At 35.3% G+C, this 72,089-nt stretch overlaps 1 long non-coding RNA gene across 1 annotated transcript; it reads left to right on the forward strand.

Moving 5' to 3' along the window:
* Nucleotides 1-17,388: 17,388 nt before the first annotated feature.
* LOC142240850 (uncharacterized) lies at nt 17,389-18,497 on the forward strand. The gene is made up of 2 exons (XR_012723407.1): nt 17,389-17,525; nt 18,007-18,497. It is a non-coding gene; the product is annotated as an uncharacterized LOC142240850 (long non-coding RNA).
* Nucleotides 18,498-72,089: the final 53,592 nt, after the last annotated feature.

The following is a 72,089-nucleotide window of genomic DNA, read 5'->3' on the forward strand; positions in this document are numbered from 1 at the left end:
AGAATTCGCATTTGTCAAGCTGCAGTTTCAGATTAGCTTCAGACAATTTCTCGAAAACTAGCCGGAGTGACTCCAAATGCTCGTCAAGGGACGCAGAAAATACAATTATGTCATCTAGATAGATGAGACAATGTTTGCCAAGAAGTGGTCGAAAAATGTCGTTCATACACCGTTGGAAGGTAGCCGGTGCATTCTTCAAACCAAATGGCATACGCAAATATTCGTAGTGCCCATGTTTGGTGGAAAAAGCAGTTTTTGGTATTGAGTCCGTGTCCATTTCAATTTGATGAAAACCCTTAGCCAGATCTATGGTGGTAAAATAGTTACATCTTCCTAATTTCCCCAAGATCTCTTCCATATTTGGAATAGGGTATCGATCGCTAATGGTTATCTCATTCAGTTTTCTGTAATCTATTACTATTCTGAATTTCTGTTTGCCTGATGCATCTCGTTTCTTAGGTACTACCCAAATGGGACTATTATATGGCGAGTTGCTGGCTCGTATAATACCTTGATCCAACATATCCTGTATTTGGGTCTCGACTTCCTTTTCATATGCCTGAGGGTAACTGTACAATTTTGTGTAAATAGGTGAATTGTGAGTAGTATTAATTATATGTTTGGTTCCGTTAGTAAATGTCAGTTTATCACCATTGTGATATTGAATATGCTGAAATTGTTTTAGCAATACCTTGAGTTTTGTCTTTTCTTCATAATTCAAATGTTCTAATCTGAAGTGATTTGGATCTAATTCTGGCACCGTGGGGCTAACAATTTGGCAAAACTTGTTGTCAATTTTGTGATTCGAAATTTGTATGTCATTATCATGAGGAGTTTTATTCGACGTTTTTTGAAAATAGCTTTGTTCGGGTGTGGTACTATGGTTTATCAGTTTGTATATGTCGTTGTAAATTTTTACAGGACTATAATAAGTCTGTAATAGCTTTTCCTTGAGCCAACATATTTCTTCCTATCAAAAGATCGTAATTTGTGGAAAATGGGTGCACTAAAAATTCATGCGGTAGCGGAAATAGATTATTGGGTGGAATAATTATACTCTTATTGATAGTGAGGGGACCGTTACTTGTGTGAATTAGACATTCGGTATTATGGATTGGTAGATTGAATAAGTTACGAGTTGTCATATTGACTGTGGATCCGGTATCAATGAGGCATTTGAGATCGTTTCCCTTGTATATAATCGTTATAAATTGTTGATTTCCAAGACCGGCCACCGAAAATTTTCAGCCTCCTCGATAACCAATTCTTTTCTTTCCTCAGTTCCACCTTCAGTAGAGGGGGTATTTAACTTTGTGTGTTGGTAAGTTTCATAAGGATCTACGAACGTTTCATGAGGATAAGGATGTTGTGGATAGGGTTCTGTATAGTAATAAGTTGAGTCGTAGTAATTGGCGTACGGGTTGTGTTGTTGGTAGTCAGTTATCTCTTGATTCCTGAGCTCGTCTATACTCATTCTACTCTGACCGCTTTCTGACGGTCTTGGCCGTTTATTTGATTGACTAATTGGCATTCTATCAGTATTCGATGGTTGTTGTTGGTTTGGGGTCTGATTATATGTGAAACGGTTGTTGTCAAATACGCGTTGTCTATGAATATTCTGTCTCGGAAAATGTCTAGTAGGTTGATTGTGAGGTGCGTAATTGGGATGAGATTGGTTACTATGGGTAGGAGCTTGGAAATTTAGTTTGTTATGGTATGGTTGTGGATTTTGATGGGTTATTGTTTCATTATGGTATGGATGAGGGTTTGGAAAGGTTATTTGTGGATTGTGATTAATGTTATTAGTGAATGGTCTTTGCTTTTCTGTTTCAGTTTTTTGAACATTTTCGTAAATATTTTTCTCCTGCAGAATATTGATTAGTGTTCTAATGTCTTTAATGTCGTAATTTATTATTCTTACATATATATTAAGAGGTAATTTTTGAATTAAAATTTCTATGCTAGATTTTATTAATTTTGAATACAATAGTTTTTCGTGTACATCACCTTCTAGTTCTAACTTGTTTGTTAGAACTTTGAAACGCTAGATTGGTCCATGACATTTACTTTTTGAAGATAATTTCATTTAAATGTTGACCGCGGCTGCGTCTTAGGTGGTCCATTCGGAAAGTCCAATTTTGGGCAACTTTTTCGAGCATTTCGGCCGGAATAGCCCGAATTTCTTCGGAAATGTTGTCTTCCAAAGCTGGAATAGTTGCTGGCTTATTTCTGTAGACTTTAGACTTGACGTAGCCCCACAAAAAATAGTCTAAAGGCGTCAAATCGCATGATCTTGGTGGCCAACTTACCGGTCAATTTCTTGAGATGAATTGTTCTCCGAAGTTTTCCCTCAAAATGGCCATAGAATCGCGAGCTGTGTGGCATGTAGCGCCATCTTGTTGAAACCACATGTCAACCAAGTTCAGTTCTTCCATTTTTGGCAACAAAAAGTTTGTTAGCATCGAACGATAGCGATCGCCATTCACCGTAACGTTGCGTCCAACAGCATCTTTGAAAAAATACGGTCCAATGATTCCACCAGCGTACAAACCACACCAAACAGTGCATTTTTCGGGATGCATGGGCAGTTCTTGAACGGCTTCTGGTTGCTCTTCACTCCAAATGCGGCAATTTTGCTTATTTAATTGTTTGCTCACTTGGTCGATTATGTAGACCATAAATCGGACGTAAAGCGCGAAACACATTTCGAACCGAACACTGATTTTGGTAATAAAATTCAATGATTTGCAAGCGTTGCTCGTTAGTAAGTCTATTCATGATGAAATGTCAAAGCATACTGAGCATCTTTCTCTTTGACACCATGTCTGAAATCCCACGTGATCTGTCAAATACTAATGCATGAAAATCCTAACCTCAAAAGAATCACCCTTTATATGACTGGGGGTTTGAGTCTTATAGTTGAGGATCAGTTGCTTTCTAAGGTCTGCCCAAGTGTTAATATCGGTCAATCCAAGGTTGGCCATTACCTCTCCGCTGATGCAGCGTTCGACATGTCCAAAGATGATGTGGCGTTGCCGGGCTTCTGCTGTGTTGTAAAGAGCTAGGATGTAATCTATCCTGCTTATAAAGGTGTATAGCGAATTCGGATTCCCATCAAATTTCTCCACATTTCCAATTTGATGTGCAACCTGCGCCATTTCCGAGTCTGATAACATTGCCGGTGGGTCTGGTAGAGACATGTTGTTTTTCTGTTCGTTTTTTATTTCGTTTCGTTCAAGTATAAAAATTTTAAGTTTTGTTTTTTTTTCTGTTTAAGTTTTCGATTTTGGTTCCACTTATTTTGAGTTTAAGTTTATAAATTTCTTTTTCACTTATTTTAAGTTTTGCATTGAGCTCATAGCACTTTCTTGGGTTTTTTGAGGTAACCGGATTGGAATTATAGCCTCTCACAAATTCTATGGCTTCTCTGATCAGGGTTTATTATTTTTTTTTATAATGCTACTACGTTATGCGCTTACACGTTACACGTAGTCCATCAAAATTTGCACTATCACGTTATACGAATTTCCTCGTTACACGTATTCCATTAAAAATCTGCGGTACCACGTTATACGTTTTTTGTACGTTACACGTAGTTAATTACCGACTGCGCCAGTGGAATAAATGAAAAAGGGGAGAACTTGTTTCATTTATGTCTTTATTGAAACTGACAAAATTCAAAACTTCAAAAAATATTTATTCTTAATCTAAAATTCTGCAATAGCAACATCGCCTGATGTTGCTTGTTGATACTGCTGACTCGTCACTTTGTAGTATGGTTATGGCAAGTGTTGATGTGTTGATTTTGTTGGGTGATCTTGTTACTAAATGTGAACGAGCAAACAGTTGCCATGCGCGTCTATCGTTAACATCTCGTCAGCATAACGAGGGTAACGTTATAATTACGCTACTATATATATATATATATATATATATATATATATATATATATATATATATATATATATATATATATATATATATATATATATATATATATATATGTGTACACACAAACTTATTGATCTTCAATCTTTCCGACTAAAGCGTTAGAGAATACCTGCAAAATCAGAGGCAATATGTATCAGGAATGCTTCAGGCAAATGCCATAGAAATGTAGTTCCACAAAGTAAAAACCTTTGATTATCCCTTGTAGGTAGGCTTGCCTGATTTCAAATTGACAAAACCAGTACATTCAAGAAAAAAACAGTATACTTTTATTTTAGCAATAAAAACACAAAAACATAAACATTTCAACAATAAACATTAAATGAATATTGCGAACGATTTTAGCCAGTTTTATTTTTCCAAAAATGAAGTCGGAGACCACTTTTGAATCCGCAAATATTTGCTTAACCAGTTTACCTGTGCAATCTGCGGGTTGGTAACTGTGACTATGCATCACAATGTGAAAGGCAAAGGCAGCTTCTACACACAAAAAATTTTGATTTCATTCACAAAAATCGCGGATTCAATCACTTTTTTGATTGAAATGTCTTCAATCACATAAATGATAGTATCAATCACCCATTTTGATTGAAAACCAACACGATTTTCAGTTAAAAATTTAATTGATTTTTGTCACGGAATCAATTAATTGTGTGATTGAATAAATTAAAAACGTGATTGATTTTTAACATAAAATTCAATCACAGTTTTAATTGAATCAATTAAAATTGTTATTAATTTCGCGACAAAAATCAATCAACTGTTTGATTCATTCAATTAAATAATTAATTGAAATTGGCTATAAATTTCAATAAAAAAATTATATATTGCGCCCACAAAATCGTATTTAGTTTTAGTTGAAATAAAAGAAAATATGTGTTTCTTATAAAACATATTCAATATTTTATTTTTTGAATTATGCAATAGACAAATAAATTTGATTCTTGTCATTTGTGTGTTTTGTTCTAACATAACTTACACATACAATTACTATCAATAACAACTATACTTTTAATCCAAAACAAAGAATTTTTTACCATTACATAATTCAGCTCATTAGTTTATATATTTGATAGATATACTGCTCTCTTGGGTTCAAACGGAAAAAGGCAGGTAAAACAAAAATGCAATTTAATGCCAACGCTACTTCGCAACTTCAAGGTGAATCTTCCAATAAACCCATACCGCTCTTGGTTAAAAAATAGGAGTAAAAAAATGTATAATTTAAAAAAAATCAATACGGTACCCATCCTTTGATTGCAAACGTATTCTTATATATTTGATAAAATGATGGAGTTGATGGGATTGATTGGTCAATTTCACGAAATAAAATTGGTCACTTAAAGAAATGATTAAAAAATATATTATTTTAGCCCGTTTAATGTAAACTAGCTTCAATGGAAAACGGTATTCACATTTCACAATTTCTTACCTTCAATAAACGTAGATTGTTTTCCATGTTTATAATACCACAAAAAACAAACACAGGTAATTTCAAATGCGTTCTGTCATATATTTTTTAAAACCTTTATCACGTGGCCATTTGTTGTTGCAGACTTTATTTATTTCAACCCTTTGCTATGATTTGTTGTTGCGTTCAAAATATGTATGCACACATTTTGAATGCAGCAGACAGAATGTCGCCAATCATGTTTTTCAATTTACGCGAAAAACAAAAACCCCACCGTTCGTTCCGAGTTACTTCCACAGACTGATCTCTCCATCATACATTGTTGAATAATTACCCATTCTCTTTTCGCTCTTTCCATTGCGCAAAATTCAATTTCAATCACACATGTGATTGGATCAATCACATGTGTAATTGGAAACGGAAAAATTTTCAATCACGTTTGTAATTGAAAATTATTTCTGAATTGATTAACAAATTGATTAAATCAATTAATATTTTAATTGGAAACGTAACAAATATCAATCTTTTTTTAATTGGGTTTTATTCGGATTGGATTAAATAATTAATTGACTCAATTAACATATTAATTGAATCCGTTTCCAAATTCAATTAAGTGTATAATTGAAAAAAATTTGGTGATAAATTTTTGTGTGTACCACAGCAGATGTTTTGATTGGGTCACTGGAAGTCGGCTTTAATAAGTTGCTAACTGATAACAAATGACTGCTCTCAATATTCTTTATATATATATATATATATATATATATATATATATATATATATATATATATATATATATATATATATATATATATATATATATATATATATATATATATATATATATATATATATATATATATATATATATATATATATATATATATATATATATATATATATATATATATATATATATATATATATATATATATATATATATATATATATATATATATATATATATATATATATATATATATATATATATATATATATATATATATATATATATATGTACACACAAACTTATTGATCTTCAATCTTTCCGACTAAAGCGTTAGAGAATACCTGCAAAATCAGAGGCAATATGTATCAGGAATGCTTCAGGCAAATGCCATAGAAATGTAGTTCCACAAAGTAAAAACCTTTGATTATCCCTTGTAGGTAGGCTTGCCTGATTTCAAATTGACAAAACCAGTACATTCAAGAAAAAAACAGTATACTTTTATTTTAGCAATAAAAACACAAAAACATAAACATTTCAACAATAAACATTAAATGAATATTGCGAACGATTTTAGCCAGTTTTATTTTTCCACAAATGAAGTCGGAGACCACTTTTGAATCCGCAAATATTTGCTTAACCAGTTTACCTGTGCAATCTGCGGGTTGGTAACTGTGACTATGCATCACAATGTGAAAGGCAAAGGCAGCTTCTACACACAAAAAATTTTGATTTCATTCACAAAAATCGCGGATTCAATCACTTTTTTGATTGAAATGTCTTCAATCACATAAATGATAGTATCAATCACCCATTTTGATTGAAAACCAACACGATTTTCAGTTAAAAATTTAATTGATTTTTGTCACGGAATCAATTAATTGTGTGATTGAATAAATTAAAAACGTGATTGATTTTTAACATAAAATTCAATCACAGTTTTAATTGAATCAATTAAAATTGTTATTAATTTCGCGACAAAAATCAATCAACTGTTTGATTCATTCAATTAAATAATTAATTGAAATTGGCTATAAATTTCAATAAAAAAATTATATATTGCGCCCACAAAATCGTATTTAGTTTTAGTTGAAATAAAAGAAAATATGTGTTTCTTATAAAACATATTCAATATTTTATTTTTTGAATTATGCAATAGACAAATAAATTTGATTCTTGTCATTTGTGTGTTTTGTTCTAACATAACTTACACATACAATTACTATCAATAACAACTATACTTTTAATCCAAAACAAAGAATTTTTTACCATTACATAATTCAGCTCATTAGTTTATATATTTGATAGATATACTGCTCTCTTGGGTTCAAACGGAAAAAGGCAGGTAAAACAAAAATGCAATTTAATGCCAACGCTACTTCGCAACTTCAAGGTGAATCTTCCAATAAACCCATACCGCTCTTGGTTAAAAAATAGGAGTAAAAAAATGTATAATTTAAAAAAATCAATACGGTACCCACCCTTTGATTGCAAACGTATTCTTATATATTTGATAAAATGATGGAGTTGATGGGATTGATTGGTCAATTTCACGAAATAAAATTGGTCACTTAAAGAAATGATTAAAAAATATATTATTTTAGCCCGTTTAATGTAAACTAGCTTCAATGGAAAACGGTATTCACATTTCACAATTTCTTACCTTCAATAAACGTAGATTGTTTTCCATGTTTATAATACCACAAAAAACAAACACAGGTAATTTCAAATGCGTTCTGTCATATATTTTTTAAAACCTTTATCACGTGGCCATTTGTTGTTGCAGACTTTATTTATTTCAACCCTTTGCTATGATTTGTTGTTGCGTTCAAAATATGTATGCACACATTTTGAATGCAGCAGACAGAATGTCGCCAATCATGTTTTTCAATTTACGCGAAAAACAAAAACCCCACCGTTCGTTCCGAGTTACTTCCACAGACTGATCTCTCCATCATACATTGTTGAATAATTACCCATTCTCTTTTCGCTCTTTCCATTGCGCAAAATTCAATTTCAATCACACATGTGATTGGATCAATCACATGTGTAATTGGAAACGGAAAAATTTTCAATCACGTTTGTAATTGAAAATTATTTCTGAATTGATTAACAAATTGATTAAATCAATTAATATTTTAATTGGAAACGTAACAAATATCAATCTTTTTTTAATTGGGTTTTATTCGGATTGGATTAAATAATTAATTGACTCAATTAACATATTAATTGAATCCGTTTCCAAATTCAATTAAGTGTATAATTGAAAAAAATTTGGTGATAAATTTTTGTGTGTACCACAGCAGATGTTTTGATTGGGTCACTAGAAGTCGGCTTTAATAAGTTGCTAACTGATAACAAATGACTGCTCTCAATATTCTTTTTATGCCTTGCCGATTTCATGTGTTGTTTGATATCTGTTAAGCCTCCATTCGCAATTGAGAATTTGTAGCCACACGTCGTACATTTTGCCATATTGGCGTCATTTATCCTAGCAATCCAATTAAACCGAGTTCTCCAGATTTCTTTGAACTTGTTGTTTCTTCTTTTCCTCAGTTTTCTCTTTCCTAAAGCCTCACAAAAACTTTCACCAGAGCTTGTAGAGAGACAGTCGCCAGAAGTTAACTCAACATTCATATCAAAAAGAAAGAAACAACTTTTATTTTTGTCAAAATGAAATATTTATTTACATACCTTAAACAAAATAATTAGACCATTTAAAAGCCAGAAACTTCATTCATTGCTCATTGTCATTGGTGTAAGTTCATGGGTTTGGTAGAAAGTCACCGCTTTGCAATCTCAATGCTTATTGTTATACTTGTAGTAATATGACCATAATCATCTGTCGTTCTTTTACTGCCAGCAAACTCTTCGTTTTCGAAGTCTTGCTGGTGATTCGTTAACGAAGGTTTCGCGACATCTATAATGGATCGTTAACGAATACATTTCGAATTCGTTTTCGAGTTCGATATCATTTCGTTTTCGAAGGTTTTCTGTACTTTTTTATTCCCATTATAAGTTCAGTAGTAAAAGAAAAATTTCAAGTTTGTTTTTATTTTATTACAACACAATATACATATAATACAAAATAAAAATACATTTAGGAATAAAAATTTAAATTGATTTAAGGCAAGGACTAGGACCGACCATTATTCAACCGTCGAACTGAACGGACGTGTTTTCTAATAGCGGAGTATTTCATCGTAATAAGTACTTATTACGAATTTCACGTGTTGTGGAAATAATAAGCCACCATGCAACGAAATTCAAAGTCATCCATTGGGTTGCTAACTTCAGGGCCCAGTGGACGGGTAACAACTGAAGTTATAAATTTGGGCAGCGACCAAGAGTCAGGCCCAATTAGTCAACCTATAGACGGGTCGACTGGCGCTGACACTTTGGTAAGTCGAACGACATCAAAAGGAGGCAATCCCTCTCGAAAGAGATTCAAGGAACGAAGAAATGCTTTGTTTATCCTAAAGAAATTAGGATCAGTCGACCCAAGCACGTTGTCGGCTAAGCAAAACGATTCCTTAAAATGGGCTCAAGGAATTCTTGAAGCTGGAAAAAGGGAACGATCACCGGATGAGCTGCCATCCTCTAAACGGGATCAAAGATCGTTTGCCTCAGTTGCAAAAGACAGCCTTGTGATGGCTATCATTAATAAAGGAGCATTGGACGGTATGATTCCAAGGCAAAAATGGGGGGGAAATTGAGAACGCGATGTCTGGTGTCTACTCAGAGGTGCAAAAAAAATTTCCCGGACCAAGTCCTCGACGGCAAGATGCTGGATGGTATCAAGGACGATATAAGTTAATAGCTTTTGCGGACCATAGGTCTATGGATTGCTTTAAATCTGCATTGATGCTAATTGGTGAACTTTGGGAAGGAGGCATACCAAAAAATTCTAGTTCCCCTGGAATATGTAAGGTAGTTCCTAGCCTTGCTAACACATCTGCTTCGCAGTTCCAAGGTATGTTCCTATGGTCAGGCACCCAATGCCAATATTTGTCGGAACATTACTTCTCAGCCAATTCACCACCTCTCATATTGCCAATATTTCAGCCTGGAAAACACTACAGTTATTAGGTAATCTTTTCGCTCTTCGAATTTCCAGATCTTTAGAATATACTCCGAACCCACTTGTCCATTCAATTTGGAGCCATCAGCATAGAAATCTATATATTTTTTATTCCCCGGGGTCTGTGTACACCACGCCTCACTGTTGGGAATTAGAGTTTCAAACTTTTTGTCGTTTTTCAAAATGTCTAAAGGCAATAGATGCAGCATGACATTAAGGGAGTCAGTTCCTGTCTTACTAAATGCGTCTGAGATACATAAACCAGTCGGTTTCTGAAGTGCCGGCCACCAGACTACAACACCATATAGCATTATAGGTCTAACCACTGCCGTGTATACAATGCACAATTTTTGGTTTTAGTCCCCACTTTTTCCCTATTGCCTTTTTGCACGAGTACAAAGCTACCGTGGCTTTTCTCGCCCTTTCTTCAATATTAAGCCTAAAATTCAGCTTCCTGTCCAAAATAACGCCAAGGTATTTTCAACACTCACCAAAGGGAATTTCAGTACCCCCTAAGGAAATGGGCCTAACCGTGGGAATTTTGCGATCTTTGCAGTACATGACTAGTTATGTCTTTGCTGGATTTACCCCAAGACCATTATCTTTCGCACATTTCTCAGTCATCCGCAGAGCTCTCTGTATAATATCTCTGATTGTGGATGGGAATTTTCCCCTGACTGCTAGCGCCACATCATCTGCGTATGCCACCACTTGTATCCTTTCTTTTTCTAGGGAATCCAGAAGGTTGTTTATAGCAACATTCCAAAGAAGAGCTGATAGAACTCCTCATTGGGGAGTGCCTCTGTTCACATACCTTTGTATGTTTGCTTGTCCTTTTTTCTGAGTGTATGCTTTTATAAATATTTTTTTTCTATAGAACATTTTGTTGCTGTAAAAAATCTTGTCAACATTTTGTGTCCATAGAAATGTTTGGTTAATTTTTTCTATAGAAAAAAATTGACAAATCATTCTATAGAAACAAAATTTTGACAACATTTTTATACAAACGAAATTGGATATAAAACTAATTTTTTATACAAAATTTTCTACAATAAAAATGTTTTATAATAATTTTTGTTTTAAAAAGTATTTCTATAAAAATCAAAACACATGGATAGGAAAAAGTTTATAAAGTATACCTGACGCTATCGCTAGACACTCTTGTTTTGTTAGATCTGTTTATAATGCAGTATGTTAACATATTACATCATATTTTGAGAAACGTCCTCAAAAAAAACTTTATTTTGTCTATAGCGAAAAGGTAACTTAGTTCATATGTATTTTCACTTGGTAACACTGGAAGGTGATTCAAGATTTGTGATTTAATTATGTCATTTTTAATTTTTGTTGTTCTGTTGCTTCAATATTTTATTTTTTGAATTATGCAATAGACAAATAAATTTGATTCTTGTCATTTGTGTGTTTTGTTCTAACATAACTTACACATACAATTACTATCAATAACAACTATACTTTTAATCCAAAACAAAGAATTTTTTACCATTACATAATTCAGCTCATTAGTTTATATATTTGATAGATATACTGCTCTCTTGGGTTCAAACGGAAAAAGGCAGGTAAAACAAAAATGCAATTTAATGCCAACGCTACTTCGCAACTTCAAGGTGAATCTTCCAATAAACCCATACCGCTCTTGGTTAAAAAAAGGAGTAAAAAAATGTATAATTTAAAAAAAATCAATACGGTACCCACCCTTTGATTGCAAACGTATTCTTATATATTTGATAAAATGATGGAGTTGATGGGATTGATTGGTCAATTTCACGAAATAAAATTATTTTAGTCCGTTTAATGTAAACTGGCTTCAATGGAAAACGGTATTCACATTTCACAATTTCTTGCCTTCAATAAACGTAGATTGTTTTCCATGTTTATAATACCACAAAAAACAAACACAGGTAATTTCAAATGCGTTCTGTCATATATTTTTTAAAACCTTTATCACGTGGCCATTTGTTGTTGCAGACTTTATTTATTTCAACCCTTTGCTATGATTTGTTGTTGCGTTCAAAATATGTATGCACACATTTTGAATGCAGCAGACAGAATGTCGCCAATCATGTTTTTCAATTTACGCGAAAAACAAAAACCCCACCGTTCGTTCCGAGTTACTTCCACAGACTGATCTCTCCATCATACATTGTTGAATAATTACCCATTCTCTTTTCGCTCTTTCCATTGCGCAAAATTCAATTTCAATCACACATGTGATTGGATCAATCACATGTGTAATTGGAAACGGAAAAATTTTCAATCACGTTTGTAATTGAAAATTATTTCTGAATTGATTAACAAATTGATTAAATCAATTAATATTTTAATTGGAAACGTAACAAATATCAATCATTTTTTTAATTGGGTTTTATTCGGATTGGATTAAATAATTAATTGACTCAATTAACATATTAATTGAATCCGTTTCCAAATTCAATTAAGTGTATAATTGAAAAAAAATTTGGTGATAAATTTTTGTGTGTACCACAGCAGATGTTTTGATTGGGTCACTGGAAGTCGGCTTTAATAAGTTGCTAACTGATAACAAATGACTGCTCTCAATATTCTTTTTATGCCTTGCCGATTTCATGTGTTGTTTGATATCTGTTAAGCCTCCATTCGCAATTGAGAATTTGTAGCCACAGGTCGTACATTTTGCCATATTGGCGTCATTTATCCTAGCAATCCAATTAAACCGAGTTCCCCAGATTTCTTTGAACTTGTTGTTTCTTCTTTTCCTCAGTTTTCTCTTTCCTAAAGCCTCACAAAAACTTTCACCAGAGCTTGTAGAGAGACAGTCGCCAGAAGTTAACTCAACATTCATATCAAAAAGAAAGAAACAACTTTTATTTTTGTCAAAATGAAATATTTATTTACATACCTTAAACAAAATAATTAGGCCATTTAAAAGCCAGAAACTTCATTAATTGCTCATTGTCATTGGTGTAAGTTCATGGGTTTGGTAGAAAGTCACCGTTTTGCAATCTCAATGCTTATTGTTATACTTGTAGTAATATGACCATAAACATCTGTCGTTCTTTTACTGCCAGCAAACTCTTCGTTTTCGAAGTCTTGCTGGTGATTCATTAACGAAGGTTTCGCGACATCTATAATGGATCGTTAACGAATACATTTCGAATTCGTTTTCGAGTGCGATATCATTTCGTTTTCGAAGGTTTTCTGTACTTTTTTATTCCCATTTTGTTCCCATTATAAGTTCAGTAGTAAAAGAAAAATTTCAAGTTTGTTTTTATTTTATTACAACACAATATACATATAATACAAAATAAAAATACATTTAGGAATAAAAATTTAAAGTGATTTAAGGCAAGGACTAGGACCGACCATTATTCAACCGTCGAACTGAACGGACGTGTTTTCTAATAGCGGAGTATTTCATCGTAATAAGTACTTATTACGAATTTGACGTGTTGTGGAAATAATAAGCCACCATGCAACGAAATTCAAAGTCATCCATTGGGTTGCTAACTTTAGGGCCCAGTGGACGGGTAACAACTGAAGTTATACATTTGGGCAGCGACCAAGAGTCAGGCCCAATTAGTCAACCTATAGACGGGTCGACTGGCGCTGACACTTTGGTAAGTCGAACCTTTTCTAAGGTGACGACATCAAAAGGAGGCAATCCCTCTCGAAAGAGATTCAAGGAACGAAGAAATGCTTTGTTTATCCTAAAGAAATTAGGATCAGTCGACCCAAGCACGTTGTCGGCTAAGCAAAACGATTCCTTAAAATGGGCTCAAGGAATTCTTGAAGCTGGAAAAAGGGAACGATCACCGGATGAGCTGCCATCCTCTAAACGGGATCAAAGATCGTTTGCCTCAGTTGCAAAAGACAGCCTTGTGATGGCTATCATTAATAAAGGAGCATTGGACGGTATGATTCCAAGGCAAAAACGGGGGGAAATTGAGAACGCGATGTCTGGTGTCTACTCAGAGGTGCAAAAAAAATTTCCCGGACCAAGTCCTCGACGGCAAGATGCTGGATGGTATCAAGGACGATATAAGTTAATAGCTTTTGCGGACCATAGGTCTATGGATTGCTTTAAATCTGCATTGATGCTAATTGGTGAACTTTGGGAAGGAGGCATACCAAAAAATTCTAGTTCCCCTGGAATATGTAAGGTAGTTCCTAGCCTTGCTAACACATCTGCTTCGCAGTTCCAAGGTATGTTCCTATGGTCAGGCACCCAATGCCAATATTTGTCGGAACATTACTTCTCAGCCAATTCACCACCTCTCTTATTGCCAATATTTCAGCCTGAAAAACACTACAGTTATTAGGTAATCTTTTCGCTCTTCGAATTTCCAGATCTTTAGAATATACTCCGAACCCACTTGTCCATTCAATTTGGAGCCATCAGCATAGAAATCTATATATCTTTTATTCCCCGGGGTCTGTGTACACCACGCCTCACTGTTGGGAATTAGAGTTTCAAACTTTTTGTCGTTTTTCAAAATGTCTAAAGGCAATAGATGTAGCATGACATTAAGGGAGTCAGTTCCTGTCTTACTAAATGCGTCTGAGATACATAAACCAGTCGGTTTCTGAAGTGCCACCCACCAGACTACAACACCATATAGCATTGTAGGTCTAACCACTGCCGTGTATACAATGCACAATTTTTGGTTTTAGTCCCCACTTTTTCCCTATTGCCTTTTTGCACGAGTACAAAGCTACCGTGGCTTTTCTCGCCCTTTCTTCAATATTAAGCCTAAAATTCAGCTTCCTGTCCAAAATAACGCCAAGGTATTTTCAACACTCACCAAAGGGAATTTCAGTACCCCCTAAGGAAATGGGCCTAACCGTGGGAATTTTGCGATCTTTGCAGTACATGACTAGTTATATCTTTGCTGGATTTACCCCAAGACCATTATCTTTCGCACATTTCTCAGTCATCCGCAGAGCTCTCTGTATAATATCTCTGATTGTGGATGGGAATTTTCCCCTGACTGCTAGCGCCACATCATCTGCGTATGCCACCACTTGTATCCTTTCTTTTTCTAGGGAATCCAGAAGGTTGTTTATAGCAACATTCCAAAGAAGAGGTGATAGAACTCCTCATTGGGGAGTGCCTCTGTTCACATACCTTTGTATGTTTGCTTGTCCTTTTTTCTGAGTGTATGCTTTTATAAATATTTTTTTCTATAGAACATTTTGTTGCTGTGAAAAATCTTGTCAACATTTTGTGTCCATAGAAATGTTTGGTTAATTTTTTCTATAGAAAAAAATTGACAAATCATTCTATAGAAACAAAATTTTGACAACATTTTTATACAAACGAAATTGGATATAAAACTAATTTTTTATACAAAATTTTCTACAATAAAAATGTTTTATAATAATTTTTGTTTTAAAAAGTATTTCTATAAAAATCAAAATACATGGATAGGAAAAAGTTTATAAAGTATACCTGACGCTATCGCTAGACACTCTTGTTTTGTTAGATCTGTTTATAATGCAGTATGTTAACATATTACATCATATTTTGAAAAACGTCCTCAAAAAAACCTTTATTTTGTCTATAGCGAAAAGGTAACTTAGTTCATATGTATTTTCACTTGGTAACACTGGAAGGTGGTTCAAGATTTGTGATTTAATTATGTCATTTTTAATTTTTGTTGTTCTGTTGCTTCAATATTTTATTTTTTGAATTATGCAATAGACAAATAAATTTGATTCTTGTCATTTGTGTGTTTTGTTCTAACATAACTTACACATACAATTACTATCAATAACAACTATACTTTTAATCCAAAACAAAGAATTTTTTACCATTACATAATTCAGCTCATTAGTTTATATATTTGATAGATATACTGCTCTCTTGGGTTCAAACGGAAAAAGGCAGGTAAAACAATTCACTTCAAGGTGAATCTTCCAATAAACCCATACCGCTCTTGGTTAAAAAAAAGGAGTAAAAAAATGTATAATTTAAAAAAAATCAATACGGTACCCACCCTTTGATTGCAAACGTATTCTTATATATTTGATAAAATGATGGAGTTGATGGGATTGATTGGTCAATTTCACGAAATAAAATTGGTCACTTAAAGAAATAATTAAAAAATATATTATTTTAGTCCGTTTAATGTAAACTGGCTTCAATGGAAAACGGTATTCACATTTCACAATTTCTTACCTTCAATAAACGTAGATTGTTTTCCATGTTTATAATACCACAAAAAACAAACACAGGTAATTTCAAATGCGTTCTGTCATATATTTTTTAAAACCTTTATCACGTGGCCATTTGTTGTTGCAGACTTTATTTATTTCAACCCTTTGCTATGATTTGTTGTTGCGTTCAAAATATGTATGCACACATTTTGAATGCAGCAGACAGAATGTCGCCAATCATGTTTTTCAATTTACGCGAAAAACAAAAACCCCACCGTTCGTTCCGAGTTACTTCCACAGACTGTTCTCTCCATCATACATTGTTGAATAATTACCCATTCTCTTTTCGCTCTTTCCATTGCGCAAAATTCAATTTCAATCACACATGTGATTGGATCAATCACATGTGTAATTGGAAACGGAAAAATTTTCAATCACGTTTGTAATTGAAAATTATTTCTGAATTGATTAACAAATTGATTAAATCAATTAATATTTTAATTGGAAACGTAACAAATATCAATCATTTTTTTAATTGGGTTTTATTCGGATTGGATTAAATAATTAATTGATTCAATTAACATATTAATTGAATCCGTTTCCAAATTCAATTAAGTGTATAATTGAAAAAAAATTTGGTGATAAATTTTTGTGTGTACCACAGCAGATGTTTTGATTGGGTCACTGGAAGTCGGCTTTAATAAGTTGCTAACTGATAACAAATGACTGCTCTCAATATTCTTTTTATGCCTTGCCGATTTCATGTGTTGTTTGATATCTGTTAAGCCTCTGTGACGGCCACCTACATCGATATTCTAATTATTCTCACTAATTTTTCTTTTTTGATTGGCAATTCTTCTTTCAATTTTTATTTTGAATTCATTTAAACTGTCAGTTCATGTAATTTCAAAATTAACCAGTCCGAATACAACTCTGATAGCCAGTGTTGGGAAGGTTATAGGTTCAGTTATGACAGGGATGTTACTAATTTCACGATAAAAGAGAGTCGATTTGAAAGTTGTGATCTGAGAATCGCTCTTTCTTGTTTGAGCTATCATTAGAAACACACGCTGAAATACTAGACGACTCGGGAAAAAGTCTACCACGAGGTATCTAAATCTTACTTGACATTTTAGTTACAAGTGTGGAAAATAGTAAATGTTTATAAAATTTTGCAACATTAAGAAAAGTTTTTCTTATCAAAGGTAAGGAAAATAGAAGAAAAGTGTTTTGCATCAATGGTATAAAGATGATCTTCGTTTTTATAAGGAATAGATCCACATTTCTTTTCTTATCCTTTCGTTTTATTAATTATGTTAAAGTATATTGACATAATTTATATAGAATAATTAATGGTATTAATATTTCCAAATAAAAATCAAATGTATCATCCTATATATAAAATATAATCGTGACTATATAACCACGAGGTTTTCAATTGTAATCCTGAATAGATTGAATAACAAAACAACAAGTAAAATCAAAATGAAATTAATTCGCAAAAAAAAGAATCCATAATACCATTAATTACTACAAAGGACAGGATGAACATTAAATAGGAAATGTTGGATATACATGTAATATATACCTATGGATATATATTCCTTATAAGAATCAAGAAAATCAGCCAAAACCATTTACCATTCAACAATATATTCTAATAGTGCAAACACCCCTTTCTATTAGTGGAATCATTGCCATCTCCTGGTTTTACCGACTTATTTTCAACGTGGTTTATACAGTCCAGCCAGAAGCAATATTTCAGGGTTAGATGGCACTGTGACACTGTATACCACCACAAGATGTCATAGGCAGCGTGGGCATTTGAAGATTGAACCGGCAATAGAGAACGCCAGTAATAATTGTGTATGAAAGCAGAAAAAAAGGCGTAGCATATGTTAAGGAGTACCGGTGAGATCTTTACAGTTTGGTTGTCTGTGTTTAACGTATTTGTGTTTCTACTAACATTTAAAAAAACAAAATCACTTGGTATCCTTGAGTATGGAAATTAATGTCTCAAATACTCCATACATCGAGGATGCCACATATAAAAGGAGAAAGAAAAACTATTAAAATAATTACATTTATTACACAGAAAGTACATGAACATAGCTCGAAGTTAATATAAAAACAAGAAAGAAACACACAAAAGAATAGAATAAAACAAAAAGACCAAATATATGTAAAATCTTTATTCCGAAAAGTCAATATTAAAAGAAAAAGAAGCATTTGGTAAACATATATTTATTACTGAATTGGAAACCAAAAAAAAAAAAGGCCTTGAAAAGGATAATAAATCGGAATTCAAGAAAAGAAGATAAAAAAACGAAAAATGAGCTAAAATTATAGAACATCATATATGTAATTGTAAAAATATCAAAATTAAAACAAAAATTGTGTTATCTTTTATCTTTTTTTTGTTAATTATCTTTCAAACTAATTTTCGTCAAATACGCGAATAATTATTTCAACATTCTAAATGTAACGAAAATCAATTTATATTTAATTAATTTATTCTCAATCAAATCGTTAAGAAATTTGTTAAAAATAAACAGATCGAATAAAAATTACATGTATTGAATAAATAAATAAATACCAAAATAAAGATAAATACAAATAAATAAAATTGACTAATAAAATACAAAAAAAATAAATACAAATAGACCACAACAGATAATTCTAATTGTATTAAAACTAAAATTGAAATATACAGTTATATATAAAATTTAAATAAAATAAATAAATAATAAGTACCATATAAATATACAATCAATATCAAATTTCGTACAAAAAAGTTTCGTAAGTGATTATATATGAAGATAATTAAGTAAATAAATTCCAAATGAAAAATATGAATAAAATAAAATAAAACTAAAATACTAAAGTTGTAATATTGAACAATTAAATAATATGATTGCAATAATACAATTTTAATATTAAATAATACAATAATATAAATACAAGTATAAATTATCTTATCTAAAAGAAACATATATACAAAAAAAATTAAATTTCAAAAGCCCATATATCATCTAATATATAATACTCAAGAAAAATTTATTAAAAATAATATCAAATTTCAAACTTAAGGAAAATTTGATATTAAATAAATATATGCAATAAATAAGAGATAAATACAAATAAATCAATAAACATAAAATAAATCAATAAAAACGATTATATAATAATAAAAAAAATAAACAAATATAAAACAATCACAACAAAAAAATTCATAACATTGATTAATAAAACTAAATTAATTAAATTAATAAAACTTTTGTAAAATATATCCATAAATAAAAAATAAAAAAATAAAACAATATCTATTGAAATTAAAATGAAAATAAATAAAGACATTTATGCAATAAATAAAATTTAAATAAGTAAATATAAATATAAAATACGAAAATAAATAAATAAAACTACATAGTAAATTAAAATAATTACAAAAAAAAATAATAAAATTGATATACAATATTAAAACAAAAGTTTGTAAAAAAAAATCGAATACATAAAACAATTATTAATCATTAGTTATTTATTTAAAAATTACAACAAATACAGGCTAACATTAATACATTATTTAAAGCAAAATTTTAAAATGAAATGGTTTAAATAAATAAAATATTTAACATCATAAAATTTTAAATAATGTATTAACATTATCAAAAAAAAAAAAATATAATATTATGTCCCAATTAATTAAATAAATGAACAAGAATATTAAGTAAATATTTTTTATTTAATTTTTTTTTTATATCAAATACACATTAAAATCGATATTCCTATTATTTAAACTTGTAAGATATAAATCTTCTCTGATTATAACGTGCACATTATATTTCGACAAGATTTAAACATTTTTTTTACCACTCCCTTGTTATACTAAATAAATTAAAAATAAATTATTCAATTTTATGAATATTAAAAAAAAAATATCATATATCAATATATTACATTAAAGTATAGGAATATTGCTAAATTTTTATAATAATTTATATTTTGTAAAAGGATACATAATATTGAACAATTATCATTATCTTCAAAAGTTTATCCTATAGAGAAATATTATTATAAAATTAAAACAAATTCTTATTAAATAAATGTTTATTGTAATGTGAAAGAAATAACAAGCCAATATGTTCTAATTTTCTAACAAGTGCTGAAAATGTAGTGGACACTTAGAGAAAAAAAGGATCATTCATATTAGGGGCATTTTTCGAAAACTTTCAGGCAAAGAAAATGCCATGGATGACTGCAAAGTCATATGGGGCGGGCTCAGCCTGACGGGACAAAAACATCTGTCTCCGAACCAAGCCGAAATTCAAAATCGATTTTAAAATGCAACGGCGAGAATATTTCAAATTTTACATTTCATTTCCGGCTACATCATATTTTTGTTCTATTCTGTAACGGTCAGTTCAAGTTTGAATCCGAATTAAAATTATATGGTACGCAATCAATAAGTGTGATGCCTACGCGGAAGAAGAACTCCCCCATCCGGCGAGCTAAGCCGCAGCCGCGAACAGCGTACCAGTTCCGCGAATTCCACATAGAGGCCTATCACATTTTGGCGCCCAACAAAGTGGAGCTTCATTTATGGACAAATATCCAAGTTATAGGACTATTATCTCATTTTGGAGCCCGTCAAATCCACCCACTACAGTTTTTTTTTCTAATAGCCCAAACCTCAATTAGAGAATCTGATTCGAGATCGGTATCCCGGAAGGCGTTTTAATGTCATATCGCGTTGTAACGATCTCCATTCTATTCAAAAGTTGAGCTAATTTTCAATTCTGATTTCATTGACACCAGTACAAAAACATAAATTTACAAGGCTATACAGCTAAATATTTATTAGTTTTTGCATTGAAACCAATGAAAATATTGTATTGAAATAAATACTTATTTACTTTAATCTATCTTTTTGTGTGAAATTGAAAATCTCTCTCCAAAAAAATCATTTTTCATTTATCAGCCTTTCACCTTTGAAAGAAAACAGGTTGTTTTAAATTCGATTGAATTTTCTTTATGCTTTATTATTAAAACAAAAAAAGATAAATTATTATTACAATATCAAGTTCATTTTTTTTTTAATTTCTAATACATTGTTAGAAAATCTAAATCTCCATGAACTACTAAAAAAAAAAAATAATTGTACAAAATTTCGGCTTATCCTTATCTCTCAATTTCTACTACAAACTCAGCAAATTATCAATCTGAAAATAAAAAAAAATAATAACAAAAAAATCTAATTATTGCTAATTTAATTACTATTTGTTTAAAACTAATGGTAGTATTCGTTTGTATACTAATATTATTTGTTTAATACAATTTAATTTCACATATATGTTCATTTGTTAAATCTCACCGATACAAACTATTATAATTCATTCACACTTTGAGAAAAGATATTTTTGATTTTTTTTCTTTTGTTACAATATATAAAAGTTTTCATATATTTTCGATTAGAGCCTTTTTCCAATTGAACGAATTTCCATTTTTTTTGCATTTTGTTAACACAAATTTTTCCTGTAAAGATCCGACTTGGTCATGAGTTCTAACCGTTTGCCATCGAGATCTTCAAGTCGAATTGCAGCTCGAAATAATCGATTAGAACGTGACAACGCCGCTCAGTCAAATAACAATTCTGTTTCTAATTCCTTAGGGGAAATATCTCGAATTTATAGTTCTTCACCTTCAGTATCTGGGGCGAATAGGACTGTGGTTTCACAAAACGCAGCTCCTCCTTTAATGTCATTGACATTCCAAAATCCAATTGGCCCTCGATCTGCTTCATTATCTACTACCCCTAATTCAATCTCTACTCCTGAATATAATAGTAGGACCGCTCAGGAAATTAGGAGAGAATTTGCAAGAATGCCTAGACGGAACCGAAGACTGCCTACTGTAAATGAACAGGCAGATTTAGAACCCCAACAGAACGTTGGCGGAATAAATGTACAAGAATATGTAGATGCATCCGTAGGCGCTGCTCAGGCCAGTATTATGAGGGCCATTGAAGAGAGTCTAGCTGTGATGATTCCACAAGCTATTCGTGACTCCCTGGACTCACACCTAAACAGTACAATCGGGAATAATGGTCACCAAGGAACTGGACATGACGAAACTTTACATCAACATTCATATTTCATTCCACATGAATATCACCAAAACTACAATAGTCAGAACCAACGATCACATTTTCGACCACCTCATAGCCAGCAACAGGCTCATAATGATTTTCACCACGTGGGTCCCACACAATTTGTAAACCAAAACCTAGCTTTGGGGTACAAACCTGTGACCCCTTTACAACTACAGAAATGGGGACTAAAATTTGACGGCACTTCGAAATCCGTTAGTGTCGAAGAATTTGTATTTAGAGCCGAATCGCTAAGAGTAGACTATAATTGTCCGTACGATGTTTTCATTAAGGGATTCCATCATCTGTTAACTGGTCGCGCTTATGATTGGATCTGGGAATTTCGCCAGCAAAACCCGTATTGTCAATGGGACAATTTAAAGTATCATTTTATTAAAAAGTTTAGAAACTTCGAGAGCGATTTTGAGACCCAACGTCGCATAATGGAGCGACGCCAGTTACAATCAGAGTCATCAGATATCTTTATTTCCGAAATTATTCGACTCAAAAATCAAATGCGTGTACAAATCCCCGAATATGAAATTGTACGAATAATTAAGGATAATCTAAGGGATGGTTTGTTACAATTAATATATCCCAAAAACATTGAGACGATTGAAGAACTCTTAGAGGAATGCAAAAGAGCTGAAAGAAATATTTCAAAACGTATTTCTTATCGTCAGCCACAGCAACCCTTTAAGAGGATTCATGAGCTCGATCACTGCCACCCAGACGAATCCGAATACCAACAGGAAGTAGAAGCACTTCAATATGCCTCAAATCCAGCTAGACAGCTCGTCTGCTGGAATTGCAAGACACCTGGACACTCTTTTATTGATTGCCCGGCGGAACAAAGAAACATATTCTGTTTCAAATGTGGGTTCGATGGAGTCACATCACCCAAATGCCCTAAATGTTCGGGAAACGGCTCACGGAACATGCCGTAGACTGGGGCAACATGTTCACGGACAAGACAAACCCAGTGAAGAATGCTTTTACTCAGACAGAACCCAGAGAAAATGTAGATGACAAACTAACAACAATAAAGACTGAAATAAAACATGAACCAAGGGCCAGGAAATTGAAAACTATTATCCCATATGAGGAAAGATTAAGGATTTACAATCAGAAAAGAAACGAAATTTTCCGTGATTTTTTACCTGCCAGTAGAAAAGTATTAAGGGCAAGAATTGGTCACAAACGACGTAAACATGAACGTAGTGAAATCGCTTCGACATTTTTAGAAGATTACAATGACATACGACCATATCTGACAGTCAGACTGAATGGTATTGATTTTAGAGGACTCATGGACAGTGGTGCCTCAGTTAGTTGCTTGGGAAAGGATTGTTTGGCATTTGTACGAAAGATGCAAATACATATTATCGATTTCAAATCCTTCATCAAGACAGCTAGTGGGGATGATAGGCAAATTATAGGCAAAGTAAAATTGGATATAGAATGTGGGAACATACGTGATGAATTTATCTTCTATTTAGTACCGAGTCTTAAACAGAAGTTGATTCTCGGCTATAACATTTGGAGTAAGCTAGGATTTAGAATTGAAAAGGGAAATGAATCAATAAATGAAATTGAACTGCCAGTCGAGACGAAGATGCATCAGCTAAGTCTAGAGCAGGCGACACGTTTGGAGAATGTGAAATTGTCTTTCAAGTGTTATACGAAATTCGGTTTAGGCAAAACACATTTGGAAAAACATAGTATCGACATTGGAAATGCAGTTGCAAAGAAGATGAGATACTATCCTGTGAGCCCTGCGGTACAAAAGTTAATGTACGATGAGCTTGATCGTATGATAGATTTGGACGTAATCGAGATTGCTAAAAATGCAGAGTGGAATAACCGAGTAACATTGGTCATAAAACCAAACAAAAACCGGTTATGCCTCGACGCAAGGGAATTGAATAAGGTCACGCGAAAGGATGCATATCCTTTACCCAACATTGATGGCCTTCTGTCAAGATTAGGTGATACACACTTTATTTCGGCTATAGATCTCAAGGACGCATTTTGGCAAATTCCTCTGGAGGAATCTAGCCGGCCATTGACTGCATTCACAGTCCAAGGAAGGCCACATTATCAATTTAAGGTAATGCCCTTCGGACTGTGTAATGCAGCCCAAAGAATGTGTCGTTTGATGGACAAGGTGATTCCTTCAGAACTGAAGGACCGAGTGTTTGTGTACCTTGATGATCTGTTAGTGGTATCATCTAATTTTGACGTTCATATGGAAATGCTCAATGTTGTGGGAGAAAGATTAACGGCTGCTGGCCTAACAATTAATATGGAGAAATCTAAGTTCTGCTATAAAGAACTAAGATACCTAGGATATTTAGTGGGAGCTGGAAAATTAAAACCAGATCCAAGTAAAATAGAGGCGATTGTCAATATGAAGCCGCCAAAGACACAGAAAGATGTCCGTAAATTCCTAGGTACAGTTGGATGGTACCGTCGGTTCATCCCCGATTTTTCATCTCTTACAGCACCGATTACTGACACGTTGAGAAAATCTCCAAAATTTGTTTTAACAGCTGAAGCATTAAAATCGTTTGAGGAGCTTAAGCTAAGGTTAGTGTCTAGTCCTGTGTTGTCGAGTCCAGATTTCGAAAAACCATTCTTTGTGCAGTGTGATGCTTCAAATGTGGGAATTGGAGCCGTTCTTTTCCAAAGGGACGATGAAGATGGTGAACACCCAATCGAGTATTTTTCCAAGAAACTAAACACTGCACAAAAGAATTACTCGACAACAGAAAAGGAGTGCCTCGCTGTTCTATTAGCCATTGAAAGGTTCGCGCAATATATAGAACTCATGGAGTTCACAGTGATCACTGATCACTCAAGCCTTCAATGGTTAATGCGGCAAAAGGACCTAACCGGCAGACTAGCTCGATGGAGTTTAAAACTCCAAGGGTACAAATTTACGATAGAACATCGTAAAGGTTCAAAGAACGTTGTACCAGACATGCTCTCAAGGCTAGATATGGACGAAGTTGTCCACAACGATCAAAGCATGATAGATTTCAATTCTGATGCATTCAAAAGTACTGAATACGTAGATTTGATAGGGACAATCGAACAGAATCAAAACCGTCTACCTGATCTAAAGGTTTGCGATGGGATTGTGTACAAAAGGGTAAAATTCTATCGTGATGAAGTCGAAAGCGAAAGCGACTGTTGGAAGATATGGCTTCCACATGAATTGACCAAGGAAATAATGAGAAGGTCACATGAAGACAACACATCACATGGTGGAATTTCAAAAACATTACACAACATACGACAATTTTTCTATTGGCCATCTATGGTATCTCATATAAGTGACTACGTTAGACAATGCGATATGTGCAAGGAAATAAAACACCCGAAACAAGTTTTAAGACCACCTATGGGAAAACAGGTAATGACACAAAGGCCTTTTCAGAAAATTTACATTGATTTTCTTGGCCCATATCCCAGAACAAAATCTGGTAAAGCATACATTTTCATAGTCTTAGATCATAAAACAAAATTCGTTTTGTTGAAGGCTATGCAAAAGGCGACTGTTAAAATGGTAAATAGATTTCTCATTGAAGAGGTTTTCCATAAATTCGGAGTACCTGAAATCATTCACTCCGATAATGGAAAACAGTTCGTTTCGGAATCCTTTCAAGAACTATTAAGGCTCTTTGGCATAAGGCACATGCGCACACCAATACACGCACCACAGGCCAATGCCAGCGAAAGAGTCAACCAGACTATTTTAAGCAGTATACGAAGCTACCTGAAAGACGACCAATCTAGATGGGACGAAAAACTGTCCAAAATTGAGTGTTCATTGAGGTCCACAATTCATTCAACTACAGGTACCTCCCCGTATTTTGCTTTGACTGGTTTTGACATGATAACACACGCTGACGCATATGAGATTCTAAGGAAATTAAATTCTTTAGACGAAGGCGATAATTTGATTTTACCTAAATCTGATCAAATGCAATTAGTTCATAAAAGGATCAAAGAGAAAATGCACGAGGCATATGAAAGGAATACAAGATCTTATAATCGTAGATGTCGAGAGGTATCATTTAAACCTGGTCAGGAAGTGTTTCGAAAGAATTTCGTGCAAAGCAATTTTGCAAAGGGGATAAACTCAAAATTTTGTAAGCAATGGCTTAAATGTAGAATACGAAGGGCAATTGGTAATAGCCAATATGAAGTAGAAACCCTAAAAGGAAAACTTATCGGGATTGTCCATGCGCAACATCTGAGACAGTAAAAACGACCTAACCAACATATACTTAATTCTACTTCTACATAATTAGATACTTAATTCTACTTATATCTAAATAATTACTTAATACAACTTATAACTAATTATGTACTATAGTATTCGCGTATCCTCGATTATCTCAACATAGATTTTCTGGATTTTCACTGCTCGCAGTGTGCATGATGTTAGTTCATTGATGATGTTTTTGAAAATGATGTGAACACCTGTGAAACAAAAGAGAGAAAAACGACTTTAGTATTTGATACACAATAAGCAAAATACCTGTAAAGACAAAAGAATAAAATTAGTACAAGCAGATTTACAGAATTTTTCATTAGAACTTATCTTTGAAATATTTCTCTTTTGTCATTATTAGTTATTATTTATGACAACATCAATGCTTATATGCATTTTACATCATGATAGTTTCCATTTCCGTATTCGCACAATACCATTTTTGATCATTTCAGAATCCATGTCAAAACATAATTCGTCTACATTTTCATTTTGCATACGACGCACACAAGCCATCATATTCTTCTTGTATTAACATTTTTGTTCTGGAAATATTACATTTTTTTTGCCGAAATGATTTTTACAAATGCTAAATAGCCAGTGGACCGGCAAACCCCAAATGCATGCATTCAACAGGTAGAAGTAAAATTTTCACAATTCTCCATTTGCATTTTGATCTGGAAATATATTAATTATGTTAGAAGTATTTTGGGTCAATTTTTTTTTACAACTCACCTTTTTTGTGCATGAGACATTAATAGCCTTATTATGATATGAAGCGCGTATACACCTATATCCAAAATTCCAAAAGGCATATTTCCCCTTTGCCCAAAAACTTTGTAAAATGATTCTCATCATCCAAACATTCGACCATATGGCATTGAACATGATTTTACAAAATCTATATTTATGTCAACGGTGCATTCCAAGCGCCCACTTTTCATGCCACCTGTCCGTCAATGGAAATGGTGATTCCACAATAGCCATCATATATGCGCCTTGACGACCTATAAACAGAAAGTGAATGGTTTTAGTTATTGGTAATAATAGACAAAAAAACCTGTAACGGAAGAGAATATTAGTGAATGAAATCATGACAATTTCACAGCAAACTTATCTTTAAAGTTTTCCATTTTCGCCAACACATCACAGCACGGCAATAAGAAATAGCCATCCCTCATGGTGGTAATAAGATTTCACCAACCATACACACATCAACTTCCATGTTTTTTCAACAAACATTTCATGCCATTGTGCGAAATAACATGCGCCTACAATTTTGGTGTTTTCCAAAGCGATCATATTTTGTGACATTAAAGGTCGACATAAACAATCCATATTTGCTGCCAGGTACACATCATTTACCCCTGAACGGGAACTAAACTGAGGTGAACAGCGAAATTCGCTCAACATTTACCCAATTGACTATTTAGTCCACTCATCATCTTATAACTGCTACCTGCCATTATACCAAATGTCTTTCGTGGACCATACAAGTGTAGATTTTTCAAACGTAAGAGTGTGGGTACATTTTTTTAACCAGGCTAAACATATTCCACAGCGAGATTGAAACGTACACGAATTCGTCCGCAGCATTCAATATCTGGGAATTACGAAATAAAGAATATACAGATACATATTCATTGGGATATTCAAGCCATAGCAATTATATTTACGTGCAGTCATACAGCGACTTGTTTCTGAGGGAAACATTTATGACCTTGCATTGAACTATAGATACACATGGGTATTCCTTCGGAAATGCACAGAATGGAAATAAGATTCTCTTATTTTTGCAACCACTGTTAGCATAAATAATTTCTGCCTTCAAACTAGTTTGTAGAATGTATACTTCGCTCGATGTTTGTCTTTGTTTTCACATTAACATATCACAATGGAACACACATATATGACAAAGATTTGGGAAATCTAATAGAAAATAAAATAATTTAGTTGCGCGATAATGTGGATTTGAGAAATATATTTCTTCATCTTACCCAGATTTCTGTGTAATCCATATGTACATTTTGCGAGATGCCAGTTGGCATTTATAAACATAATATGGGGATGTCCACGAACATATGAAGTCATTGCGCCTTGTTAGTAGTTTCCACATTAAGGGAGGTATATCAATACACAGTCACCACACCATTACCCAGGTAGAAAGGATGCTTACGTTTTCCATTAGCACTCACAACAACAACAAATACGAACACAGATGATACATGCTCTTCTTTTGGGAATACAAAACATTTTTGTTACTCAACCGTGGCCATATTTTGAATGTCAACCCTTTGTTGCTGTTGGCAGTGGTATGATTTGCATTTCATGGAATCGTATACTCCATGACTTGTAGGCATTTTTTGAGGGAAAGGCGCTACAACTAGAAGGAATAATTTTTTTAACACCTGATGCTTTTGGAGAATCATGATTTGTAGATACTTACCTATATTCTTAATATGTGGTGAATCTTCAGGATATGGTGATATGAATATTCATAGACAATACACACTATAGAAACTTATAATTTCTAGTTCACAGAAATATTATGGCCGGACATTCGTGTTGTAAATATTTATGTTTATATTTTCACTTTGACATTTCACAATGACAAAAAAACATGAGGGACCAACACAACAATAGACACGCAGTGGTCACATTTGGCAAACATGGTGCTATCATACTTTTGAGTAAGTTCCCAAATCTTTTCAACTTCACAGGCTTCGTGAAAAGAGTTGGCTTTGTGACGGCCACCTACATCGATATTCTAATTATTCTCACTAATTTTTCTTTTTTGATTGGCAATTCTTCTTTCAATTTTTATTTTGAATTCATTTAAACTGTCAGTTCATGTAATTTCAAAATTAACCAGTCCGAATACAACTCTGATAGCCAGTGTTGGGAAGGTTATAGGTTCAGTTATGACAGGGATGTTACTAATTTCACGATAAAAGAGAGTCGATTTGAAAGTTGTGATCTGAGAATCGCTCTTTCTTGTTTGAGCTATCATTAGAAACACACGCTGAAATACTAGACGACTCGGGAAAAAGTCTACCACGAGGTATCTAAATCTTACTTGACATTTTAGTTACAAGTGCGGAAAATAGTAAATGTTTATAAAATTTTGCAACATTAAGAAAAGTTTTTCTTATCAAAGGTAAGGAAAATAGAAGAAAAGTGTTTTGCATCAATGGTATAAAGATGATCTTCGTTTTTATAAGGAATAGATCCACATTTCTTTTCTTATCATTTCGTTTTATTAATTATGTTAAAGTATATTGACATAATTTATATAGAATAATTAATGGTATTAATATTTCCAAATAAAAATCAAATGTATCATCCTATATATAAAATATAATCGTGACTGTATAACCACGAGGTTTTCAATTGTAATCCTGAATAGATTGAATAACAAAACAACAAGTAAAATCAAAATGAAATTAATTCGCAAAAAAAAGAATCCATAATACCATTAATTACTACAAAGGACAGGATGAACATTAAATAGGAAATGTTGGATATACATGTAATATATACCTATGGATATATATTCCTTATAAGAATCAAGAAAATCAGCCAAAACCATTTACCATTCAACAATATATTCTAATAGTGCAAACACCCCTTTCTATTAGTGGAATCATTGCCATCTCCTGGTTTTACCGACTTATTTTCAACGTGGTTTATACAGTCCAGCCAGAAGCAATATTTCAGGGTTAGATGGCACTGTGACACTGTATACCCCCACAAGATGTCATAGGCAGCGTGGGCATTTGAAGATTGAACCGGCAATAGAGAACGCCAGTAATAATTGTGTATGAAAGCAGAAAAAAAGGCGTAGCATATGTTAAGGAGTACCGGTGAGATCTTTACAGTTTGGTTGTCTGTGTTTAACGTATTTGTGTTTCTACTAACATTTAAAAAAACAAAATCACTTGGTATCCTTGAGTATGGAAATTAATGTCTCAAATACTCCATACATCGAGGATGCCACATATAAAAGGAGAAAGAAAAACTATTAAAATAATTACATTTATTACACAGAAAGTACATGAACATAGCTCGAAGTTAATATAAAAACAAGAAAGAAATACACAAAAGAATAGAATAAAACAAAAAGACCAAATATATGTAAAATCTTTATTCCGAAAAGTCAATATTAAAAGAAAAAGAAGCATTTGGTAAACATATATTTATTACTGAATTGGAAACCAAAAAAAAAAGGCCTTGAAAAGGATAATAAATCGGAATTCAAGAAAAGAAGATAAAAAAACGAAAAATGAGCTAAAATTATAGAACATCATATATGTAATTGTAAAAATATCAAAATTAAAACAAAAATTGTGTTATCTTTTATCTTTTTTTTGTTAATTATCTTTCAAACTAATTTTCGTCAAATACGCGAATAATTATTTCAACATTCTAAATGTAACGAAAATCAATTTATATTTAATTAATTTATTCTCAATCAAATCGTTAAGAAATTTGTTAAAAATAAACAGATCGAATAAAAATTACATGTATTGAATAAATAAATAAATACCAAAATAAAGATAAATACAAATAAATAAAATTGACTAATAAAATACAAAAAAAAAAAATAAATACAAATAGACCACAACAGATAATTCTAATTGTATTAAAACTAAAATTGAAATATACAGTTATATATAAAATTTAAATAAAATAAATAAATAATAAGTACCATATAAATATACAATCAATATCAAATTTCGTACAAAAAAGTTTCGTAAGTGATTATATATGAAGATAATTAAGTAAATAAATTCCAAATGAAAAATATGAATAAAATAAAATAAAACTAAAATACTAAAGTTGTAATATTGAACAATTAAATAATATGATTGCAATAATACAATTTTAATATTAAATAATACAATAATATAAATACAAGTATAAATTATCTTATCTAAAAGAAACATATATACAAAAAAAAATTAAATTTCAAAAGCCCATATATCATCTAATATATAATACTCAAGAAAAATTTATTAAAAATAATATCAAATTTCAAACTTAAGGAAAATTTGATATTAAATAAATATATGCAATAAATAAGAGATAAATACAAATAAATCAATAAACATAAAATAAATCAATAAAAACGATTATATAATAATAAAAAAAATAAACAAATATAAAACAATCACAACAAAAAAAATTCATAACATTGATTAATAAAACTAAATTAATTAAATTAATAAAACTTTTGTAAAATATATCCATAAATAAAAAATAAAAAAATAAAACAATATCTATTGAAATTAAAATGAAAATAAATAAAGACATTTATGCAATAAATAAAATTTAAATAAGTAAATATAAATATAAAATACGAAAATAAATAAATAAAACTACATAGTAAATTAAAATAATTACAAAAAAAATAATAAAATTGATATACAATATTAAAACAAAAGTTTGTAAAAAAAAATCGAATACATAAAACAATTATTAATCATTAGTTATTTATTTAAAAATTACAACAAATAAAGGCTAACATTAATACATTATTTAAAGCAAAATTTTAAAATGAAATGGTTTAAATAAATAAAATATTTAACATCATAAAATTTTAAATAATGTATTAACATTATCAAAAAAAAAAAAATATAATATTATGTCCCAATTAATTAAATAAATGAACAAGAATATTAAGTAAATATTTTTTATTTAATTTTTTTTATATCAAATACACATTAAAATCGATATTCCTATTATTTAAACTTGTAAGATATAAATCTTCTCTGATTATAACGTGCACATTATATTTCGACAAGATTTAAACATTTTTTTACCACTCCCTTGTTATACTAAATAAATTAAAAATAAATTATTCAATTTTATGAATATTAAAAAAAAATATCATATATCACTATATTACATTAAAGTATAGGAATATTGCTAAATTTTTATAATAATTTATATTTTGTAAAAGGATACATAATATTGAACAATTATCATTATCTTCAAAAGTTTATCCTATAGAGAAATATTATTATAAAATTAAAACAAATTCTTATTAAATAAATGTTTATTGTAATGTGAAAGAAATAACAAGCCAATATGTTCTAATTTAGAGAAAAAAGGATCATTCATATTAGGGGCATTTTTCGAAAACGTTCAGGCAAAGAAAATGCCATGGATGACTGCAAAGTCATATGGGGCGGGCTCAGCCTGACGGGACAAAAACATCTGTCTCCGAACCAAGCCGAAATTCAAAATCGATTTTAAAATGTAACGGCGAGAATATTTCAAATTTTACATTTCATTTCCGGCTACATCATATTTTTGTTCTATTCTGTAACGGTCAGTTCAAGTTTGAATCCGAATTAAAATTATATGGTACGCAATCAATAAGTGTGATGCCTACGCGGAAGAAGAACTCCCCCATCCGGCGAGCTAAGCCGCAGCCGCGAACAGCGTACCAGTTCCGCGAATTCCACATAGAGGCCTATCACACCTCCATTCGCAATTGAGAATTTGTAGCCACACGTCGTACATTTTGCCATATTGGCGTCATTTATCCTAGCAATCCAATTAAACCGAGTTCTCCAGATTTCTTTGAACTTGTTGTTTCTTCTTTTCCTCAGTTTTCTCTTTCCTAAAGCCTCACAAAAACTTTCACCAGAGCTTGTAGAGAGACAGTCGCCAGAAGTTAACTCAACATTCATATCAAAAAGAAAGAAACAACTTTTATTTTTGTCAAAATGAAATATTTATTTACATACCTTAAACAAAATAATTAGACCATTTAAAAGCCAGAAACTTCATTAATTGCTCATTGTCATTGGTGTAAGTTCATGGGTTTGGTAGAAAGTCACCGTTTTGCAATCTCAATGCTTATTGTTATACTTGTAGTAATATGACCATAAACATCTGTCGTTCTTTTACTGCCAGCAAACTCTTCGTTTTCGAAGTCTTGCTGGTGATTCGTTAACGAAGGTTTCGCGACATCTATAATGGATCGTTAACGAATACATTTCGAATTCGTTTTCGAGTTCGATATCATTTCGTTTTCGAAGGTTTTCTGTACTTTTTTATTCCCATTATAAGTTCAGTAGTAAAAGAAAAATTTCAAGTTTGTTTTTATTTTATTACAACACAATATACATATAATACAAAATAAAAATACATTTAGGAATAAAAATTTAAAGTGATTTAAGGCAAGGACTAGGACCGACCATTATTCAACCGTCGAACTGAACGGACGTGTTTTCTAATAGCGGAGTATTTCATCGTAATAAGTACTTATTACGAATTTCACGTGTTGTGGAAATAATAAGCCACCATGCAACGAAATTCAAAGTCATCCACTGGGTTGCTAACTTCAGGGCCCAGTGGACGGGTAACAACTGAAGTTATAAATTTGGGCAGCGACCAAGAGTCAGGCCCAATTAGTCAACCTATAGACGGGTCGACTGGCGCTGACACTTTGGTAAGTCGAACCTTTTCTAAGGTGACGACATCAAAAGGAGGCAATCCCTCTCGAAAGAGATTCAAGGAACGAAGAAATGCTTTGTTTATCCTAAAGAAATTAGGATCAGTCGACCCAAGCACGTTGTCGGCTAAGCAAAACGATTCCTTAAAATGGGCTCAAGGAATTCTAGAAGCTGGAAAAAGGGAACGATCACCGGATGAGCTGACATCCTCTAAACGGGATCAAAGATCGTTTGCCTCAGTTGCAAAAGACAGCCTTGTGATGGCTATCATTAATAAAGGAGCATTGGACGGTATGATTCCAAGGCAAAAATGGGGGGAAATTGAGAACGCGATGTCTGGTGTCTACTCAGAGGTGCAAAAAAAAATTTCCCGGACCAAGTCCTCGACGGCAAGATGCTGGATGGTATCAAGGACGATATAAGTTAATAGCTTTTGCGGACCATAGGTCTATGGATTGCTTTAAATCTGCATTGATGCTAATTGGTGAACTTTGGGAAGGAGGCATACCAAAAAATTCTAGTTCCCCTGGAATATGTAAGGTAGTTCCTAGCCTTGCTAACACATCTGCTTCGCAGTTCCAAGGTATGTTCCTATGGTCAGGCACCCAATGCCAATATTTGTCGGAACATTACTTCTCAGCCAATTCACCACCTCTCTTATTGCCAATATTTCAGCCTGAAAAACACTACAGTTATTAGGTAATCTTTTCGCTCTTCGAATTTCCAGATCTTTAGAATATACTCCGAACCCACTTGTCCATTCAATTTGGAGCCATCAGCATAGAAATCTATATATCTTTTATTCCCCGGGGTCTGTGTACACCACGCCTCACTGTTGGGAATTAGAGTTTCAAACTTTTTGTCGTTTTTCAAAATGTCTAAAGGCAATAGATGCAGCATGACATTAAGGGAGTCAGTTCCTGTCTTACTAAATGCGTCTGAGATACATAAACCAGTCGGTTTCTGAAGTGCCGGCCACCAGACTACAACACCATATAGCATTATAGGTCTAACCACTGCCGTGTATACAATGCACAATTTTTGGTTTTAGTCCCCACTTTTTCCCTATTGCCTTTTTGCACGAGTACAAAGCTACCGTGGCTTTTCTCGCCCTTTCTTCAATATTAAGCCTAAAATTCAGCTTCCTGTCCAAAATAACGCCAAGGTATTTTCAACACTCACCAAAGGGAATTTCAGTACCCCCTAAGGAAATGGGCCTAACCGTGGGAATTTTGCGATCTTTGCAGTACATGACTAGTTCTGTCTTTGCTGGATTTACCCCAAGACCATTATCTTTCGCACATTTCTCAGTCATCCGCAGAGCTCTCTGTATAATATCTCTGATTGTGGATGGGAATTTTCCCCTGACTGCTAGCGCCACATCATCTGCGTATGCCACCACTTGTATCCTTTCTTTTTCTAGGGAATCCAGAAGGTTGTTTATAGCAACATTCCAAAGAAGAGGTGATAGAACTCCTCATTGGGGAGTGCCTCTGTTCACATACCTTTGTATGTTTGCTTGTCCTTTTTTCTGAGTGTATGCTTTTATAAATATTTTTTTTCTATAGAACATTTTGTTGCTGTAAAAAATCTTGTCAATATTTTGTGTCCATAGAAATGTTTGGTTAATTTTTTCTATAGAAAAAAATTGACAAATCATTCTATAGAAACAAAATTTTGACAACATTTTTATACAAACGAAATTGGATATAAAACTAATTTTTTATACAAAATTTTCTACAATAAAAATGTTTTATAATAATTTTTGTTTTAAAAAGTATTTCTATAAAAATCAAAACACATGGATAGGAAAAAGTTTATAAAGTATACCTGACGCTATCGCTAGACACTCTTGTTTTGTTAGATCTGTTTATAATGCAGTATGTTAACATATTACATCATATTTTGAGAAACGTCCTCAAAAAAACCTTTATTTTGTCTATAGCGAAAAGGTAACTTAGTTCATATGTATTTTCACTTGGTAACACTGGAAGGTGATTCAAGATTTGTGATTTAATTATGTCATTTTTAATTTTTGTTGTTCTGTTGCTTACGTTTACTGGTTCAAATATAGCACATGTGCAATACGTGTTAATATCATCCAGCAAAAAGAGAGTGTATAGCTCAGTATGTAGCGCATTAGAATGAAAGTCCTGAAGTCCGGGTTCGAATCCTATTGCACCCTGAGACTACATATTTATAGTTTTTATTTAATTGTCCCAAACAAATTTTATTAACTCAGTTTAAAAAGCATAAATGTTCGAAACTTAATTAGACAAATAAAATACCCTTTTGAATGAATTGTAATAATAGTGTTTTGCATATGTCCAATCTTTTTAAGTATCACTCTAGAAATTGAAATGATCATTGTATGAATCAGAATCTAGATGGCTTGTTTAACTTAGTAAAGCTTCGAACCAATAGTAATGTTTTATGCGTACTCATAGATGTCGCCACATGTTTTGCACGTTTGTTTTATACAGTACATCGGAAAAAGTCCCCAAAGTATATGGTACGCATATATATATTGAGATTGCGAAACGGTGACTTTCTACCAAACCCATGAACTTACACCAATGACATAATTTATTCAACCGTCGAACTGAACGGACGTGTTTTATAATAGCGGAGTATTTCATCGTAATAAGTACTTATTACGAATTTCACGTGTGGTGGAAATAATAAACCACCATGCAGCGAAATTCAAAGTCATCCACTGGGTTGCTAACTTCAGGGCCCAGTGGACGGGTAACGACTGAAGTTATAAATTTGGGCAGCGACCAAGAATCAGGCCCAATTAGTCGACCTGTAGACGGGTCGACTGGCGGTGACACTTTGGCAAGTCGAACCTTTTCTAAGGTGACGACATCAAAAGGAGGCAATCCCTCTCGAAAGAGATTCAAGGAACGAAGAAATGCTTTGTTTATCCTAAAGAAATTAGGATCAGTCGACCCAAGCACGTTGTCGGCTAAGCAAAGCGATTCCTTAAAATGGGCTCAAGGAATTCTTGAAGCTGGAAAAAGGGAACGATCACCGGATGAGCTACCATCCTCTAAACGGGATCAAAGATCGTTTGCCTCAGTTGCAAAAGACAGCCTTGTGATGGCTATTATTAATAAAGGAGCATTGGACGGTATGATTCCAAGGCAAAAATGGGGGGGAAATTGAGAACGCGATGTCTTGTGTCTACTCAGAGGTGCAAAAAAAATTTCCCGGACCAAGTCCTCGACGGCAAGATGCTGGATGGTATCAAGGACGATATAAGTTAAGCGGCTGATGTGACGGTGGTTGAAAATTTGGAGTGTTCTACGGTTCCTCCAGATAAATCTTCACCATTGTAAGGCCGCTTGTGCTGCCTTAAAAGTTCTCCTGATGAAAGGAGACATAGATATAGTTCTTATTCAAGAACCATACATATATAAGAACAAGATCTGTGAATTAAGCACTCCGGGTTTCAAACTTTTGCATAATACCGGTAACGATATAAATCGAGCATGTATAATTGCTAAAAACGAACTAAACTTGTTTCTGCTTCCTTCATTGAGCAATGCAGACACTGTCGTAGCCAGTCTAGAGATATCTACATGCAAATATTGGGTATCTTCGGTCTACATGGGACATGCCACCCTGTGCCGTTAAGACCTTAGTTGAGGAGTCACTAAAAACAAAGACAAAACTCATTATGGGATGCGATGCAAATGCACATCATAGTATTTGGGGAAGTAGTGATACTAATGCAAGGGGAGAGGCGCTAATAGAGTTTATTTTGCGTACTAACCTGGTAGTTTGCAATAAGGGAGATGCACCAACCTTCGTCACCAGGAACAGACAAGAGGTTTTGGACGTAACGTTGACCTCTCCGGAACTGAATGATAAGATATCTGAGTGGCAAGTTTTGAGGGAACATAGCTTCTCAGATCATCGCTACATCAGTTTCAGATTGGCTGTTCGTACTTCAAAGACCATATTTCCGCCAAATGTTAGGAAAGCTGATTTGAATAGGTATAGGGAATCGTTCAATTTGATGATACCGGAAATGCCGGAGACAAATATGAGCACTGTGCAAGATATCGAACACGCAGTGGAGCGGATTACGAAGGCCTTCAACATTTCACTGAAAGCTGCTTGCCCTAGAGGAAAGCCAAGGGGAAAAAATCGGCCGCCATTGTGGACTACGGAGTTAAGTAATATGAGGAAATCCTGCAGGAAGCTCTTTAACAAAGCAAAGTCCACAAGAGCTCCGGAGGATTGGGACACTTACAAGATGAATCTGAGAGAATATAAACGAGAACTGAGAAGGTCTCAACAAAACTCTTGGGATGATTACTGTAGCAGTATTGAGAATACGTCAGAGGCTTCCAGACTACGGAAGGTACTAGCATCCACTAACACCGCTCCAGGTTTCACTAAAACATCGGAGGGAAATTGGACAACGTCCAGTGGGGAGACGTTGGAGGTACTTTTGGACACACACTTCCCTGGAAATCAGACGGTTGAACCATGTTCCGGCGGTGTAACAGAGGCTCGGCGATCACTTCCTATCGAGGAAATTGTGTCGGAATCTAGAATAAAATGGGCTTTAAATAGCTTTGGACCATTCAAATCCCCCGGACCTGATGGAATTACTCCGGCGGAGTTACAGGCAGTGGCTGAAAGAATTATCCCCTGGTTGACGGTGATATATAAACAATGTGTAAACTTAGCATATATTCCAGAAAAGTGGAGGGAAACAAAAGTCGTCTTCATACCTAAAGCAGGAAAAGCCTCTCACTCGAGTGCGAAGGATTTCCGACCAATCAGCTTATCCTCATTCCTACTTAACACCCTGGAGAGGATGATAGCCATGTATCTTAGAACTAGCGTGGATTCAAATTTACTCTCGAAACGACAGCATGCATACTCGAAGGGCAGGTCTACTGAGACCGCATTGCATGAACTGGTCAGCTTTGTTGAAAGCTCACTATCTGTCAAAGAATACACAATCGTGGCGTTTCTAGACATCGAAGGGGCGTTCAATAATGTCCATCCGAGCTCGACATTAAATGGACTGACAACTCTGAATGTTGATCCAGGTATACTTAGGCTGTTAGACGAACTTCTAATAAAGAGACGTATTTCAGCCACACTAGGGCAAGCAAACATACAAAGGTATGTGAACAGAGGCACTCCCCAAGGAGGAGTTCTATCACCTCTTCTTTGGAATGTTGCTATAAACAACCTTCTGGTTTCTCTAGAAAAAGAAAGGATAAAAGTGGTGGCATACGCAGATGATGTGGCGCTAGCAGTCAGGGGAAAATTCCCATCCACAATCAGAGATATTATACAGAGAGCTCTCCGGATGACTGAGAAATGGGCGAAAGATAATGGTCTTGGTGTAAATCCAGCAAAGACAGAAATAGTCATGTACTGCAAAGATCGCAAAACTCCCACGGTTAGGCCCATTTCCTTAGGGGGTACTGAAATTCCCTTTGGTGAGTGTGCAAAATACCTTGGCGTTATTTTGGACAGGAAGCTGAATTTTAGGCTTAATATTGAAGAGAGGGCGAGAAATGCCACGGTAGCTTTGTACTCGTGCAAAAAGGCAATAGGGAAAAAGTGGGGACTAAGACCAAAAATTGTGCATTGGCTATACACGGCAGTGGTTAGACCTATAATGCTATATGGTGTTGTAGTCTGGTGGCCGGCACTTCTGAAACCGACTTGTTTAGATAAAGTTCAGCGTATGGCGAGCTTATGTATCTCAGGCGCATTTAGTAAGACAGGAACAGACTCCCTTAATGTCATGCTACATCTATTGCCTTTAGACATTTTGGCCAAACAGTCAGCTGCAACAACGGCTGTGCGGTTGCGCGAGCTATCGCTGTGGTCGGAAAAAATGTACGGTCATAGTTCGGACCTCAAAGTAATGCCAGATGTGCCTAACGTAGTGGATTACACCCTGGCAAAACCACTTTTCGACAAAAAGTTTGAAACTCTAATTCCCAACAGTGAGGCGTGGTGTACACAGACCCCGGGGAATAAAAGATATATAGATTTCTATACTGATGACTCCAAATTGAATGGACAAGTGGGGTTCGGAGTATATTCTAAAGATCTGGAAATTCGAATAGCGAAAAGATTACCTAATCACTGTAGTGTTTTTCAGGCTGAAATATTGGCAATAAGAGAGGTGGTGAATTGGCTGAGAAGTAATGTTCCAACAAATATTGGCATTAATATATACTCAGACAGTCAACCTGCAATAAAATCCTTGGACTCTGTGTTCCTTAACTCAAAAACGGCCATAGACTGCCGCAAATCTCTCAACGAGATGGCTGAGCAGTACAATATTCACCTAATATGGGTGCCTGGTCATAGGAACATACCGGGGAACTGTGAAGCAGATGTGTTAGCAAGGCTAGGAACTACCTTACATATTCCAGGGGAACTAGAATCTGTTGGTATGCCTCTGGCCACCTGCAAGCTCTTACTGCGTGAGAAGGCTGTTATGATGGCCAATATTCGATGGGAAAATTGCAAGGGTTGTAACGACACCAAGCAAATATGGCCCCATTTAAACTTAAACCGCACACTAGATATGCTAGTGTTCTCAAGGCGTCAGATAGCACTCCTAATATCTGCTATAACGGGTCGCTGCCTGATAGGCGAATTTGCAAAAACTATAGGTGCGAAGTATAATGACTATTGTATAAGCTGTCATGACGTGGAGGAAAAGGAATCAATTAAACACCTCTTGTGTGAGTGTCCTGCTTTTTGTGTAAGGCGTAAGCGAATTTTAGGAGCATATAGCTTTAGATTACTGGCTGACCTGGAAAACGTTAACTTAAGCAGTTTGTTAATGTTTTTGGAGCGATCTGGTTGGTTCCACAAAAGTAAATAATAGAGAAGGTTCAGTGGTTAAGACTAGAAGTGCCCATATATAATAGGTACTTTTAGTTAAATGTGGTATCACAATGGACTGAATAGTCTAAGTGAGCCTGAAATTTAATCGGGCTGCCACTTTAACCTAACCTAACCTACACCAATGACAATGAACACCCTCATCCATTATTTGTCGCCGTATAATTTAATATTCATCTCATCCTCTAATTCAGATGGAATTCGGAGGAATGTTAAAAGAGATATGAGTCCATAAGATATTGTTACGTTTTTACATTGAGGCGTGTTTAATAACCCGATAATTAAAACACAGTTCTTTTCAAATAACGACAATCTACAATTTATTTGTTTAACTGATAGGTTTCACTTATTTGCTCTACGGTGTGTACTGTATAAACTTTACATTATAACTGACTTCACAGCTCCCTGTGTCAGCTTTTTTTATAGTTCTGTATAACGATATCGAAAATTCTCGGTAGTCTGGCCTACAACATTCCAGACTATTCTACTACGACCTGCTAGATGTCGCACGGGCGACATCGCACATATTTTTCGGCCCATGCTCATTGTCTTGGCTACAATCATCTGGAACATTCTACTCTATGGCAGATGTAGCACAGGCATAGATGATTATGGTCATATTACTACAACTATAACAATAAGCAATAAAGATAACAAAACAAAAAGGGGTTACTTTACAATGAACGATTGGGAAACTAAGAACACAAAAGATGTTTAGGAAAGTACTAGTACTTAAGTCTAGAAATATCAATTTTTAATCACAATCACTTTTTACACTGAAATCCTGGAAAATGGGAGTTTTCTAAATTTTATTTTGTGTCGCTATCTTAATTTTATTATTCCTTTTTGTTCTTCTTCGTATTTTGTTGTTGGCAATACTAGAGAAATTGCATCAAATGTCGATCGAATGCAGTGATCCAAACTTTTAATCGTATCGACAATTTTTTCGATACGATAATGAATTCGATATCGAATGCCGTAATTTTTCCCCAGCACTGAAGCTACTAGCGATAATATTTAACAACTGTTTAAACAATGGCTACTTTCTATAGGCTTGGAAGTCCTCGAGGATAATCCCAATAAAGAAGAAAAATTCAGGCCTTAACATCAACGACTATCGCCCAATCTCTCTTCTCTCAAATCTGGGGAAAGTTTTTGAAAACATTTTGAGGAATAAATTGGACAATGAATTCTCTGTCGAACCTATATTTCCCTTACAATTTGGATTTAAAGCAGGTCATTCGACTCAAGATGCTCTATTGAACTTTCATAATGATGTAACAAACAGCCTCACGAAAACGTGCTCAACTGTAGCCAAATCATTGGACATAGAAAAGGCTTTTGATTCTGCATGCCACATGGGCATACTATACAAACTTATTGATCTTCAATCTTTCCTACTAAAGCGTTAGAGAATACCTGCAAAATCAGAGGCAATATGTATCAGGAATGCTTCAGGCAAATGTCATAGAAATGTAGTTCCACAAAGTAAAAACCTTTGATTATCCCTTGTAGGTAGGCTTGCCTGATTTCAAATTGACAAAACCAGTACATTCAAGAAAAAAACAGTACACTTTTATTTTAGCAATAAAAACACAAAAACATAAACATTTCAACAATAAACATTAAATGAATATTGCGAACGATTTTAGCCAGTTTTATTTTTCCACAAATGAAGTCGGAGACCACTTTTGAATCCGCAAATATTTGCTTAACCAGTTTACCTGTGCAATCTGCGGGTTGGTAACTGTGACTATGCATCACAATGTGAAAGGCAAAGGCAGCTTCTACACACAAAAAATTTTGATTTCATTCACAGAAATCGCGGATTCAATCACTTTTTTAATTGAAATGTCTTCAATCACATAAATGATAGTATCAATCACCCATTTTGATTGAAAACCAACACGATTTTCAATTAAAAATTTAATTGATTTTTGTCACGGAATCAATTAATTGTGTGATTGAATAAATTAAAAACGTGATTGATTTTTAACATAAAATTCAATCACAGTTTTAATTGAATCAATTAAAATTGTTATTAATTTCGCGACAAAAATCAATCAACTGTTTGATTCATTCAATTAAATAATTAAAATCGTATTTAGTTTTAGTTGAAATAAAAGAAAATATGTGTTTCTTATAAAACATATTCAATATTTTATTTTTTGAATTATGCAATAGACAAATAAATTTGATTCTTGTCATTTGTGTGTTTTGTTCTAACATAACTTACACATACAATTACTATCAATAACAACTATACTTTTAATCCAAAACAAAGAATTTTTTACCATTACATAATTCAGCTCATTAGTTTATATATTTGATAGATATACTGCTCTCTTGGGTTCAAACGGAAAAAGGCAGGTAAAACAAAAATGCAATTTAATGCCAACGCTACTTCGCAACTTCAAGGTGAATCTTCCAATAAACCCATACCGCTCTTGGTTAAAAAAAGGAGTAAAAAAATGTATAATTTAAAAAAAAATCAATACGGTACCCACCCTTTGATTGCAAACGTATTCTTATATATTTGATAAAATGATGGAGTTGATGGGATTGATTGGTCAATTTCAGGAAATAAAATTGGTCACTTAAAGAAATGAATAAAAAATATATTATTTTAGTCCGTTTAATGTAAACTGGCTTCAATGGAGAACGGTATTCACATTTCACAATTTCTTACCTTCAATAAACGTAGATTGTTTTCCATGTTTATAATACCACAAAAAACAAACACAGGTAATTTTAAATGCGTTCTGTCATATATTTTTTAAAACCTTTATCACGTGGCCATTTGTTGTTGCAGACTTTATTTATTTCAACCCTTTGCTATGATTTGTTGTTGCGTTCAAAATATGTATGCAGACATTTTGAATGCAGCAGACAGAATGTCGCCAATCATGTTTTTCAATTTACGCGAAAAACAAAAACCCCACCGTTCGTTCCGAGTTACTTCCACAGACTGATCTCTCCATCATACATTGTTGAATAATTACCCATTCTCTTTTCGCTCTTTCCATTGCGCAAAATTCAATTTCAATCACACATGTGATTGGATCAATCACATGTGTAATTGGAAACGAAAAAATTTTCAATCACGTTTGTAATTGAAAATTATTTCTGAATTGATTAACAAATTGATTAAATCAATTAATATTTTAATTGGAAACGTAACAAATATCAATCATTTTTTTAATTGGGTTTTATTCGGATTGGATTAAATAATTAATTGATTCAATTAACATATTAATTGAATCCGTTTCCAAATTCAATTAAGTGTATAATTGAAAAAATTTGGTGATAAATTTTTGTGTGTACCACAGCAGATGTTTTGATTGGGTCACTGGAAGTCGGCTTTAATAAGTTGCTAACTGATAACAAATGACTGCTCTCAATATTCTTTTTATGCCTTGCCGATTTCATGTGTTGTTTGATATCTGTTAAGCCTCCATTCGCAATTGAGAATTTGTAGCCACAGGTCGTACATTTTGCCATATTGGCGTCATTTATCCTAGCAATCCAATTAAACCGAGTTCTCCAGATTTCTTTGAACTTGTTGTTTCTTCTTTTCCTCAGTTTTCTCTTTCCTAAAGCCTCACAAAAACTTTCACCAGAGCTTGTAGAGAGACAGTCGCCAGAAGTTAACTCAACATTCATATCAAAAAGAAAGAAACAACTTTTATTTTTGTCAAAATGAAATATTTATATACATACCTTAAACAAAATAATTAGACCATTTAAAAGCCAGAAACTTCATTAATTGCTCATTGTCATTGGTGTAAGTTCATGGGTTTGGTAGAAAGTCACCGTTTTGCAATCTCAATGCTTATTGTTATACTTGTAGTAATATGACCATAAACATCTGTCGTTCTTTTACTGCCAGCAAACTCTTCGTTTTCGAAGTCTTGCTGGTGATTCATTAACGAAGGTTTCGCGACATCTATAATGGATCGTTAACGAATACATTTCGAATTCGTTTTCGAGTGCGATATCATTTCGTTTTCGAAGGTTTTCTGTACTTTTTTATTCCCATTTTGTTCCCATTATAAGTTCAGTAGTAAAAGAAAAATTTCAAGTTTGTTTTTATTTTATTACAACACAATATACATATAATACAAAATAAAAAAATAATACAAAATACTTAAAATATTTACATTTAGGAGTAAAAATTTAAAGTGATTTAAGGCAAGGACTAGGACCGACCATTATTCAACCGTCGAACTGAACGGACGTGTTTTCTAATAGCGGAGTATTTCATCGTAATAAGTACTTATTACGAATTTCACGTGTTGTGGAAATAATAAGCCACCATGCAACGAAATTCAAAGTCATCCACTGGGTTGCTAACTTCAGGGCCCAGTGGACGGGTAACAACTGAAGTTATAAATTTGGGCAGCGACCAAGAGTCAGGCCCAATTAGTCAACCTATAGACGGGTCGACTGGCGCTGACACTTTGGTAAGTCGAACCTTTTCTAAGGTGACGACATCAAAAGGAGGCAATCCCTCTCGAAAGAGATTCAAGGAACGAAGAAATGCTTTGTTTATCCTAAAGAAATTAGGATCAGTCGAACCAAGCACGTTGTCGGCTAAGCAAAACGATTCCTTAAAATGGGCTCAAGGAATTCTAGAAGCTGGAAAAAGGGAACGATCACCGGATGAGCTGACATCCTCTAAACGGGATCAAAGATCGTTTGCCTCAGTTGCAAAAGACAGCCTTGTGATGGCTATCATTAATAAAGGAGCATTGGACGGTATGATTCCAAGGCAAAAATGGGGGGAAATTGAGAACGCGATGTCTGGTGTCTACTCAGAGGTGCAAAAAAAAATTTCCCGGACCAAGTCCTCGACGGCAAGATGCTGGATGGTATCAAGGACGATATAAGTTAATAGCTTTTGCGGACCATAGGTCTATGGATTGCTTTAAATCTGCATTGATGCTAATTGGTGAACTTTGGGAAGGAGGCATACCAAAAAATTCTAGTTCCCCTGGAATATGTAAGGTAGTTCCTAGCCTTGCTAACACATCTGCTTCGCAGTTCCAAGGTATGTTCCTATGGTCAGGCACCCATATTAGGTGAATTTTGTACTGCTCAGCCATCTCGTTGAGAGATTTGCGGCAGTCTATGGCCGTTTTCGAGTTAAGGAACACAGAGTCCAAGGATTTTATTGCAGGTTACTGTCTGAGTATATATTAATGCCAATATTTGTCGGAACATTACTTCTCAGCCAATTCACCACCTCTCTTATTGCCAATATTTCAGCCTGAAAAACACTACAGTTATTAGGTAATCTTTTCGCTCTTCGAATTTCCAGATCTTTAGAACATACTCCGAACCCACTTGTCCATTCAATTTGGAGCCATCAGCATAGAAATTTATATATCTTTTATTCCCCGGGGTCTGTGTACACCACGCCTCACTGTTGGGAATTAGAGTTTCAAACTTTTTGTCGTTTTTCAAAATGTCTAAAGGCAATAGATGCAGCATGACATTAAGGGAGTCAGTTCCTGTCTTACTAAATGCGTCTGAGATACATAAACCAGTCGGTTTCTGAAGTGCCGGCCACCAGACTACAACACCATATAGCATTATAGGTCTAACCACTGCCGTGTATACAATGCACAATTTTTGGTTTTAGTCCCCACTTTTTCCCTATTGCCTTTTTGCACGAGTACAAAGCTACCGTGGCTTTTCTCGCCCTTTCTTCAATATTAAGCCTAAAATTCAGCTTCCTGTCCAAAATAACGCCAAGGTATTTTGCACACTCACCAAAGGGAATTTCAGTACCCCCTAAGGAAATGGGCCTAACCGTGGGAATTTTGCGATCTTTGCAGTACATGACTAGTTCTGTCTTTGCTGGATTTACCCCAAGACCATTATCTTTCGCACATTTCTCAGTCATCCGCAGAGCTCTCTGTATAATATCTCTGATTGTGGATGGGAATTTTCCCCTGACTGCTAGCGCCACATCATCTGCGTATGCCACCACTTGTATCCTTTCTTTTTCTAGGGAATCCAGAAGGTTGTTTATAGCAACATTCCAAAGAAGAGGTGATAGAACTCCTCATTGGGGAGTGCCTCTGTTCACATACCTTTGTATGTTTGCTTGTCCTAGTGTGGCTGAAATACGTCTCTTTATTAGAAGTTCGTCTAACAGCCTAAGTATACCTGGATCAACATTCAGAGTTGTCAGTCCATTTAATATGGAGCTCGGATGGACATTATGGAACGCCTCTTCGATATCTAGAAACGCCACGATTGTGTATTCTTTGACAGATGGTGAGCTTTCAATAAAGCTGACTAGTTCATGCAATGCGGTCTCAGTAGACCTGCCCTTCGAGTATGCATGCTGTCGTTTCGAGAGCAAACTTGAAACCACGCTAGTTCTAAGATACATGTCTATCATCCTCTCCAGGGTCTTAAGAAGGAATAAGGATAAGCTGATTGGTCGGAAATCCTTCGCACTCGAGTGAGAGGCTTTTCCCGCTTTAGGTATGAAGACGACTTTTGTTTCTCTCCACTTTTCTGGAATATATGCTAAGTTTACACATCGTTTATATACCACCGTCAACCAGGGGATAATTCTTTCAGCCACTGCTTGTAATTTCGCCGGAGTAATTCCATCAGGTCCGGGGGATTTGAATGGTCCAAAGCTATTTAAAGCCCATTTTATTCTAGATTCCGACACAATTTCCTCGATAGGAAATGACCGCTGACCCTCTGTTACACCGGCAGAACATGGTTCAACCGTCTGATTTCCTGGGAAGTGTGTGTCCAAAAGTACCTCCAACGTCTCCCTCCGATGTTTTAATGAAACCTGGAGCGGTGTTAGTGGATGCTAGTACCTTCCGTAGTCTGGAAGCCTCTGACGTATTCTCAATACTGCTACAGTAATCATCCCAAGAGTTTTGTTGAGACCTTCTCAGTTCTCGTTTATATGCTCTCAGATTCATCTTGTAGTGTCCTAATCCTCCGGAGCTCTTGTGGACTTTGCTTTGTTAAAGAGCTTCCTGCAGGATTTGTTTTCTGGGTGCACCAAAGGCAGATGTTTATTAGATTGTTATTATGTGGTCAAACAACAAAGCTTAATTCAATATACTTATCAGAAATTTCCTCACTAAGCCTCTAGATATAAATGCAGATCGACTTAGGACAGCCGTTGTCTCGTTTTAGAATTTTATGTGCTTTAAAGCTGAGTACTATGTTCAGTTTTCAAGCTGAAAACCAGCTTATGTTCACGGTTACTTTTTTTAATCAATTAATTTCGAAATATTAAATGGTTCGCAATCAATACATTGCATCTTTTCCATCCATAATTTCAAAAGACTTGATAAAAATGTTATCGTCTTCATATATATTTTTGCACTTTTAATTTAGTGTTTTGGTGAAAAACTCGAACATAGTACTCACCTTAATACAATAAAAGAGCTCGGTTGCCGTAAAAAGTATTTCTGTTTGTTGGTGTATGAAGCCTGCAAATTTTATGGAAACTTTTATAATATTATGCTTTTACTTTATGCAGAGGGAGTTTCAAATGTATACAACTTAAAGTTCTTCACCAAATCTGTTTAATATTTATGAAATTATGATATCCTTAAGAAATAGATGAATTGTCTTAAAGACTACCAGGTATGAGAACATTGACTTATATAAAAAGAGTCAAAGTTATCCTATTCGGTATATGGGTTGACAAGACAAATACGTAATGATATTGAAAACCACTATATAGTTAATGAATGAAAGCTTTAGACACTCTTAGAATTCAGGTTGTGTCTTGTTAAGCCAATGGCAAAAGTAAGAGAAAGAAGAACAAAATTTACCCAACTTAAAATTGATCGATCTTATTGGGCTGTTACTATTTGTGTAGAAATTTGCTAAAATCATACGTGTCTGTCCTCATCAAAGAAAAGGTAACCACAATCACTTAAAAGTCAGAATTGAGAAAAAGTAGTATACTTAGATATAACCACGGTAAATATGAATGCAAATATATATGTAAATAATGGGACTATTTAAATTCGGTATTGTAGAATGTGATTAAACATACCAGTCAGCTCCAAATACACATACTTTGCACGACCGACACTTTTGACGGTCGTGCTGATACATGCAGGTTTTGGCAACCAGTCTGTCTCGCCCTGTTCCTATCCTGGATGATTAAAATTAAAACCGTGCTGATGAAATTATTGGTGGTGTAAATCATCATGATTTATTGTTTTTTATTATTTTTGTTTGCATGAATTCAAATTACTAATATTTATTTTATTTCAATTTGAAAGTTGTATGAAATTACTTTGAATTCAAGTCTTGATATTGAATCTCTAATTTTTGTATCTCATACTGGCATCCCTAAATCGTATATAGGGCTGTTTTCTTTTAGCACTGGATACCCTAAGCCGTGAAGGACTAAAAGAAAACAGAGTACTCGTTTATCCAGGACATCTTCAAAAGTATGCAACACTGTCATCAGCTGTTTAAAAACAATCACAGAAAAGAGGTGAAATCTTGCATTTTTAATGTATGACGTTTTTCGAAGTTTTCATGTTTCGAAGTTTCATGTTTTTCGATAATTTAGTCACAATAAATTGCTATTGTGAATCGAAGAAGCGTCACTTTATCAAAATATAATCTAGCAACATCGGCGCAACTTGCACTGATGAGATGTTCTGGATAGAACACCAGTGCAACGATGTTCTGGATAGCCAATACAAAAGTTGCATCCAGTGCTAAAAGAAAACAGCCCTTATGCCATTCTTGATTCTCTACTTACAATATTTTCGTTTTTGTTGTTGCAACACTTTGAGGCAACGATTAGGGATACCAGACGTGCTCTTTTAAAGAGCACATGTGCTCTTTTTTACAAAATGTGATCTTAAAACAAGATAGGCTAAAAGAGCACGCAAAAGTGCTCTATGTTTAGTTATGAACTCTTTTTGTGCTCTTTTATTCATTACAACAAATATTACTCCAACGCGATTCAATAAATGGTAAAAGTAAACTGAACATACGCAAATGTCTCACTACGAAATTTTCCTACGACGTTATTTTCTAATTCAATAGTGTTTTACTTTATATATCAGAGTCGAAGAAGAGCACGCAGATGTTGCTACTTCACTTTGTACTCGGTTCTAAATGTAAACAAACTGCTTTCAATAACGTTTTTCACAAAAACACCAAAAAATGACTTACAAAGTATTGTAAGAATATTAGCGAACCTTTTTGTTATGTTTAAATGAATTATATTTCAATAAATTGGAATTAAATGTTTTTTTTTATTTTATTTTTATATTCAAAATCTGGCATCCCTAGCAACGATCAACATATACATAATGTAAACACAAACTGACATACATAGATATGTACATATTGTTACGAATGTGATATTTCTAGATTTAAGTTTATTTAAATTAGTTTACGTTAATTTAAATTTCAAATGGTAACGATAAAATTACGTCCTAACTTGTTAGAGTCATTTCTTTATTTTCTAGTACTTTCTTAAACATCTTTTGTGTTTCCAATCGTTCATTGTAAAAGTATGTGTGCCATATCACCTGTAAAATAACGCCGATAGAATATTCCAGATGGCTGTAGGCAATGAAGATAACCAGTTGAATATGTGGTGTTAGATAAATTGTATCAAGATAGTTCTAGATGGTTGTAGGCCAGACTATCCAGAATTTTCGAAATCGTCAAATCACGGTATATAAGCCCCTGGCGGAGGGTGCAGTCAAGTCAGTCGTAAGCTAAAGTTTATACAGTACACATCGTAGAGCAAATAAGTGAAACCAATCAGTTAAACAAATAAATTGTAGATTAACGTTATTGAAAAGAACTGTCTATTTAATTATCGGGTAATTAAATACGCCTCAATATAAAAACGTAACAATTGGTGTCGGAAGTGAAATAACGAAAAAAAATCTACAATGAAGTTTAATCAGCTTCGAGTGGAAGACTTGAAGAAGGAATTGAGCAAAATGGAGCAGCCGACTACAGGAAACAAGGCTCAATTACAAAAGCGACTACTGGAAGAGTTCGAGCGGCGCAGTATTGATATCGAAACACATGAGTTCGATTATAAGGAAGATCTTGACGAATCAGTAGTAGCCAGCGCCTCGGAAACTCCATCTGTAGCTTCTAATGTTGTTGATTACACATCGATGGTCAATATTTTGAGCAAAATGATGGAAGAAAATTCTAAAAACCCAAGAGAATTCTAGAAAAATGATGGAAGAAAATTCTCTAAAAATTCAAGAGAATTCTAGAAAAATTATGGAAGAAAATTCTCTAAAAATGCAAGAGAATTCTAGAAAAATGATGGAAGAGAATTCTCTAAAAATGCAAGAGAATTCTAGAAAAATGATGGAAGAAAATTCTTTAAAAATGCAAGAGAATTCTAGAAAATTGGAAGAAAAATTCGACGAAAATTCAAAAAAGATGGACGAAAATTCTAGAATTCTAAATGAGAATCTTCAACAAATTGCTGAAGGCATGGAAAAACGTGTGGACCATATCGAAAGCCAAATTGGGGAGCTGGATAAGAAGATTATTTCTGTGGATGAGAAAATTATGGTTCATGATGAGAAGTTTCTACACATTGAAAGAAAAATGTCAGAGCTGGAAATTAAAGGTGGACTAGTGCGCGTTATCGAATTCAAATTCCAATTTGAAATGGTTGCTTCTAGAAATTTATGGAACGACAATGACAAAGCAATTGAACTTCTATTGGCATTAAAGGGCAACGCCGCTGATGTGATACAAAGCATTCCCGCTGCCTCTAGAAATAATTATAATGAAGTAATAGCAGCACTTCAACGTAAGTACGGCGGAGAACATAAGCAAGACATCTTCAGAATGGAATTAAGAGGAAGAGTCCAGAAGTCAAATGAGACTCTACAAGACTTTGCAACAGAGGTTGAGCGGTTGGTGCTTTTGGCATACCCAGGAGAGAGTCACCCACTTGTGGACCGCATCAGAATTGAGACCTTTGTGAATGGCATTCGAGACCCAGACATAAAATGTGCAACATATGCGTCACAAAAAGCTACATTTGTGGAAACTGTAACATTTGCCCTTGCACAAGAGACAGCGAGAGTACTAGCACGTCCTCAAGTTCACAAAGTACGTAAGGTGGAGACTGAGAATGACGAATCAAATTCCGTGATTGATTCAGTGAAAGAAGCCGTTAAGCAGGCAATGCAAGAAATGAAGCAGGAGACAACAAAATCCAGAATGAAGTGCTATAACTGTGATAAGCCTGGACATGTTGCTCGGGAATGTAAAGCACGTCGTAAGCGATCAAGATCGAAATCGCCATCCCCATCCCCATCAAACAATAGCCATTTGTGGGTGAACGCACAGTCCAGTGAGTCACCTTTAAACTAAATAGAGCTAGTTCAGCGGGGCAAGAGCTGGCTCCCACATATGATGGCCCCACAATCTCCATAGCAATAGTACAACAGCAAAATAACAATTTAACTGTCGCGGGGTGTGTTAACGGCGACAAGCGTACATTGACGTTGGATACGGGTGCGTCGAAGTCTATCATTAGATCAGACATAGTAAAAGAGAAAGTTACACCATTGATTGGAGTCAGACTACGCACGGCTACAGGTGAACCCGCAACTGTATATGGAAAGGTTCCTGTAAAGTTAACCATTGCAAACAAATCCGTTAATTATGAATTCATTGTGGCCGATATAGTGGACGAAGTTATAATTGGAGCGGATTTTATGATTGCTTTTGGTCTCAACTTGGATTTGAAGCGTCGTGTAATGACCTGGTGCGATATCGAAATACCGGTAAACGTGGGCTACAGCGAGAATACACCTGTCAGATATTTGACAATGAGCCAGCCTGAGTCAATACCACCAAATGCCGAAACAATTATATGGGTTTCTATGAATGGAGATTGTGAAGTCGGCAAATTGTGGGTTGTTGAACCAGCAGAAAATAAAAACAACAACATCTTGATAGCAAATGCCCTGGTAACAACAAATGAAGAGGGACTTATACCAGTTCGAGTTTTGAATTTATCTGACCATCAAGAGCAAATTGGAAAATTTTCGGACATTGGCAAATGTACTCCTGCCGAAGCAATAGTCAACTTGGAAAGCAAATCTCCAAAGAAGCATAATGAAGTGATGAAACATCTGGAAGGTTATGTCGAAACTTGGACACGTCATCTATCACCGTCCGAGAAAAATAAAGCCAAGAAATTGTTATGGAAAAATGCCTCCGCCTTTGCCATTGAGAAGAAAAATCAAGGGAGAACATCTGTGGTGAAGCATGAAATAAATACCACAGAAGAAAGACCCATAAAACAGGCACCACGAAGTGTCCCTCTAGCAAAACGAGATGAGGTTCAAAAGCTCGTTAAGGAAATGGCGGAAAGTGGTGTGATCGAACCATCATCAAGTCCTTGGTGCTCGCCAGTTGTGCTGGTCAAAAAGAAAGATGGAAGTACCCGATTTTGCGTGGACTACAGAAAATTGAATGATGTTACCAAAAAGGACAGTTATCCGCTTCCACGCATTGATGACACGTTGGACACACTAGCCGGAACAACATGGTTTTCCACGCTTGATTTGCAGAGTGGATATTGGCAAGTAGAGATCGCCGAGAAAGACAAAGAAAGACAGCTTTTGGCGTTAATGGCGGTCTTTGGCAATTCAATGTAATGCCATTCGGGCTCTGCAATGCTCCGGCTACGTTCGAGCGATTGATGGAGCGGGTGCTAAAGGGGTTGCATTGGAAGTCCTGCTTGATATACCTCGACGATATCATAGTGACGGGCAAAACATTTGACGAGCACCTTAAGAACTTGAAAGACGTTATCCAGCAATTGTCAGCCGCTGGCCTACGACTTAACGCCAAGAAGTGCTCGCTTTTCCAGCGAGAAGTTAAGTACCTGGGTCATCATGTTACAGCAGAGGGCATATCCACCGATGAAGACAAAATTCAAGCAGTAAAAGATTGGCCACGTCCACGGAATCTCCACGAGTTGCGCAGCTTCCTTGGTTTATGCACATACTACAGGCGTTTCGTACCAAACTTCGCCAGCATCGCCGCAAGCCTCCATAAATTAACGCAAAAAGGTACGAAGTTCCAGTGGAGTGAAGAACAGGAACAGTCATTTCATCATCTAAAAGAACTTTTATGTTCAACTCCTGTTCTGGCGTATCCAATTCCTGGCGAAAAATTTATTTTGGATACAGATGCTAGTGCGTACGGAATTGGTGGTGTACTATCTCAACAGATTGAAGATAAAGAAAAGGTCATCGGATATTTTAGCCGAACGTTATCCAAGCCCGAGAAGAACTATTGCGTAACAAGAAGAGAGCTGCTTGCTGTCATAGAAAGCATGAAGCATTACCACAAATACTTGTATGGACAGAATTTCTTGTTAAGAACTGACCATTCAGCTCTACGATGGTTGCTTCAATTCAAGAATCCGGAAGCTCAGCTGGCACGTTGGATAGAAAGACTCCAAAGCTATGATTTCAGTATCGAATATAGAAAAGGTGGCAAACACGGCAACGCGGACGCCTTGTCACGTCGACCTTGTAATGTCGAGTGCAAACACTGCTCGAAAGCTGAACATAAGGAAGGAATCGTGGATATCAGGCTGTTGCACGTCGATTCTGGGGTGGACTGGCCAGCAGAACAGCGTAAAGATCTCATTTTGAGCAAAATTATTTCGGCGAAAGAAGAAGATAAGAAACCCAGTAAGAAAGACATCGCAGCCGAAAGCCCACTTATGAAATCATACTGGGCTCAATGGGACAGTCTATGTCTGGTCAACGGAACCCTACAACATAAGTGGGAAAGTGAAGATGGCAAGAATAGCCGCAACTTGATAATCGTGCCAGATTCCATGGTAAAGGATGTTTTGACGGAATTCCACAATGGACCTAGTGGAGGTCACTTAGGAATAACCAAAACAGCCGAGAAAGTGAAGCAACGATTCTACTGGGTTGGATGCCAGAAATCAATTGCTGAATGGGTGGCAAATTGTGAGAAGTGCATAAAGGCGAAAGGGCCAAGACGAAAAAGTAGAGGTCTTATGCAAGAGTATAGGCCAGGAGCGCCTTTTGAAAGAATAGCAATGGACGTTGCAGGGCCTTTCCCAGTAATTGATTCTGGAAATCGATATGTCCTTGTGGTCATGGACTACTTCAGCAAGTGGCCAGAAGTTTATGCCATTCCTAACCAAGAGGCGAAGACGATTGTAGATGTAGTCGACAAGAACTGGATATGTCGCTACGGTGTGCCGACCGAGATACACTCAGACCAAGGAAGAAATTTTGAATCGGCCATATTCAAAGAGATGTGTGACTCCCTCCGTATCAAGAAAACAAGGACTACGCCATTGCATCCGCAGTCTGATGGCATGGTAGAAAGGTTTAATCGCACTCTGGAAGAACATCTTCGAAAGGTGGTGGATAACGGCCAACGAGACTGGGACGATCATATACCAAAGTTTTTGCTGTCGTATAGATCAGCCATACATGATTCTACGTCACGAACACCGGCCAAGGTCCTATTCGGAACGGAATTGAAGTTGCCCGGAGATTTGATATTTGGCGCTACACCCAATGAGCTCGCCATGGAAGAAACCAGTAACGACATACCAAACACATTTGGTAAAGTTCACGAATCAGTGCGAAACAAAATAAAAATGGTTAGCAACAGAATGAAGGCGAGATATGATCGTGCAGCAAACACTGAGGGCTTTAGTGAAGGACAACTGGTTCTGCTATTCAACCCGCAACGAAAGAAAGGATTATGTCCTAAACTACAAACACAGTGGGAAGGCCCATATAAAGTCATCAAGAAGATCAATGATGTTGTATACCGCATTCAAAAAGACGACAGCCCAAGGTCAAAGATGAAAGTCGTTCACCTGGAACGTTTGGCTCCATACGGAACGGGTTCTGTGCCTATTCGGGACGAACAGGCTTAAGCGGGAGGCAGTGTTACGAATGTGATATTTCTAGATTTAAGTTTATTTAAATTAGTTTACGTTAATTTAAATTTCAAATTGTAACGATAAAATTACGTCCTAACTTGTTAGAGTCATTTCTTTATTTTCTAGTACTTTCTTAAACATCTTTTGTGTTTCCAATCGTTCATTGTAAAAGTAACGCCTTTTGTTTTACGTTATGCATGCACGACATCTACCTAATCTAGTAGAATGCACTAGATTATTAGCATAAGCCTAAAAGTATGTGTGCCATATCACCTGTAAAATAACGCCGATAGAATATTCCAGATGGCTGTGGGCAATGAAGATAACCAGTTGAATATGTGGTGTTAGATAAATTGTATCAAGATAGTTCTAGATGGTTGTAGGCCAGACTATCCAGAATTTTCGAAATCGTCAAATCACGGTATATAAGCCCCTGGCGGAGGGTGCAGTCAAGTCAGTCGTAAGCTAAAGTTTATACAGTACACATCGTAAAGCAAATAAGTGAAACCAATCAGTTAAACAAATAAATTGTAGATTAACGTTATTGAAAAGAACTGTCTATTTAATTATCGGGTAATTAAATACGCCTCAATATAAAAACGTAACAATATGTTATAACTGTCTCTTCTTTTTGTATTATTAGAAGTTTGAAGATTGGCGATTAATAAATTATATTCGAGAAAGTGTTGAGGTGCAAATATCGTGTTTTATTAAAGTGGGTGAAATATTGTGATACGAGCAATTTTAATAGAGAGAAATTCTAATCAACAATTGAAACCGTGTTCAAAGATTGAGCCAAGAAATGGTGGTAAAACGAACTCTTGCATAGATGCAGTAAATACTTCGAAAAGAGTGTGAGATTGTGGAACAATTATAAACTTAGTGGAAACAGAATAGCAATATTTTTCAACACAAATTATTTGGATTCAATTTATCAAAATGTGAAATATTTCTAGATAATCCAAATCTGAAAATCAGTATAAACATTTTCATAGAGACATATTTAGTGTGGCAATTCATAGTGCTCCATGATAATATTGAATTTTTATTGGAAGTGGAAGCTGACTATCTCCGTAGCATTTAGAGGAAAAATTAGTACTCCCTTTGTGTGTTGTCTCGTAAGTTGGAAGCTGGCCAAAACACAAGGTATTTTTTTTTATATTACTACAATTTGTATACCCAAACCGAACCATTGGGTAAGGAATTTCTCCCATCACATATTGGACAAATTCCAGGGCTGTCAAATCAGGCAGTCCTTAAACATTGGCGACCGTGACAGAACAATTATTCAGTGGCATTGGAACATTTTCAAATATTCTGAATTTTCTAAAATTCAATAGCGAGTGTCTCAATACCACGAAAAAAGCATCTTTATAATTCGTGTGGTTACTAGAGGTGTGCACGTGACACGAAATTGTCGTGATTCACGACTCACGCGTGAGTCACGCTGTCGGCGACGGCGTGAGTCACGAAAATAATATCTTCGTGAGTGTGCGTGAGTACGAATTTCGGAAAAACGAACATAAAATGCTTACGATTTGAATTCATTTATAATTTTAGTGACATCGTAGGTGGTAAGATTTTTATAACGCAAACGATTTTAACCATACTCATGTTTTCAGTCAGGTTCTAAAGGTAAATCACTCATAAAATTATTCGTGAGTCACGACATTTTTCGTGAGTCACGATATTTTTCGTGAGTCACGACATTTAAAAGATTTTCGTGCGTGAGTACAAATTTTCTTTTCGTGAGCGTGCGTGAGTGTGAGTCCTACCAAAAAATATCGTGCGTGAGTGTGCGTGAATAAGATTTCTCCGTCGTGAGTGTGCGTGAGCGTGAGCAATATATTACTTACGTACACAACTCTAGTGGTTACATAATAACTACTAGGGAGCCACAGTGGTGCAATGGTTAACATAGCATGCCCGCCTTGCATACACAAGGTCGTGGGTTCGATTCCTGCTTCGACCGAACACAAAAAGTTTTTCAGCGGTGGATTATCCCACCTCAGTAATGCTGGTGACATTTCTGAGGGTTTCACTGCAATGTGGAACGCCGTTCGGACTCGGCTATAAAAAGGAGGTCGCTTGTAATTGAGCTTATTGCTATGTTCCCACCGATTCGTTTTCCTCATTCGTTTTTCCAAAACATTTCACCGTTCACACCGGGTTGAGATGTTTTAGTTTGACAGTTACCATGGAAACTAGAAATTCGCATTTACTCGAAATTCACATATATGCAACCTATGTCCAAATAATTACCGCGAGCGCAAAGGGAAAAAAATTTTTATGTTATTTTCACATGTCCATGTTCTTTAAAGCCTTTGTTTATTCTTGTTTTCTATGAAACTTATTTCAATATTTTGACATATATTTTGAATAGGGTATGTTATTCGGGGTATATTCCAAATTAGGTGGGTTCACATTATAAAATTGACATCTTTTGTAGGAAAACTTGTGTTTTGAACTTGTTTTTAGTATGTGGCGAAAACTACTCGTTTTGAAGTGCTTATAATGGGAAAACATTTCAAACCCCAAAACATGCTTGGTGAGAACACCGTATAACATGGAATCGGGCAGCACTCAGTGATAAGAGAGTCTAAGTGAGCCTGATACATCGGGCTGCCACCTAACCTGACCTACATAATAACTAAGAACACATTATTGGAAGACATTTGTTTTTGCCCCTGGAAATTTTACGCCATTTTTAAATTGCATTCTGTAATATTTTGTGCCGCGAATAAAATCATTTATGTTATTGTCCCACATCGAATTTCCACCATTTTCTTAATTTCAAAGGGCAATCACATAGCATACATTGCGATTTTTTTATTTCCTCACATAGGAAATAAATTGCGTCGGTGAATTTTTTACAACATTCAAATTATTTATATTCATCGAAAGGTAGTATGATCCGAATCCAAAATGTCGTTGAAGGAAAAAGTATATTGTCTCATACTGAGCTAGAATGTCGATTAGGCATTGAGTCATACTAAAAGCAGGCTTCGTATTATCAAACCCAAATTGAAAGGCTGTCTCCTCTAGACGATGGTAGGGCTGATATAGACGAACTTTACATCACTATTAAGATTAAAATTTTAGATCTGATTGGTAGTGGTAGACGGCATAGAATTACTGAACAATGTTTTTCTGTCCCTCAACACTCATCAAGTCGTCTTCCTAACTTGAAACTTCCCAAATTTGATGGAAAGTATTTAGAATACAAAAATTTTATAAATACTTTTAACAATTTAGTCCATAAAGACCCAAATATTCCAATGACGGAAAAATTCAACCAATTACTTTCGTGTCTCAGTGGTGATGCCTTATCAACAATTAAAGCGTTTCAAGTCACAGATGAAAATTATCAAAGTGCCCTCGATAGAATCAAAGAGAGGTACGATAATGACACACTGATCTTTTTGGAAAATATGACATCAATGTTTGAAATTTCTAAATCAAGTAAACCTCTCCCAAAGCAATTAAGAAATATTGTAGACACTATATTAGCTCTTTATAATTCTTTAAAATCATTTGGCTCATATGAAAACATTTGTGACGCATTCATAATTCATTTGGCGATGAGCAAGTTTGACCCTGAAACAAAACAGAAATGGGATGAGTTTATTGATTACTCAAAATTACCTTCGTGGACTGATTGCTGCTCTATGTTGCGCAAATGTTGTCAACAAATAGATGCACAGTGCCGAAGAACATCTAAATAACAGAACCCATCTACCTCATCGAATTATTCACATAATAATCAGCTTTCAAAGCAGCACTCATTGCTGGCGAAAATATGGCTCAAGAAATAATTTGCAATCATTGCTCAAAATCTGGTCATTCTATAACTACTAGGAGCAAGCAAAGCAACAAAAACTTTGTCTCAACTGTCCGGCAAAGGCACACATGTATATGCAGTGTCCATCTCGATACTCATGTAGATTTTGCAAACAAAAACATCACTCGCTTTTACATAAGCAAGAGGAGCAAGAAGAAACTCCGACTACGTCATCTGGCTCAACTCACGGTACATTTCGACGAGATTCTGACTCACAAATAAGTAATGTTATTTTAGCGACAGCCTTGGTTTTAATTTGAGATTCTGAGGGGAATTTTAAAATGGGGGGAGCACTTCTACACCCAAAATTGGTTTAAAAAGAAACACTTTATATTTTTTCTTATTAAAATACATGTTCTAATTTTTTTCCATTTATATGAAATAATTAATAAATTCTATGGTCTAAGCCCTCTACCATTCTCCCTCTTATCCAGGGTTCCTGCACCAGGGCACGTATATTTTGTGCCTAAGTAAATGGAGTTCACAGTGATGCAGGTTTATCTGCACTATTCTTACAGTCTGACGAGAGCACTGCTGAGTCCCACACTAAAGCGATTACCTTTTGGCTCGAGTTTCTCAATCGTCTCCAGGTTTACTGCCAATATTACGCTTCTCCCTGCTTCGGTTGGGGGTCCATCTTTAGTATGGTCCAGTCCTCAGTGGGGTAGACTGCTCTATTTTGCGCCTTCAACATGGTCAGCAGACGATCCTGTGAAAGTATGGGTCCCGTAATGAAAACCCGTACGCTAGGTTGCCGCTTGACTTCTTCTTCCGGGATTACCCTTAGCTTCGAACCCTCCCATAACTCCAGTCCCTCAATTGTGTTCTTGAGCCATGCGAGGGTCTCCTGGTTTTTACAATGCAGGATTTTATGCCCCTGCCTCGATTTTATATTCCCAAAGTAGGGAGTATCTCCAGTTCCTTGACATATTCTTTCGGAGACTTCGAACAGCAATTACTCTCCAGGCGCTTCCAGTTCTTCTCTTTTACTCTTCTGTATTTACTAGACTCATCCACAATTACTACCTTAATACAACCCTTGTTGTACCAGTTATCGCCCTGTTCGTTTCTAGGCTTTTTTATCATTGTGACCTCCGTTGAGGCCGAATCTTTAGTTCTATTTCTCTTGTGTCGTCCATATTTCTCGGATTCAGGGTTAAATGACACATCATCTGCCGGATGTTTTGATCCATTAGCATTCTCGGCGGGATTTCGAGCCTGCCTCGGCTTTCCTTTCGAGGTCGCTAATGGTCTGGACGCACACAATATTCCGTTTCGGCCTATCTTTCCCCTGACCTGGGAACGAGAAGACGAGTTTGGCTCATTCATCTCGTTTATGTTGCTACTGGCTTCAGCTTTGGCTAAATCGGCGCGTTCGATAGGGCAAAAGTTAAATTTAGAAGAGCTACATTCTCCTGATATAAAGTTACGTTCCATGAACTCCTTATTGGTTATCCCATCTCTTTATAGTCTCGTTCGCTTTGAGGAGTCGCCTAGAGTCATTTTCCGACATATCCTTCTTACCTGTTAGTCTCTACTTCACTCTTTGACCCTTAGAAAGAAGAAAGAGTCAGTGAAGGATCCGATTTATCCCCAGACACTCCCACATCGCGCATCGCCTCCACCAGCGAACCTGCTTCGCTGATCGCAATATTCGGATTATTTTTCTGTTTCTCGTGTTCGCCAACAAGAGCTCTTGCATTCCTGAGCCGCACGGCCTCCATCTCCGTCAACTCATCCTTCTTCTCCAACCTACGAATGCATAGTCTAGCATTTTTCAAGGAAAAGTGTCGACGATGCATTCGAGGCTAAATCGTCAGCAACGTAACCATCTGATCTCACGTTAACGTTATCACTCATGTCTCCTAAATCAATTTGCAAAGATTTCCTCTTAAAAAAGAACAAGTCAAGAAAATCATAATAAAATACACTTATGATACTACTACCGCCATCTATCGGTGAGTGTATATCAAGTATCATTTTAAAGATAAAAATACAGCGCCATCTATCGGCGAGTAGACGATAGCCACCATCTTTACATATAAATACTATGCAATGTCCTTCAGCATTGCCAGATTCAAAATCAGTAAGAGGTGAGATAGGAGAGGTCCCCATCAAAAACAAAGATACAAAATAAACCAAAGTGAAAATTAGAGCAAAAAGAAAGAAAGTGAATATTTGAGAATAAAAGCAAATTATCAGTGAAAGGAGAAGATGAAAGATTATTATAGTATGTGAAAAAATTAAGATTGTTGTTGTTGAGTATTAGTGAACCACATATGAGTGAGTGTTAAAGAAGGAGGTAAAAGCATTAGGGGAGAAAAATTTGCAACAGAAAAAAAACAATTTCAAATCTATGACAATGCAAGGGCCATCCAAAGCAAAACCACCAGCACATACACAAATGATCGTCCAATCAAACAAAATTTAGAAATCAATGTTTTCTATACAAAAAATTCACCAGTTGTTTGTAAACTTCACTGTTTCCAAGTAGATTATATCAGTAATTTTAATCTTCCAATGTTAAACACTCCAAAAAGTAACACAATATATTAAATTTTTATATAAATCACAGAGACACTGCGAAAGCACTTTCTTTCACTTCAGAAGAAGAAGAAGAAAAAAAGCTTCCAAGAAAAATCTTCGTGTATCACATTCCCATCCGACGGTAAAGTCTTCCTATACACGAAGGATCCCACAATCTTCAAATCAGATAACCTGTCGTCATTCGTAACCACATGCTCCCTCAGCTGCGCATATTCCTCACCATGGAAAGCCGGAGATTCCAAGTCAATAAGAGGTTTCTCGTCCATGAAAATATTCACCTCGTCCAAGTTCAATCGAAAAACGTGTCCGCCACAACGTTTTGGCTTCCTTTCCTGTGTTCGAAATCGAAATCGTAGAATTGAAGTTGAAGGCTCCACCTAGCAAGTCTTCCACTTAACTCCTTCTGACTCATCAGCCATTTTAGTGCACTGTGATCTGTGACCTCGGTGAATTCCATTAGTTCGATTAAGGGCCGGAACTTTGTATTCGCGCTCACTACAGCTAAGCAATCACGCTCAGTAACGATGTAGTTACGCTGCGCACTTGTTAACTGAGCTGAGTGAAACGCGATTGGTCTTTCCAATTCTTCATCGTCAACCTGGTATAACACCGCGCCAACACCGAGATTCGAGGCAACGCATTGCACGAAAAAGCGTTTTCTGAAGTCAGGATGATTAAGTATCGGACTTCTTGTTAGATCAGCTTTCATCCCATTGAAAGCATCTACAGCTTTCGAATCAAACTTAAAACGTTTCGACTTCCTATGGGTACGAGTGATAGGTGCTGATATAGTCGCGTAATTTTGAATAAATCAACGGAACCATGAACAAAGTCCAAGAAATCGCCGCACATCCCGGGTACATTTTGGGATTGGAATTCTCATAATGTCATCAATCTTATCATGATCGGCCTTGAGATTTCCTCCTCCAAAAATATATCCGAGATATCCCAACTCTTTCTGACAAAAACGAGATTTCTTCAGGTTTATGGTCAAATCCCCGCAACAGATACATATGTGTATCGAAATCAGCAGACACTACTAGCAAATCATCCAAATACACGAAAACACTCTGTCGCAGTTCCGGCCAGATCACCTTATCCATAAACCGGCATAACTGTTGGGCTGCATTACACAGACCAAACGGCAGGACAGTAAATTGATCGTCCAGGAACTGTGAAAGCGGTTTTCAGACTACTCTCTTCCGAAAGTGGAATTTGCCAGAGGGCTTCTTTGAGATCGATACTGAATATAAAATATGTATCCTGCAATCTCCCGAGCAAAGCATCAATTTATGGTAGTGGATACGCGTCCTTCATCGTTATCTCGTTGAGTTTACGAGCGTCAAAGCATAGACTGTTCTTCTCCCCCCGTCGAACCAAAGTAACGGGAGAATTCCAGGGACTATTGCTGACCTCAATGACTCCTAAACTCAACATTCTGTCCAATTCTGCATACATTAATTTCTCCACGGCGGGTGAGACAGGGTAATGTCGTTGCTTGACTGGAATAGCATCTGATGTATCTAATACATACTCTTCCATCCAAGTTCTGCCAAGACCATAAGTCTCAAAATCCAAAAAATGCGACTTAGCCTCCTCTAATGCCCTAATCTGACCATCCGAAAGAATATGCATATTGTCGTCGGCCGAAGCAATTTCTGAAGAAATACTACAGATAAATTATTGAGCTACCGAAAATAATTTCCAGAAATCGACGCCACAATACATTTTCCAGTGTCGGGACAAAATAAACATCCATCGTATGAACCTGATCGTCGTTCGAGAGCCTAACTTCTACCTTGCCTACACACGTAGCCCTTTCACCATTCGCAGTACGAACGCTGCACTTGAGAACCGGCGTGACACGTAAATTCAATTCCTCGACCAAAGATTCACAGTTCTTCCCCAGTACGGTTACAGTAGTACAACTATCGAATAGTGCTACGACTTTCCTACCATTTACTAACACATCTCGAAATGGACGCGGATCAGAACCAGGTGCACCTGCAAATCTTGCCGACGCAATCTCCTGCCTGCGTAAACGCCTTTGCCTATACCTCTCTCGCGCACTTTCTAAACGTGTGGCCAGTGTGTATCACCACATTTTCAGCATTTCATACTCCCTCTCGGCGAAATCTTTCTGCTACTTTGTCTCATTTGAATTTCATCAACCTGATCATCTATCTCATCGTCATAAATTTCACTGATATTCCTGGTCGGGTTACCTCGAACCCTCGACTGCAAATCTCTTTCGAGCAAATCTTCGTTCTTTCGGCGCTCGGATCGAAGATGCTCCACCGTATAAATTTGCACTCCGAATATCATATGGGCCAACTTTGGCTTTAAGCCTGATCTAATAACATCGACAACCTCGAAATCTTGTAGTGACTTCCATACCTTATTCCTAAGACTGGATATGGTTTCGATGAACTGAGTTGCCTTTTCATCCCTTCTTTTCTTCATGTCCATTAATTTTCTCAACACCTCCACATTGGACTGGTATCTCCGAAATTCACGGAATATATCGGTCTTAAGATTATCAAATCTGGGTATAATTGTATCCGGTCTCAGTACCATTAGTTTGGGTGGCCTTCCAGGAGATGGTGGAAACCATCTACCAAATCTTGATCTGGGACCTTATAACTATTCTGCATCCTACTAACTCTGAATATAAATTGAAATTGGCGATCACGAGTCTGGTGCCATACAATAACAAAAGCAAAATGAAATCGTACCACTGGTTATATTTACTATGCCTCATTCGATTGATTTTATTTCATGACTATTGAAATGTTTTGCGAGGATTCAGGTGGCAGCGATCCCCTATTTATCCCACCCTATGAGTTGCTCTCCCAGCAAACTCCCTTGGACACCCCCATGACTTAATGAGAGCCCGCAATAATACCATGACTTTGTTTACATTCCTCTCTACATTACATTACCTCGCGCTCAGCTTACACATAAATCATGACCATGGCCATATACATGTCAAAATAATTCATTCAGAGCACATTTATTTTATAATATTAGAAATAAATAAATTCACCCTAGCATAGCTGATCTTGATAATTCCCAGGAGTTAAATCAAAATAGAAATGTATACGATAATTGATTGGAAGAAGTTTTATTGAAGTTATAATAAATGCATAATATTGATCCAATAAAATGTTTATCATACGAACAATTTGGGTTTTTATATTAGTAATTCACAACAGTGTAGTTTTCCTTACTACCGTACAGTGAGACACGATTCAGCTTAATTCGATAAAACAAGTGGGTTGTATTGCGGTAATCTAATATTGGAATAGAAAAGGATTTTATCTGAACATCGTAAGGCGAAATGGATTTCTGTAGAGATAATTTCGATACGAGCCTTAAAGTATGCTATGTCTCAATGGTTCAAATTTGATCCAAATAAGATTTGACATAAAGCTGAAATAAGCTTAAGATTCTTTTTCTATATCGGCTACAAATACCAAAGCAAACGAAAAGTCACTAAAGAAATCAATTCAGACTCCTTAGGGTTTAATATCTTTATAAATGGTGGCTCACTCTTCGAGTAACTAACATTAGTTTATACCGGCAGTAGTATGGAATTATATAATTTGCAGATTTATGACAGAGCCTAAAAGTGTGTTGTATTTTTTCAATTGGTTCTGATTCAACCAAACAAAACTTAAGGTTCTTTAATACTCGTAAAACTGTTTTAGGTTTATGAAAAGTTTATTTAGAATAATCCGAAAATCATCTTACGGACTAATACTTATGAAGTCAATTGACATATGAAGTTATATTGGATTTATATTGGCTTTATTTATTTAAGCTTAACTTATACTACAACTAGTCTCTATTATGAAGAAGTGACTAAGCAGTAGTTTATTTATTAACAATCAATAGACTTATAGAAATTAAATTAAATTGGAAGTTTTAAGTAAATTACGGGCTTCGAGTTTAGTATGGTTCTGTAGGCGGATAAGATGTTTTTCTGCAATTCTAGAGATTTCCTCTTTGATCGTAGTAATTTTTAAGTCTCGGTGGAGGTCACTATTTCGGACATACTATGGAGCGTTTACTGCACTTCTTATAACTTTGTTTTGAAACCTTTGTATTTTCCAGATAGAACTGTTTGCGGCACATCCCCATAGTTTAATGCCATATAACCATATTTGTTTTTATGCTTGCTTCTATATTAAGAGTTTATTATCTGTGGACAGGACTGAATTTTTTCCGATTATCCAGCTTAATTTGTGGTATTTAATATTTAGTTCTTCGCACTTTTTATCAATATGATTTTTCCAATTTAATTTAGAATCCAGTGTAAAACCAAGATATTTTGCTGAGTTTGAGAAAGGCTCTTCTTCATTGCCTATTTTTAGGGGTTTGTATCTTGAGGCAATTTTCGCCATGAACAGATTTGCTACTGTTGAGCTTTAGACCCCAGTTTTTTGTCCATTAGTGAACCTTGTTTAAAGATGCCTGGGGCTATGTACGAATACCTCCGTATTTTTTCTTTAGACAATAAATGATTCCAGTCTACTGCAGAAGAGTTTATCGAATAGTTTACCAATTACTGGAAGTAAGAAATGGGTCTATATGAATTGGGATCGTGTGGTGTTATCCCCGGTTTTTGTATCATACAACATCAGCAACTTTCCAGCAATTTGGAATATATTTAGTTTTTAAGACAGCGTTCATTATTGTGGTTAAACGCATAAATCCATGGTATGGTAAATTTCTTAACATAGCACCCTTAATTTTATCAAAACCGCCAGATTTTTTGACCTTGATTTGATTCACTGCATCATAAACTTCTTTAATTATCATTTAATCAAGCGGCTGTTCGCTAATTGCATAGTTATCTATTTGATGTTAAAGATTTTGTCCTATATTGCTTGTTGGGTAGGAAGAATGTGAAAAGGTCAAGTGAAGATTATTCACAAATTAGTTCACCTTTTCGATACTGCTTTTGGCCATTTTCCGTTGCCTTTTAATATTGCGACGTTCTGTACAATTGGTTTATTTTCTAATTTTGCTGCCTTCCAGAGAGAATAGTCGGAGTTTTTGTTGGGACTTAGATTGGAAACATACTTGTGGGATGTTCTGTCATTATATTGTTTTATTAATCTGCTAAGTTTTCTCGTAGCATTGTTTAACACTCTTTTATCCTTAGGTGATCGAGTTTGTTGCCATTTGTTCCTTATCTTTCTTTTAAAATTTAATTGATTTACTATGTATTGGGGATACTGAGGAGTAATTGTTTGAATACTTGGTTCTGGCGTACTCTCCCAAGCCGCTCGTTGTATCATCTTTGTAAAAGCATCGACTTCTTCTTCAATATCATATGTATTGTACATTGGCGAATGTTTGATAGACGTGGTAATTAAATGTCGAAAGTACTCCCAGTCGGTTCTGGTATTTGTTAAGTTGGTATTCGTTATTTTATTGGTTGCTTGACTTAAATAATGATAATTTATATGTAAATAAAAAAAGATGGCACTAGTGTTGCGTAGGTGTAAATATGACTTATTAACAGATTTGTAAAATAGCCTAAAAGCGTATTCTTTTTTTCTGTTTGTTCTGATTGTATACAAAATGGCTTCAGGTGATGCTTATATATTGACAACTTAAAGTTTTTTAATAAATCTGTTTAGTGTTTATATAAAAGTGTCTGTAAAAATTCGATAATCATCTTAATCATCTTGAAAACAATGACATATGAATTGACTAATTATGTTGAGACTTATACCGGCTTTCCGTCGGTTATTATGTAAATAAAGAGATAATACTAGTGTATACGTAAATATGACTTCAAATTATTTACAGATTCATGTGATTATATTCAAAGTAATTGCATAGGGTGTTTCAAATGAATACAACTTAAAGTTCTTCACCAAATCTGTTTAATATTTATGAAATCCTTAGAAAAATAGATGAATTGTATTAAAGACTACCAGGTATAAGAACATAGACGCCTTAGGTAAGTAAGTAAAACTGATTACGTCTATGTTAAAATCATATAAAAAGAGTCAAAGTTATCCTATTCGGTATATGGGTTGACAAGACAAATACGTAATGATATTGAAAATGAATGAATGAATGAATTAGACACTCTTAGAATTCAGGTTGTGTCTTGTTAAGTCACTTGCAAAAGTAAGAGAAAGAAGAACAAAATTTACCCTACTTAAAATCGATCGATCTTATTGGGCTGTTACCACTTGTTTAGAAATTTCCTAAAATCATACGTGTCTGCCCTCATCAAAGAAATCACTTAAAAGTCAGATTTAAGAAAATGTAGTATACTTAGATACAACCACGGTAAAATATGAATGCAAATATATATGTAGATAATGGGACCATTTAGATTCGGTATTTTAGAATGTGATTAAACATATTAGTCACCTCCACATACACATACTTTGCACGGCCGACACTTTTGACGGTCGTGCTGATACATGCAGGTTTTGGCAATCAGTCAGTCCCGTATGTACTTATCCTGGATGATTAAAATTAAAACATCGCTGATGAAATTATTAGTGGTATACAGTTGACTTGTGGTGAAAACATAGACCAAGGAAGGTATAGACATCTCAAGTGAATTCACAGCGCTGTAGTTTGTCTGCACACCGTAGAGGGCCCTTTTTCGTCTGCAATTGAATGATTTTTTAATTCGGCTTTAATTTGTTTTCTTGATGAAACACCAAATATTGTAAAAGCATATAAATTCTATTGTCAAGATATGTCTCTATTTTAATTGGTCTATGGTGAAAAGAATAGCGTCGCTGATGTGGTGAATGGTTGATGGCGAGAATGTTTTTGTGAGGTGGTTATTTGATTGTTGCTCTGCAATTCACGTCTTGCAGTAGCCTTTAGTGTAAACTCAATACAAGTTACCACGGAATCCAGAGTAATCAGAAATATTCCTACGGTATTACGTTGTGTACCGTTTGATGACACATGTTGTTTGTAAGGTGGTGACTCCAAGGCGGAGGGGGGATCCGAACACCTTCAAATTTCCCGCCACGTTCGGTGAATGTTGCCCAAGATGTTGTTTACAAAAACGTGTGATTCTTAAATTATGGGAGATAAGGCTATGCCTCGTGGTTCCACCTCTGCGGCTCAAAATTTCAAGATGAGTAAGCGTGGCCGAATAGAAATCTGGTGGTATCCACATATAGTTCTAGATAAATTGCCTTACAGGGCCTTAGCGTTTCATAGCGTTTAGGATTCTCCTTCGATTCTCCTTCGGGTGAGTACACCCTATGCAACAAAATGCTCTAAAGCAAGGATATTCGTACAAACGGTAGCTGGCTATAATTAATTCACTGTTTGTCTGAACTACTCTTCACTCAAATATATAGCTGAATCTACTTATGGGTTCACTTAACGGCGTTTTGTCAGAAAGTGAAACAATTTCTGCAAACTGTCAGACAAGAAAGCTTCTGGACAGGGTGGCCAGATCGCTACAAATCGGATCCTACCATACGAAAGCAAAAAATTATGTCATGTTGCCACCTATTGTCGATACCAATATGATCGCGAATATCGCCATGACATGGGGTTCACAATACGAGCAAGTCTAGTTTTATTGTCGGATAAAATGACACGATTTGTCGAAGACGACATAACTAACCCGATCAGTTTACCGAAAGCCGGTCGGAGGTGAACTGAATCGGGAAGTTCATCCGGTACCACTATCTACATAGAAAAAATCCACGAAAATTTCTCCAATTAAAGTCTTAATAGAGTTTCAAAAAAAACATTCAATTAAAAATTTAATTGATTAAACAAATTTGCAACAAAAATCAATCACACAAATTACTAATATCAATTAAGGTTTTAATTGGATCAATTAATTTCGTAATCGTAGACAAAAATATCTTCCGGTGCGATCCTGAGTCACGAATGTCCCTATTTCAGCGGTGACATGTGTTGTAAATCTATATATAGGTCTGCCAGTCAGATCCTCGATCTCGTAAAGATGTCTCCCGGTTTGTTTTACAACCCTGCATTTCACGAACTTTTTAAACAGTTCTGTGTTAATGCTCTTGGATGCATCGCTGAGCAGGAAGTTCCTGGCCGGGAAGGAAACGGACCTTGCTCGTACGAGTATTGTATAGGGAGGCACTCTGTTCGTACGCGTTGTGCAAGTTATCCTTCACCACATTACGTAACGCCTGCATTACATCATACTTGGGTAAAATGTCAATATCCCCACTCTCCAATTTCTTTCTTCCAAATCTGCACTAGCGTGAGTGATCATGCTCACCCCACACAGTGCGAAATATGGCGAGAAGCCTATGGAAGTATGCATAGTCGATCTTAACGAACAGTCTACCGCAGACAAATGTCGGTCCCAGTTGCTTTGATCTTCGGCTATATATGCCCTGATGGCAGATATAACCGATCAATTAGCTCTCTCGGACGCATTTGCCGAGGATAGTATACCGCCTTTTCTCATTTGTTTACACCACTTGGGGCACCCCAAATTTATGGAAAACTTCCGCCTCCAAAAACCTCACGACCGATTTTTACGTCGCGTTACGCCAGGACTTCAACAACACGCATCTCGTAAGACGATCCAAACCGATGAGGAAAAAGCGTTGCCAAATTTGGACTTTGGAAATGGTCCCAGAAAATCCTTGACCGCGATATCGGGCCGCGCCAGAATAATGTGGTCGGTCAGATTCCGCCAAATACCAAAACTTGATGAGTAAAGATAAGTGAAACCGAAATTCTATTATTCTATATCAGGCGGTTTCCCGAATCAAGCTAATTGCCGTAAGAAGTGACAAATTCCCTTCAAAACGAAATCTATAGGTCGTATAAAAAAAATATTGTCATATAACTTATGCGGTGATGAGAGACGAAAATTGTACAAAGTCATGAATATTGCAAAACATTACATTAAATTAATCACCATATAGGTCAACAAATAAAACATAGTAAACTTGATCCATATTACTGCAGCGATTGAGGTACGCATATGAAAGTATCCTCAAAACACAGTAAAAATAAAACTATCAAAACCCTCTGGATGCAAATACAAATGAGAATATACTCAGATGAAGACACCAAAATGAACTGAAGTAAAAAAACACAATTTAAGATTCATCGCATTAGAGAGAAGTCATGAAAACTTCCCCTCTAGTCCTATGAGATCTGAAATTGTTAATTGAAACAGAGATTAGTCTGTAAAACAGAAAGAATATAGGCTAACTACTTGGGTCTCATCGCAACAGATGGACGTCATAGAAACCTCCACTCTAGACTTATGAGACCTGAAACTGTTTGCCCAAGATTGAGCATATATCAACCGTACGTTGAACAAACATCGGCCGTGAACGTTGGGTGCCATTCTTTTGTTATGTATGTATTTGTATAAAAATACTTGTTGTTGGTAGATGGCGTATAGGTGAAACTATAATATATATAGGTATAACTATATAGGTGAAACAGAAACCCTAAGACCTGCTTATTATAATTCGTTCGACTCTGTGAGGGCTGCCGTTGTGCGTTAATTTGGTCCTCGGTTTAGCTTGGCGATCACGAGTCAGGTGCCATACAATAAAAAAAAAAAACAAAATGAAATCTTACCACTGGTTATATTTACTACG

This window comes from Haematobia irritans, chromosome 1 (assembly GCF_050003625.1).
Source record: "Haematobia irritans isolate KBUSLIRL chromosome 1, ASM5000362v1, whole genome shotgun sequence".
Classification (NCBI taxonomy): Eukaryota; Metazoa; Arthropoda; class Insecta; order Diptera; family Muscidae; genus Haematobia; species Haematobia irritans.